Source organism: Nicotiana sylvestris, chromosome 11 (genome assembly GCF_000393655.2).
Source record: "Nicotiana sylvestris chromosome 11, ASM39365v2, whole genome shotgun sequence".
Classification (NCBI taxonomy): domain Eukaryota; kingdom Viridiplantae; phylum Streptophyta; class Magnoliopsida; order Solanales; family Solanaceae; genus Nicotiana; species Nicotiana sylvestris.
In genome coordinates, this window is record NC_091067.1 from 31,686,059 (window position 1) to 31,758,147 (window position 72,089).

General features: G+C 38.9%; 1 protein-coding gene across 2 annotated transcripts; it reads left to right on the forward strand.

Annotated features, from left to right (window-relative positions):
• The first annotated feature begins 33,865 nt into the window (after positions 1–33,865).
• LOC104236285 (oxysterol-binding protein-related protein 4C) lies at positions 33,866–42,801 on the forward strand. 2 transcript variants are annotated; one of them, XM_009790178.2, is made up of 7 exons: positions 33,866–34,022; positions 36,480–36,638; positions 38,079–38,324; positions 40,731–40,827; positions 40,915–41,203; positions 41,925–42,027; positions 42,369–42,801. In XM_009790178.2, exons 1-7 carry the CDS (start codon positions 34,020–34,022, stop codon positions 42,621–42,623), a joined length of 1,152 nt encoding a protein of 383 aa, XP_009788480.1. In that variant the 5' UTR covers positions 33,866–34,019; the 3' UTR covers positions 42,624–42,801. The 2 variants fall into 2 exon arrangements, with proteins under 2 accessions (XP_009788480.1, XP_070018705.1); XM_070162604.1 differs by lacking the exon at positions 33,866–34,022 and having other exon boundaries at positions 36,465–36,638.
• The last annotated feature ends 29,288 nt before the right edge of the window (positions 42,802–72,089 follow it).

The following is a 72,089-nucleotide window of genomic DNA, read 5'->3' on the forward strand; positions in this document are numbered from 1 at the left end:
AGTGGAACTAATGAAATAAGGAGAAATGTGCACTGTTTCGAAAAAGTAAGAGCCACTTGAATTAAAAAAGAAAGAAAAGTAAAAAATAATTGTATTGCTGTGGAAAAAATATATTCCTTGATAGGTGGTGGCTTTTGATGTAATTATGCTTATAGAAGTATGGGGTAATAAACATTGATATGAAGGTGAAGTTTTGGTTTGACATAAGTATGGGCTTGAATGTTAAAGTATATGCATTAAAGTGCTTAGGGAGGTGTAGTCACTTTTATATCCAAATGTATCCTACCCGACCCGTAGCCTACATTACAACCAAATAAAGTCCTACATGATCCTAGACTGAATGAACTCGATTAGTAGAGGAGTACACTATGGTCAAGCCTATAATGCATCTTTTGTGGCAGATGAATGTTATTTCTGAGAGAGAGTGAATTCTTTCTATCTTGAGTTCCTAATTGTTCTTAAATTTTATTGTGTGTATGGAACTACTCTCTTTTGTATTGTGAGGGAACTTGATTCATGAAGGAAAGGTAATGTCATTGACCTCCATGTTAGAGTAAGCGAGTGAGTTATGAATAATGGATGGTACTTGCAAGTCAAATCTTGAGGTAAAGATGTTACACCCTTGTGCTTAGTCCATTTTAAATATTCTTGGTGTGATGAGTTAGGAAAATTGCTTAAAAGGTCGTATCTATAAGTATAGTTTGACTGCTCGAGGATGAGCAATGTTTAAGTGTGAGGTATTGATGTGTGGCTATAATTCCATAGTTTCATACTTTATGTGCCTCGTATTTTACATACTTTAATGATAAATTACACTTTATTTGCGTATAATAGAGTCTCTTTTATGTGTAGGTGAATTGGAGATGGAAGTAGAGCAAAAGGGATACTTAAACATTGAAAGTGTACGTGAGAACAGTGAAAAGGAGAGGCCAGGCAAAAGCTAGCTCAACCAAGCTTTAGCCTGGTGAAGCCAGCCTAAAGCCAGCCTGAACCAGGCATTAGCCTGGCGAGGCCAACCTAAGACTAGGCTGAACCAGGATTTAGCCTGGCGAGGCTAGCCTAAGGCCAGGTCCAGTCCGAGTTTTGAAGGCTTATTTCGTCTCCTGGTTTGACTAGGACTTGACCTGCACATTTAGGTCTTTTCCTACACATATAAATAGACCTAAAATGCCACTTTTGAGGACAGACCGAGAGAGAGATCGAGTTTGGACATGCTTTAGACCTAGGGAGAGCACAGAGCCGTCGTAGAGACCGGAGATTCTACCTAGGAGGCAAGAACATACTAGGAGCAAGGCGGAGAATTCTTCTATGGGTTTTTCATTTCCTTCTTCCTATTTCCATTATTGGTTATGAATTCTGGTATTGTAATTTTGCATACTATTATAAATAACTAATTTGTTACCTAGGGTTTTGATGGAACCTATTGGAGGATAATTTTCCTATTACGTTAATATATATTTGTTGTAATATTTTATCTATTTGTTCAACTATGCTATTATTGTGGTTGGTTGAAGAGCTCTCAATCGACTGTGCCTATTTAGTGTGTATTACTTGGGAGAGAGTGCATATTTAGGTAGTTGTTGAACAACATCACTCCTAACGTATATGTGGGATCAATACGAAGGGCTTAAAAGTGGGATTAGGGATAACAGAACCTTGGAGCGATCCGAGTGAGCCGTACTTAGTGCCAGCTAGCGTCGGGAGAATATGTCTAGTAAATTGTGGTAATTACTCGGGAGAGAGTTACGACAGTTAGTGTGCTCATGATCGGTAGAGAAAACTTAGGCAAATTTATAGAAAATGTAGCGGAAAGGATTTCGACAATCGAGCAAATCATAACTCTAGACCTCCTTAATCTTGTCTCCAATCCTTATCCTTATTAATTTATAGTTTTGCTGCTTTCTAGTAATTGTTAGTTAATTAGATAAAAATAAATATTATAATCTTTATAATTAGGAAATTGTTTGGACTTGTGTTTCTCAGTGATATTGAACAACTGTAGCTAAGCCTTAGTTCTATGTGGGATTCGACTCTGGACTTGTAAACCGGATTATAATTGCCACAACTGCTTAGTCCTTTTTATAAGGCAAAGTTGGGCGTGATCAGTAGCCCTAGAGAGGGAGGCCGATCATGTATCAGTTGGATCGATTTTTTGCTATTCCCTCCAGGCCAGAGGTCGTTGCTTCAGATGCAATGGTCATAAGTATTTTTTTAGTATGCCATAAAGATGCTTCTACATTATTTGACCCGGTGGGTGATACTATTATTATAGACCGTGTGTATTGGTCGTGTGTGGTCCATTAGAGGATTGGAGACTATAGCTGATCTTTTATTACTTAGTATGATTGATTTCGACGTGAATTTGGGTATGGACTAGTTGTCTTCGTGTTGTACTATTATGCATTGTCACGCTAAGACCGTGACGTTGGAGATGCCGGGTTTCCAAGGATCGAGTGGCGAGGTTCTCTAGATTATGCTCCCAGCAGGGTTATTTCATATTTGAAGGCTCAATGGATGGTTGGGAAGGGGTGTCTGTCATATTTGACATTTGTGAAGGGTGTTAGTGTTGATACTCCTTCTATTGATTCTATTTCGATAGTGCAAGACTTTCTGGTTGTGTTTCTTGCAGACCCGTCGGGCATGCCACTCGATAGGGATATTAACTTTTGTATTGACTTAGTGCCGGGCACTCAACCCGTTTCTATTCCTCCGTATCGTATGGAACCAGCAAAGTTGAAGGAGTTGAAAGAACATCTTTAAGAGCTTCTTGATAAGGGATTTATTAGGCCTAGTATGCCGCCTTGCCGGTTCTATTTGTGAAGAAGAAGGACGGTACTATGCAGATGTGCATCGACGATAGGTAGTTAAAGAAAGTTACAATCAAGAACAAGTATCCTTTGTCGCACATTGATTATCTATTCGACCAGCTTCAAGGAGCAAGGGTATTCTCTAAGATTGATTGAGGTCTAGGTATCACCAGTTGAAGATTTGGGACAAGAATATTCTGAAGACGGCATTCAGGACCCGCTATGCTCACTATGAGTTCACTGTTATATCTTTTGGGCTGACCAACGTCCCAGCATCATTCATACATCTGATGAACAATATATTTCAGCCATATCTTGATTCGTTTGTCATAGTATTCATTGATGATATACTAGTTTACTCACATATCCATGATGAGCATGCCCAATATTTGAGGATTGTACTACAGTGGTTGAGTGAGGAGAAACTTTATGCCAAGTTCTCCAAGTGGGAGTTTTAGATTAGTTTTGTGGCGTTATTGGGGCACGTGGTGTCCAATGAGGGGATTAAAGTGGATCCAAAGAAGATAGAGGCGGTTTAGAGTTGGCCTGGACCGTCTTCAGCTACTGAGATTCAGGACTTTCTCGGCTTGGCGAGATATTATCACCACTTTGTAGAGGGTTTCTCGTCCATTGCATCACCTTTGACCAAATTGACCCAAAAGGGTAATCCATTTAGGTGGTCGGATGAGTGTGAGGAGAGCTTTCAGAAGCTCAAGACTGCCTTGACCACATCTCGAGTTCTAGTTTTGCCTTTAATGTCAGGCTTTTATAAAGTGTATTGTGATGCTTCTCAGATTGTTATTGGGTGTGTCTTGACACAGGAGAGCAGAGTGATTGCTTATACTTCCTTCCAATTGAAGGCTCATGAGAAGAACCACCATGTTCATGATTTGGAGTCGGCAGCTATCATTCATGTATTGAAGATTTGGAGGCATTATCTCTATGATGTGTCTTATGAGTTATTTACGGATCATCGGAGTCTCCAACACTTGTTTGACCAAAAAGATGTAAATTTGATACAGTTGAGATGGTTGGAGCTGCTAAAGGACTATGATATCACCATTTTGTATCAACCCGGAAAGGCTAGTGTGGTGGCTAATGCCTTGGGTAGAATGGCGATGAGTATGGGTAGCACTACTGGTGGAGGAGGATGAATAAAGATATAGTGGGATTTGTAGATCAGTGCCTAAATTATCAGCAGGAGAAGCACGAGCATTAGAGACCTAGCAGATTGCTTTAGAGGCTTGAGATTCCAGAGTGGAAATGGGAGTGTATCACTATAGATTTTGTAGTTGGGTTCCCACGAACTTCGAGGAAGTTTGATGTTATTCGGGTGATTGTGGATCGGTTGACCAAGTTCGCACATTCCATTCTAGTTGGGACTACTTATTCATCAGAGCGGTTGGCTAATATTTACATCTGCGAGATTATTCACCTTCACGGTGTGTCAGTGTCCAATCATTTCAGATTGGGACACGTCGTTTACATCGTAGTTTTGGAGATCAGCACAGTGAGAGTTAGCGTACGGGTTGAGTTGAGTATAATGTTCCACCTTCAAATGGTCGAGCAGTCTGAGCGTAGTATTCAGATATTGGAGGATATGCTACGTGTTTGTGTCATAGATTTCGGGGGTTCATAGGATCAGTTTCTGCCGCTTGCAAAGCTTGCCTACAATAACAACTATCAATCGAGTATTTAGATGGCTCCATATGAGGCTTTGTATGGGATATGGTGTCGGTATCTGATGGGATAGTTTGAATCGGGTGAGGCTAGTCTATTGGGTACTGACTTGGTTCATGATGCTTTGGACAAGGTTAAATTGATTCCGGATCGGCTTCGCACGACGCAATCTATACAGAAGAGCTACGCCGATCGGAAGGTTCATGATATTGCTTATATGGTGGGAAAGAAGGTTCTGCTCAGATTTCACCCATGAAGGGTGTTATGAGGTTCGAGAAAAAGGGCAAGTTGAGCCCTCGGTATATTGGGCCTTTCGAGGTGCTTGAGAGGATTGGAGAGGTAGCTTATACGATTGCATTGCCACCTAGTATATTGAGTGTTCACCCAATGTTTCATGTTTCTATGCTCCAAAAGTATGTCGGTGATCCGTCTCATGTTTTGGATTTCATCACAGTTCAATTGGATGGTGATTTAACTTATGATATGGAGCCGGTAGCCATTTTAGACCGGCAGGGTCGAAAGTTGAGGTCAAAAAACATACCTTCAGTGAAGGTACAATGGAGAGCTCAGCCATTCAAGGAGGCTTTACTTGGGAGACCGAGCGGAATATGTAGAGCAGATATCCACGCTTATTTAAGATTCCGGGTATGATTCTAGACCCATTCCGTTTATTTAAGAGGGGGAGGATGTAACAACCCGACAGTTCATTTTCAATGTTGTAGCCCCATTCCCCCATTTATTGCTCATTCTATGCTCAATTGTTGATATGTGACTTGTCGGGGTAGTTTTTTGGTTTCGGAGATGTTTTAAAGTGAATTGAGACACTTATAGCCTGTTTGGACAAGCTTCTCAAGACAAAAAAGTGCTTTTTTCCCCCAAAAGCACTTTTTTCCTAATTTGAGGTGTTTGGCCAAGCTTATTTGGGAAACAAAAGTGCTTTTGGGAAGAAGCAGAAGCAATTTCAGAGAAGCAGAAAAAAGTAGCTTCTTTCCAAAAGCAGAAGCAGTTTTGGCTTTTCTTCTTACCTAAAATACCCTTAGCAAAATATAGTATATACCAAAATAACCCTTAAACCTAATACTTAGGATATTAATTTATAAATATTTCTTCTTATTTTTAGGAAATTTTCTAATATATAGTGTCTTTAGGGGTGAATGTTTTTATATTTGTTGAAGGAATTTTTATATATTTAACTTATATTAAAAGAATTAAGTACTTTTAAATTTTATTTTCATATTTTACTTAAATAAAATGATTTTTTTGTAATTATTGCATGTAATAACAAAATTTTGATATTATTTATTTACTTATAATATTAATTATTAAGTAAATCTACTCATGTCCTTATTCGTAATTTGACACTTAAAAGCACTTTCTAAAAAGCTTGGCCAAACACAAATTATTTCTTAAAAGTGCTTTTCAGACTGATTAACCAAACACAAACTTATTCTCTCCAAAAGTACTTTTTTCAAAAGCACTTTTTTCAAAAGCACTTCTCAAAATAAGCTGATTTCTCCAGCTTGGCCAAACAGGCTATTAGTCCTATAGTTGGAAGCTTAAGTTGGAAGAGTTAACCGGATGTTGATTTATGTGTAAACGACTTCGGAATGGAGTTTTAATGGTTCTGATAGCTCCGTATGGTAATTCTGGACTTAGGAGTGTGTCTGGATATTGATTTGGAGGTCCGTAGGAGACTTTGACTTAAAATGACGAAAGTTGGAAAATTAAAAGTTTGATCGAGAGTTGACTTTATGGTTACCGGGCTCAATTTGATTCCGGAATTTGTCATAGGTCCATTGTGACATTAATGACTTATGCTCAAAATTTAAGGTCAATTACAGTTGATTTGATAGGTTTTAGTATCAACTGCAAAAGTTGGAATTTCTTAATTTTCATTAGGCATGAATTGAGGTGTGATTCATGTTTTTAATATTGTTTTATGTGATTTACGGCATCGACTAAGTTCATATCATATTTTAAGACTTGTTAGTATATTTTGCGGGGGTCTCGGGTGGATTTCAGATGGTTAACGGATCGAATTTGGAACTTAAAGTATGTTGGGCAGACCTGGACTGGTATGATCGCACCTGCGAAGGTCATGGTCGTAGGTGCGAGGATGGCATAGCAAAAGCGGACTGGAAAGAAGTGGGCAGTGATCGCAAGTGCGATGGTTTAGTCCACACCTACAAGGTCACAAATGCCGAGAAAGGGTCGCAGGTGCGAGTTCTGGGAGTGAGCCTTAGGAGAGCAGGTTCGGAGCATGTTTCGCAGATGCGGACTCGCACCTGCGCAAGTTTGATCGCAGATGCGGAAGTGGGCTGGAATGGGTGGATCACAGAAGTGAGGGAAATCTCCGCAAAAGCGGAACCGCAGGTGCGGTTAAATGATCTGCAGAAGCGAGAACCTCTAGGCAATGTATATAAAAGTAAGGTTCGAGGTTTTTATCATTTTTGGAATTTGCGAACTCTGATTAAGGCAATTTTGAGACGGTTTTCAAGGGATTTTTTGAGGTAAGTCACTCTTGATCATTTTTACGTAATAATATTATTTACCCATTGAATTTCCCACCTAGTTTGTGTGTTTTTAGGTGGAATTTTCGAAGTTTTGGGCTAGGGATTGGAGAGTTAAATTTGGGGATTTGAGTGATGATTTGGTATCGAAATTAGGTAAATTTGGTATGTTTGGACTCGTGGTTGAATGGACTTTCAGATTTTGTAACTTTTATTGGATTTCAAGGTGTGGGGCCGGGGTTGATCTTTTTGAGTTCACTTTTTGACTTTTGATTAAGAACTTAGCATTTTCATATGGAATTGATTCCTATAGCTCGTGTTAATTGTAACAAACTGTTTGTGGCTAGACTCGAGGTGTTCGGAGGCTGATTCACGAGGCAAAGGCTTGTTGGAGTAGAGATTTGCACGGTCTCTGGTAAGTAACATTTCTAAACTTGGTTCTGAGGGCATGAATCCTTGAATTACGTGTTATGTGGTTGATGTTGAGGTGACGCACATGCTATGTGACGGCCGTGTAGGCGTGCATCGTAGGAATTGTGACTCGGTCGATTCTATGTAATTGTGTAGTTGTATAATCTTGTTGTTATTCGTATATTCTCCATGTGTTAGAGAAATTGAGTTGCGATTCATATTAGAAATCATGCTTAGGCTATATGTTAATATTGTTGGGACCCACAGAGGTCGTATTGCTATTAAATTACTTTCTTAATTTGCAATTATGTACTCAGTCACAACTATCATTTGCATATAATATCTTAGTCTCTGTTGCCATTTACTGATGCATCATATCATCATTGGTTGGGTTGATTATCATTATACTTGTGAGCCCGAGAGACTGCAAAGATTGATAACTGAGTGAGGTCGGGGGCCTGCTTGTGAGGATATCTATGGGATCGGGCTACACACCGCATCAGGCTTATTGATTCATGCCATGATTTGATTTATTATAGCGCTTGGACAGGATCTGCCCATTCGGAGTTTGACTTATTAGCAGTGAGTGCAGGTACCTATTGAGTATGAGTGCGAGTGTGTATGTTGAGTGCGATGGCGGAGAGCGAGTGCCGAGCGATTGCGGGGATTGAGTGATTGTGAGAATGAAGTGACTGTAAGGAATGAGTGATTGTGCGGATGAAGTGAATGGGGGGACTAAGTGATTGATATTCAGAGAGTCTGCATATGATTTCATCACTATTTTGTATTACAATTGGCATACATAACTGACATGTATATATCGAGATGTATCATTTCCCATTTCAATTACACTTGCCATATCTTACCTGTTTGAGATTTAACTGTTGAACTTGAAAGCATGTCTATATTTTTGTACAGTTATTTCTATATTTGGACTGTACCTATTAAGCTTGTCACTGCTTTTAGCCTAAAGGTTAATTTTGTTACTTACTGGGTACAATGGAGGGTTGTACTCATACTACACTCTACACTTCGTATGAAGATCCAGATACTTCGGGGTATGGTGGTTGCTGACTTTGGAGCTTTTTGTCAGTTCAGAGATCCTCGAGGTAGCTGCTTTGGGCGTCCATAGTCCTTGACTCTCCTCCTTTATCATTTAGTTCTATTTGTACTATTCCACTATTCTAGATAGTGTTTAAATATTTTTTTGTATAGATGCTCATGTACTCAGTGACACCCAGATTTTGGGGAGTTGTGTAATGAGTAGCAGTATTTCTTTTCATATCAGCTATTTTAAAAGTGTCACGACCCCCAAATAATCCAGTCGTAATGGCGCCTATCACAGTACTAGGCAAGCCAACCCAACAAGTAACCACAGTAAAATTCTTTTTTTTTTTATGAAAACCATTTTCTAAAACTGATAAAGTCTCGAACTTTCATAAGAAACATATAAAATACTGAAACGTGCGAAAAATAGTACAAAATATACCAACATAGCCCAACAATCTGGTGTCACAAGTTTAGAGCCACTAAATACAACTAGTCCGACTGCCTAATACATAACAAGTCTAAAATGCAGAAAACAAGGATAAGAAGGAGGAAAGCAGGGTTGCGGACACCGTGCAACTACCTTGTAGTCTCTGGTAAGCTCCTAAAATACTAGGGACCCTCACTCTGCCACTCGACACCTGGATCTGCACACAATGTGCAGAGAGTAACATGAGTACGCCAACTCAGTAAGTAAATAAAGTAAATAAGGTCTGAGTGCAGTGACGAGCAGAAAAAATCATATATAAGAGTATACAATAGAGTATCAAATCAGACTCAACAGTTTAAAAGCCAATTATTTCGTAAAAACTTTAGTTTCAATGGAAATACTTTGAAATCATTTACTTAGCAGTTTTCAACAGAGGCTCACTATTAAAAAAGAGTTAAAACTAATAAAAGTATCATAAATGGGCCTTTCGGGCAAGGTATCACTCATAAATATAGCCTCTCGAACAAGCCTCTTAGTCACTCGTGACTCAACTCTCATCACACAGTACTCACACTCAGGCTCAATAATATCTCATAATAGTAAAAATCATAATAACCGCTGCGGCGTGCAACCCGACCCATAGTTTATAGTCGACTATGCTCACTGGGGTGTACAGACTCCGGAGGGACCCCTCCAGCCCGAGTGTCATATCGCTACGACGCGCAGCCTAATCCAATATATATATCGTTGCAGCGAGCAGCCCGATCCATATAAGTGTCGCTGTAGTGCGCAACCCGATCCATAATATTTACATATAATATTGTTGTGGCATGCAGCCCAATCCATAATATATATATATATATAATCCTCACCATCAGGTCCTCAACCTCTCTCAGTCATTAACCTCACAGCCACTCGGGCATAACAGTGGAAATCAGGGAAACTCAGCCCAAACAATTTTTACATTTTAAGAAGTAGACTAAAAAAACCGGGTTTAAACAATAAACAGGTAAAACATAACTGAGGATATGCATTCAAACAAATAGAGTGAGGAAAAAACAGTAAAAATGCCCATAAAGATCTCAACAGGTCAGCACAAGACCCTAAACATGGAATACAACCCATAATATAGTATCAATCTTTAAAATATGTGATATCATAAGATTTCAAATCAAATACGCGGCTTAATAGTCGCTACGGGACAGACCAAGTCACAATACCTACCGGTGCACGCCCACACGCTCATCACCTAGCATGTGTGTCACCTCATTTATCAAAATAATACGAAATACCAGGGTTTTATACTCTCAGTTCCAGATTTACAATGGTTACTTACCTCAAACGGGGTGAAATACTACTCTGCGACGCCTTTGCCTCTCGCCTCGGCCTCAACTCACGTCGAATCTACCCAAAATCAGAATCATAACATTAGAATATGCTAAGGGAACGAAGCCCATGCGAAAATAATTAAATTATACCAAAAATCTCGAAATTGATCCAAACCCGACCCCAGGGCCCACGTCTCGAAATTCCATAAAAATAACATCAATAGAATCCTTATCCTCCCACGAGTCTATTCGTAGTTATCTTGCAATGTGGCCCATGGCCAAAATATGACATCACATGTTCAGAGTCCCTTAGTCGCAAGTTGGTACGCAAGAATAAGTGAGGCACCAGGTGTTGGTCTCGCCCTAGGTTCGGGGCGTGACATAAACCTTCAATAGAACCTTCTCACCAACCATGTAGGACACATCCCGAACCTTCCTATCAGCATAACTCTTCTGTCATGACTGCGCTGTATGAAGCCTCTCCTGAATCACCTTCAATTTGTCTAAAGCATCCTGCACAAAGTCTGTACCTAATAGCCTAGCCTCACCCGGCTCAAACCAACCAACTGGAGATCTACACCGCCTCCCATACAAAGCCTCATATGGAGCCATTTGAATACTCGACTGGTAACTGTTGTTATAAGCAAACTCTGTGAGCAGTAGGAACTGATCCCATGACCCTCCAAAATCAATGACATAAGTGCACAACATGTCATCCAATATCTGAATAGTGTGCTCGGATTGTCCGTCCGTCTGAGAATGAAAATATGTGCTCAACTCAACCTGGGTACCCAACTCTCACTACACAGACCTCCAAAACTATGAAGTAAACTGAGTTCCCCTATCTGAAATGATGGAAACTGGGACACCATGCAAACGAACAATCTCCCAGATATAGATCTCTGCCAACCGCTCTGAAGAATAGGTAATACATACAAGAATGAAGTGCGCAGACTTGGTTAGCCGATCCACAATCACCCAAATAGCATCGAACTTCTTCAAAGTCCGTGGGAGCCCAACTATAAAGTGCATGGTGATCCGCTCTCACTTCCACTCTAGAATATCCATCCGCTGAAGCAAGTCACCCGGTCTCTGATGCTCATATTTCACCTGCTGACAATTGAGATACCAAGCCACAAATCCCACAAATGTCTTTCTTCATTTTCCTCCACCAATAATGGTGTCTCAGCTCCTGATACATCTTCGTGACACCCGGATGAATGGAATACCACGAGCTATGGGCCTCCTCTAGAATCAACTCCCAAAGCCCATCCATCCTTAATACTCCGTCATCACCAATAGTCACATCTCTAGCATCACTGTGCTGAACTCTGTCCTTTAGGACTATCAAATGAGGATCATCATACTGACGCTCTCTAATGCGATCAAATAATGAAGATCGAGAAATCAAACAAGCCAATACCTGACTAGGCTTCGAAACATCTAACCTCACGAACCAATTGGCCAAGGCCTGAAAACTTCAAGAGGTCTCTCCCCAACTAGATTATATGCCAAACTCCCCATACTCAATACCTTCCTACTCAAGGCATTGACCACCATATTGACCTTCCCCCAATAGTACAAGATAGTGATATCATAGTCCTTTAGCAGCTCCAACCATCTCCACTGCCTCAAATTGAGATCCTTCTACTTGAATAAGTGTTGGAGGCTGCGATGATCGGTAAACACCACACAAGACACACCATACAAATACTGCCTCCAAATCTTCAACGCGTGAACAATGGCAGCCAACTCCAAATCATGAACAGGGTAGTTCTTCTCATGGGGATTCAAATAATGAGAAGCATAACAATAACTCTACCCTCATGCATCAATGATCGAAGCCTAACCTGCACTACTATTGAGTAGCGAGAGAGGATCGAAGCAGTTTTTACCCGATTTAGGGTTGGGATCGATTTCCATAGAGAGCTAGAAGTTGGATTCAGGTATCTATCTAATTTAGGGTTGTGTACGTGTTCCAAATTACACTTCTAAACATTTTTGGGTTTTTGTTTTACTTCTACTTTTATCAAACTACAATGGTGAATTAAACTAGAATAAGCTAAGAGTAAAATGTTGCAGGTTGCTCAAATGGTTTAAAAGGCCCTAGGGTAGTGACTTCCGCCTAGGTGGTCAATTAACAGATACTTGAGTCGAAGACATGATTGACATATTTGGGGAGTATGATATAACCGTTGTACGATTTTATCCACTCTACACCTCTCGGTGGTTCGAGTGATTTTTCCCAAATTGACTTTTTCAAGACCAATTGGGTATGCAAAATTGCACAAGCAATCAAGGTTCAAGTCGGGTATTACTCTCTTGAGGTTTAACCCTTTAATTGGAGCTATCAATCTCTTGAGTACGCCCCAATTCCTTGTTGGACCAATTTCAGAGATTCAAGCTCTCTTTCTCAAGAAGATCTCAAGTCAACTAAACACAAACTAGTGTTTGCAACCATTAATTCAACAATTAAATATGAAATTAGCCCAAATATCAAACACCCATAGTCAATCTAGCCCTAAAATACAAGACCCACCAATTACCCATACTAGGGTTGAGCCACAACCCTAGCTTATGGGTTTAGCTACTCATAATTGAAGAAGAAAAGCAAGAAATAGATGAAGAACAACTCATATTAATTAATTACTAAGATAAACAATAAGATTTAATGTTGAAATGTAGATAAAATTTCCCAAAATAGCTAAAGACATCGAACCCTCGAGTGCAGCTACAACTAAAAACTATCTGATACCCTAAAAATGGGAAAAGAAGCTATTTATACTAAGCTAAAAAATCTGGACAAAACTACCCCTGCGGGGCTAGTGCGGATCACACAAAATGGTGTGCGGCCGCACTAAGGCTCTGCACTTGAAAACCCATTCTCTATGAACTCAGGCACTGCGGACCGTAGAGAATGGACTACGGCCGTGGAGGCTTCTAGTGCGGTCCGCATGAAATGGAGTGCGAGCCGCATTGGCTTGAAACTTGGAAGTTAGCAACTCTCTGATCCTTCTTACTGCGGAGTGCACTAAATCGAGTGCGTCCGCATTGATCCTAGTCTGGACTGCACAAAACCTAGGGCGGCTGCATTGCCCTTTTTGCCTAAATGCCACCTCTCTTAACCTCCTTGTGTGGACCGCACAGAATGGTGTGTGGCCGCATTGGGCCTGTTTTGCCTAAGCTTTGTCTTGTCTTGGTATTTGTGCAAGTTTCACTCCTTTTGAGCTGATCTTTGACATTTTGTCACTTTGTTGATCAAACTTGCAATCAAGCACAACTTGTGAGCCTTTTGGGACTATTTTATACGAATTTCTAATCAAAACATAAGCAAGAAGGAGTACAAAATGCATCAAAATCCCTAGTTATCAAATCCCCCAAACTTAAGCTTTTGCTTGTCCTCAAACAAACAAAATATGACCTACCCCTTAAGAGAACATCCAAGAAAATTTCAGCTGTCCTAAAGTAACCTCATCTAGCATCAATTGGGACTAAGAATTGCCCTCAATACAAATGAATCATTAACAACTTTTGCTATTTGAAACTCCATGGATTAAGTGCGACACAAGAGCATCAAGAATTGACTCAACACATCAAAGTGCTCTTTCTATTACTTTGTTCATTGTGGAACCCAAACTCACACATCCTCAACTCTCCCTCAGCAAACCTCACTTTTAGAATAGTGGCACTCAGAACGAGGTTATTGGAAATTCACTCATCTCTCTCAAGAAAAAGTCACAAGTCCGGCTCTAAGTACCATATGCTTGCCCCTTATATGAGTCACCACTAATGTAAGCTTCATTCAACTCAAGATCATATAGGTCTTTTGTGGAGACATTGTGAAAGCTTTTGGTTCAGGGTATGAGATGTTTGGTATAAGTAGGTTCCATCTTCCCTTAAGCACTTCTTTTGTTTCATTTGACACACATTCACTTCACTCTTTGAGTCATTTCACTTCTTTCTAAGGGGGTAGAGAGACACACTATCACTCTTTCTTATACATTTCAAACCTTTTCTCCTTTTTTTCAACTTTCCACACCTTTCATTCATTGCTTTTCTTGAGTCTCTTTTTATTCTTTTTCACATTGAACATTCTTTTTGTCTTTTTACTTTTCTTTCTTTTTCAGTGCCTTTCCTTTTCTTCATTTTTGTGATTTTTACCACTTTGTTGCAATCCTTGTCTCTCCCTCCAAACTTATGCTTTTGCTATGTGCTAGAAAGATCGGGTGCTAAGAGAGGGTATCTTTTAGAACGGGTATAGGCTTGTATTATGGGTCTTGAAGGGAAAAGGTCTAAGGCACAAAAAGGTTGACTAGGGATCTTATCATTGGTAGGTTATGGAAGTGTTCAAGCTATCATTTGGACCAAGGAGAGCCTATAATCATGTTTCAAGTCAAAATTCACTTAGGATTTCGCCTCAACAAACATTCAGGGCAAGTTCTAGACCAATAGCTCGGGACTTGGACTTGCAATGCAATTACTCACCACACAAGCTATGGGGTCGCTAAAGACATAGAGTCGGGGGCCCAAAACGACCTTAGATAAGATTTGAGCACACACTGGTCCCGAAAAACCACTTGATGATTATCGGTCAATACAAGAGTCTCAAGGTCACGACTTTCACCATCCTAGACACAACAATTTATTTTTGACCATAAGATCAAAGGAAAATGTGCTAGGCCCAAGTGAAGCTTTGATTGAGGCACCCTTAACTACTAACTACTAAAAACAAAAAAGAAAAACGGACTCAAACCCTTAAGAAGGTTGTCACACCATCCATCATTGGGAAGAGCCACCCGGGTCACACAAAACTCCACCTTTAGAAAGAACCGTGGCATTAAGAAAACCAAAGGCTTATTGAAAACTTTCAAAACAAGAAGCTATGAATCATAAATAAGAAGCTAAGAACAAAAAGTTGCGGAAAGTAAAATGAATATATACAGGAGGGGATTTATCGAATATATAATAGATGGGATGAATATGTACAATATAGCACAACTTTATATACAGACCCAAAGTAGAATAAAAGTGCAATAAAATGTAACGAAATGTTAAAATTATATACAACCCAAAGATGAAAAGATAAAGAAAGCATAAAAAGTATCGAATATATATACAATCATCCGAATGAATCCATAAAAGTATGGCCTACCCCCTTAAATGAAAGTTGGCATTGTCCCCAATGCCAACTAAGCTAAATAAAGCACCAAAAAGAGAAAGAGAAAAAAAATATAGGGAATGCCTATGGCTTGTCTGTTTGCATGGGCTCCTGAGTAGTCCCTGGGTCCTCACTGTGCTCGGGAACCTCAGACTGGTTCCCTGTGGCCTGCTACTGTGCTGTTGAGACCTGGGCCTGGACAGGCTCCTGAGGTGTATCATGTGGCTGACTGAAGGAGGCCTCCGGTGGGTCTGTTAACTGGATGACTGCATCGTCCACTCTTGGGATCATCCTCTTCCTCTTGGGAGACCTATGGGGCTGCTCGGGCTGGGGATAAGCTGATGGTGCTGGGTCTTATAGCAATGAGTCCAAAGGCAGATGATTTTCTTTCATTCTGTCAACATCAACCCTCAGCGCCTTTACGGACTCCTTGGAAGCCCGCGTCTTTCTCAACTTCTTGTGCTCCTTAGCAAGCTCCTTAGGAGCCTGGCTGTGTGAAGCAACTGCATCTGTGAACACCTTCTGAGTGTCAAGGATTTTCTTTTGGTTGGCTAAAATCTCCTTGAGAGCATCCTCTATGGACTGGGGGACCTGTAGAGGTGGAGGTGCCGACTGAGGCTCTACTGTGGTAGTGAGGGTAGATAACTTGGATGACGCAGTCTGCATCAAGTTATTGATACTGAGAAGAGCCTGGCTCAGTCGGTGGGCAATCACTGGATAGGTAGGGGAAGAAGGGATTTCCGGGTCTGCTGAGGTGGATGGGCCAGGAGGGATATCAGTGGAGGTGGAGGCAGGCTGAGCAAGAGCCACTACCACAACTAGCTCTTCAGTCTTTCCAGTTGGAGCAGTAGTTGTTCCCTTGAAGTTCTTGCTCTTGGGGTTATCATCCCCCTTCATGTTGTACCAAGAAAATGGGGCCTTCGATTTGACGTTGATGTCGAATGGCCTCCTTTCAACTTTTAGGTCTCGGAAGTACATAGTCAGAAAACTAGGGAAATGGTAGTTTCTGTCATGCTCACTGCCCACTATTGTGATTATCCTAGACATAACATTTCCCACATTGATTGGGTACCCGACCATGATTAAAGCCACCAAAAGTGCCCGGTGGAGAGGGAGGGAATTGTCATGAGTCGTGGGGTCCAACCTGCTACATACAAATGTTTCCCACCCCCTTGCCTCAAAGTTTAAACTACATCTTAGAATCTTGATGCCCACAGTGAACCAGTCGGGGTGGTACCTGGGATTGCCAGATACTGTGCCAGCCAGGGACGGACTTCCTATCCCATTTCCCTCTTTGCCATAAATAGTGTCTCATACTCTTCATCAAAGCCAAGGTAGTCATTTATTATTTTCCCATCAAACAACACCTTTTGATTTCGCACCTTGGTCACTTTTGTGTCCTTTTTGATGTGGGCAATATTAATGTAGAATTCCTTGACCAAGTGCTCGTTGGCATTTACACATTCACCCAGAAAGTACTCCCAGTTAATTCTCTCCCTAAGCTGCCTCCTTATATTAGGGTTGTGAGGCAGTAGATCTGTATCAACAAAACTACGCTCCGGGATTAATTTCCTCACCGGCCACCATTCCCTGAATTTGTGGTACGCTACCTCACTAACAAACCGGTCTTTCCACACCTTTGGTTTACTAGTTCTAGCAATACCACCACCCCCACTTGAGGTTCACCCCTTTCTCCAACTACTTCTTCTCCCCCTACTTCCTCCTCATCACCTACTACACCCTCTCCAATTAATGAAGCTATGGGAGAGGTGGAGTATTCATCCCCACCGCCTTCAACTAAGCCCTCAAATGACCCAGAAGGCACATTTACTGACGTTTTGGGCAGTGTGGGAAGTGGGAGGAGTATCTCTTAGTCTGTTTCTCTCCGGCCAGTCAGGGATGTATTCTGGGATTGAGTCTAAAGATATCTCCCGGGAGGGCTCGTACTCACTCCCAAACATGTTAATGGCCCTATCAGCAACTTTAATCATCTTCCTCATGTTTTTATGTTTTGTCGGGCTTGAACCGTCAATCTTACCATTTTCTGTTTCCCTCCCCGGGAGGATTTTCCTCTGCCTAGTTGTTTAGAGCCTTTACCTCGTTGTTTCACCATAGTCTGCAAACACAATCAAATGAGTTTGTTAGTATCAGTAGACAATTGAAAGCAGTGTTTCAGAATGAGTTGCAGACTATTGTAGAAATCATACAGTGCGGACCGCATAAAATGGTGTGCGACCGCATATGGGTCAATGCAGACCACACATAATGGCCATGCCGTCCGCACAGAGGTGGGGTTCAGACTACCCACTCTCTGTATCCAGGCAGTAGGGACCGCACAAAAGGTAGTGCGGCCGCATAGGGACCACTACGATCCGCACAAAATGTAGTGCAGCCGCAGTCCCCAAAGTTTAGCTTTCAGGACTATCATCAATGCGGTCCGCATAAAATGTTACTGCGGACCGCACAAAAGCACCGCAGACCGCATAGAAGCACCACAGACCGCACTGAGTGCCCAGCTGTGGCACTAAGTTAGGGTACACGAGATTTTGATTTTTAAGCCCAATTTTCACCTAATTAGTGTCCCTACATGTTGCCAAGTGTATTTAACTATAATATATTTTAATCAATAGATTAACTACCCTAACCTAATCAATAAAGGAAAATAAAGGAAGAAAAGAATAACAGTCAAATAAAACAAAAAGGAAAAGAAAATAACAAAATTAAAATAATTAAAAAGAAATAGATTTACCAGATGTGAGATGAAAAGATGACAATTAGTTCTGAACAATTAATTACGAGCAAAGGTTTTGATGAACAGTGCTTTAAGGGTTCAAAGAATCAAAGGTTCGAAAAGTGTAAACGCTGGGCCTCAGGTACTATTTATAGAAAAGGTCTGAGGGCCTAGATTACCTACCCCAGTGCGGACCGCACAAAATGGACCGCAGTCCCCACTACATAGCCTTTTCAAGTTTTACACAGGCAACCCACTGCGGTCCGCACAAAATGTCATGCGGCCGCAGTGGTCCACCGCGGACCGCACAAAATGTACTACGACCGCGGTGGCAATCTTCAGAGAGTTGGACATTTCCTCCTTTACCAGTGCGGTCCGCACTAAATGTAGTGCGGCTGCATCACAACTTCAGAGACCTGAACAGTTTTTTCCCACTATGTCCTGCACTCTATCCACACAATCATATGTAACATCTCACAACCAGTTAGCCCAAAAATCAATCTAACACTACAATGAAAATCAAATAAAAACAAGAAGAAAAACATATGGGTTGCCTCCCAAGAAGCGCCTGATTTAACGTCGCGGTACGACGCAGGTTACCATCACATCATTTGAAATGAAGAAGGGCCACCACATGGCTGTCATAAATATTTCTCAAGTAGTGCTTGACCCTATGCCCATTCACTCTAAAAACTTCACCATTTTTGTTCTTTAAATCAAGAGCACCAAACGGAGTCACACACACCACTTCAAAAGGTCCACTCCATTTTGACTTGAGCTTTCCCGAAAACAAACGTAACCGAGAGTTGAACAAGAGATCCAAATCGCCTACTTTGAACTCCTTTCCACGAGCATATTTATCATGAAGGTACTTCATCTTGTCCTTGTATAAGGACGAATTGGAGTAGGCATGGAATCAGAATTCATCAAGCTGCTTCACACGAAGATTGGCTGCAACATCCCACTCAAGATTTAGCTTCCTCAAAGCCCACGTGGCCTTGTGCTCTAACTCGACCGGTAGATGACAAGCTTTCCCAAACACCAATCGATATGGAGACATACCAATAGGAGTCTTGTAAGCAGTCCTATAAGCCCATAGAGCGTCACCCAACTTCTTTGACCAATCGGTCCTATTTGCATTGACCGTTTTTGACAATATGCTTTTGATTTCCCTGTTGGAGACTTCAACTTGACCACTTGCTTTAGGATGATAGGGAGTAGAAACTTTGTGATTGACACCATACTTTGAACGCAAAGTGTCGAAAGCTCTATTGCAAAAATGAGACCCCCCATCACTTATGATTGCACGTAGAGTACCAAACCTTGTAAAAATACTTTTCTTTAGAAATGCAACAACACTCCAGGCCTCATTGTTGGGAAAAGCCATGGTTTCAACCCACTTTGAAACATAGTCCACCGCCACAAGAATGTAAGTGTTCCCACAAGAGCTAACAAATGGGCCCATAAAATCAATGCCCTACACATCAAAAATATCAACCTCAAGGATGGTGTTGAAAGGAATCTCATCTTTCTTTGAAATTCCACCCGCTCTTTGGCATTTATCGCATCTCTTCACAAAATCACCTGCATCTTTGAACATAATTGGCCAATAAAACCCACAACTAAGAACTTTAGAAGCCGTCCTCGCCCCGCCATGATGGCCACCATAGGGAGAGGAATGACAAGCCTCCAAGATACTCAATTGCTCTTCCTCTGAGACACACCTTCGGATCACCCCCATCCGTGCAAATCTTGAACAAGTACGGCTCATCCCAATAGAAATCCAAACTATCCTGCTTGAGCTTCTTCCTTTGGTTAGAAGAGAGCTCACATGGAATTATACCAGTCACAAGGAAATTAGCAACATCGGCAAACCATGGAAAATCATTCATCGACACCGAAAGGAGTTGTTCGTCGGGAAATGAATCATTGATCTCTAGGCCGTCACGAGGACTCCCCTCCCCCTCCAAGCGGGACAAGTGGTCCACCACTTGGTTCTCACTACCCTTCCGGTCCACAATCTCCAAATCAAACTCTTGAATTAACAAGACCCATCGCATCAGTCTAACTTTGGAATACTTCTTCGTCATCAAGTACCAGAGTACGGCATGGTCGGTATGAATAATAACCTTAGCACCCATAAGATATGGCCGGAATTTTTCCATTGCGAACACAATAGCCAAAAGTTCTTTCTCGGCCACCGTGTAGTTCATTTGAGCATCATTCATTCTCTTGCTCGCATAGTACACCGGATGAAACATTTTGTTCACTCTTTGACCCAAAACTGCCCCAACTGCAACATCATTCGCATCACACATGATCTCAAAGGGTAAGCTCCAATTAAACACGGTAATGATAGGAGTGGTGGTCAACTTATGCTTGAGAAGTTCAAAGGCTTGCATACATTTTTAATCAAACACGAACTTAGCATCTTTTTCCAACAACTTGCACAAGGGATTCACTACCTTCAAAAAGTCTTTGATAAATCTCCGGTAGAACCCTGCATGCCCAAGAAAACTTCGAACTCCCTTGACAGATATTGGGGGAGGGAGCCTTGAAATCATTTCGATCTTTGCTTTATCCATCTCAATTCCATGCTTCGAAATTTTATGCCCAAGAACAATTCCTTCTTCCACCATAAAGTGGCATTTCTCCCAATTGAGGACAAGATTGGTTTCTTCACAACGGGCCAGAACACTATAAAGATTCTTGAAGAATTCATCAAATGAGTCTCCCACAACACTAAAACCATCCATGAATACTAGAAAAGGCAAAGGTGCCATATGGACAAGTGAATATGGTCTTCTCTTGATCTTCCAGAGCAATCAAGATTTGGTTATACCCGAAAAAGTCACTCTTAATTCAAATGGCAACCACCAAAGGCTTAGACCCTCAAGCTTAACATTGATGGAGATGTTTGTGCTTCTACTAGGGAAGATGGTATATGGGGTATCTTTAGGAACAATAGAGGGGACTGGGTTATGGGCTACATGAAAAGTTTAACTAACACAACTAGTATTGCAGCTGAGCTTCAAGATCTTTGGCAGGGCTTAAGAATTGCTATCAATCGCATGCTCTCTCTAATTGTTATTGATACAGACTCCACTGAGGTAAAAAAATGAAAGTTTGATTCATAACCCTATAATTTATTATTGCAAGTCAATGATCGAGCAGCTTGGAAATAATCGCGACATAGCTGCAGGGACTCCAAGAAACAGTAAAAGACACGCCCAGCAAGTTGATCTAACATCTGATCAAGAAAAGGCAAAATAAAGTGATCCTTGTGGGTCACTTTGTTCAACTTGCGGTAATCCATGCATACCCTCCAACCGGTGAAGGTTCTGGTAGGAATCAACTCATTTTGTGAATTTGCAACTATGGTCATGCCACCCTTCTTCGGTACACATTGCACCGGCGAAGTCCAAGAGCTATCAAAATGGGATACACAACCCAGCATCCAACCACTTGATCACTTCCTTTTTCACAACATTACATTGCCTCATTCAACCTCCTTTGATGCTATAAGGAAGGCTTTGCATCACCTTCCAGAATAATCTTGTGCATACAGAATGCGGGGCTTATCCCCGAAATATCAGCTAAAGTCCATCCAATTGCTTTTTTCCGCTTTTGAAGCACCGCCAATGTGGCATCAACCTGCAGGTTAGTGAGACAAGAAGAAAGAATAACTGGTAAAGTAGAATTTGAGCCTAAGAACTCATACCTGGGGTATGGAGGCAGTGGTTTCAACTCCAACACCGGAGGCTCCTCAATTGAAGGTTTTGTTGGTGGAGTCTTTCTATTCTCGAGGTCCAAAGATAATTTCCTTGGCTTATAATAATAAGAGCCCATTCCATGTAAAGCATTCACGTACTCCACCCGGCTTGCATCCTCATTGACATCAAGATTCAATAGTGCGGCCTCCAATGGGTCCTCCACATTGATTATTGCACTTGTATCATCAATTATCATTGTTGTGACGAGGTCAACAAAAGATCATACCTCAGTACTGTTGGGCTGCTTCATCGATTTGCACACATGAAAGACCACCTTTTTCATCACCCACCCGGAAGGTAAGTTCCCCTGCTTCCACATCAACCAATGCCTTCCCCGTATCTAGGAAAGTTCTTCCCAATATGATAGGAACTTCATAGTATACCTCGCAGTCCAACATCACAAAGTCAACTGGAAAGATAAATTTGTCCACCCGGACAAACACATCATCAATAATACTCAATGGTCTCTTCATTGTTCTATCTGCCATTTGTAATCTCATAGAAGTCGGCCTCGGATGCCTGATATCCAAAGTCTTTAAAATGGAATAGGGCATCAAATGATACTAGCCCCCAAATCACATAGAGCTTTAGCAAAATCCGCACTCCCAATGGTGCAAGGAATGGTGAAAGCACCGGGATCTTCGAGCTTTGGGGCCATTGAATGCACTATAGCATTAACTTGGTGAGTCATCTTTATAGTTTCACAATCCATAGAACACTTCTTTGTGACCAAGTCTTTCATGAATTTTGCATAGCCCGACATTTGTTCAAAAGCCTCTACCAAAGGCACATTAATGGAAAAGCTCTTCATCATGTCAATGAACTTTTTAAACTGATTCTCACATTTCTGATTCGCGAGCCTTTGAGGATAAGGTGGAGGTGTCCTTGGTAAACTAGCCTTGGCTTTTGGCACAATCGGCTCCGTCATGTCTATTATGTGTTCCCTAAACGGGTTCACATCATTTTGAGTTTCCACCTCGACATCTTGAATATCAATCCTCACTTCTTTGTTCACCTTTTTATCAACGACATCTTCAACAACCAAAGGGACTTCATCTTCTTGCAACTCAACATCATCATCCAAGATTTGCTTTTGTTTGGAGGCATTCACATCACCGCCTCTCCTACTTCTTGTTGTAACCGCCATAAGATGGTTGTTCCCACCATTCGGGTTCACCACCGTATCACTTGGTAGAGCACCCTTACGGCGATTATTTAAAGACTGAGATTTGGCCTAACTGCACCTCCAAGTTTCTGATAGAGGTATCGTGGGAAGCCAACTGAGCATCTGAGTCTGAATTCTTCTTCATTATTTGTTTGAACATCATTTCAATTCTACCCATATCATTGCTAGAAGAACTAGGATCTTGGGATGGAAATTGGGGTGGATTGTTTGGTTGTTGGTACATTGGGGGCCTTTGAAAGCCTTGCCCCCGGTTTCCTTGGTTTCCGTTGTTCCATCCACCTTTATTGTTATTGCCACCCCAATTGTTGTTATTACAATTCCAATTCCCTTGTTTTCTCTGATTGTTGTTCTGATTGCCCCAGTTGTTGTTTTGGTTGTTGTTCCCCCAATTACCATAGTTTTATTGTTGATTGCCCTAATTGCCTTGAGGTCTCTATTGTTGTTGATTGGAAGATTTGCCCCGTTGGCTTTGATAATTATTCATGTATTGAACCTCTTCACTTTGTTCATCATAACCATCATTTTGATCCATCACAGTCATCATCAAATTGCTCAGAATTCCCTTGGTTTTGTTGCCTTCTTTGCCTTCTTTTGTTGACAAGCATATTGACACCCTCCATGGCATTCACTTGGCGAGGATTTTGGACTTGTTGCAACTGCGCCTTTGCCAATTGGTTCATAGTAGTTGTCAACTCAGCTATATCTTGCTCGTGATCATGTAATTCCTTGTGCAAATTAGTGACCATGGGGGTCACCTTGAGCCAATCCAATGTCTTCCCCCTAAGTGAAAATGGGAAGAGTCTTAATCGGAGAGCATCCTCGGATACATTAGTTAGTGCTTGCTCCCCTAACATGTATCCATGAACCCCTTGAGATGTTTGTAAGCATTTTGATTTGTAGCGCCCTTGAAGTACCCATGTTGCTCTAGTAAAGTCAACATCACATTGGTTATTTGAAAATTGCATGCCCGAATTCGGGGTGGGACAATAGCACTTGCATAGTCTTGGTTCGGAAGCCCTTTAAGAGCCACTCTTGGAGGTGGCGGAGGAGGGTCTGGAATATTGTTATTATCATTCGCATTGGCCTGGCAGCCTCTACGTTGTCCTTGAGGTACAAGAGGCACCTCATCATCTCCGATATCATCTACCTCCTCCCCTGCAATCACATTTCTAAGAGGTTCATTAGCATTGTTCGCTGCCATTTGGTACCTGAGTTATGACATAAACAAGTTAGTAACAAAGAAGGAAAGAAGAACAATACACAAAACTAACTAAATAGATAGCCAAAACTGTTAACTCCCTGACAACGACACCAAAAAGTTGATTGAAGCCTACCCTACACTACTATTGAGAAGTGAGAGAGGATCGAAGCAGTTTTTACCCGATTTAGGGTCGGGATCGATTTCCACAGAGAGCTAGAAGTTAGAGTCGGGTATCTATCTAATTAGGGTTGTGTACGTGTTCCAAATTACACTTCTAAACATTTTTGGGTTTTTTTACTTCTACTTTTATCAAACTACAATGGTGAATTAAACTAGAATAAGCTAAGAGTAAAATGTTGCGGGTTGCTCAAATGGTTTAAAAGGCACTAGGGTAGTGACTTCCGCCTAGGTGGTCAATTAACAGATACTTGAGTATAAGGCATGATTGAAATATTTGGGGAGTAAGATATAACCGTTGTACGATTTTACCCACTCTACACCTCTCGGTGGTTCGAGTGATTTTGCCCGAATTGACTTTCTCAAGACCAATTGGGTATGCAAATTTGCGCAAGCAATCAAGGTTCAAGTTGGGTAATACTCTCTCGAGGTTTAATCTTTTAATTGGAGTTATCAATCTCTTGAGTACGCCCCAATTCCTTGTTGGACTAATTTCACAGACTCAAGCTCTCTTTCTCAAGAAGAGCTCAAGTCAACTAAACACAAACTAGTGTTTGCAACCACTAATTTAACAATTAAACATGAAATTATCCCAAATATCAAACACCCATAGTCAATCTAGCCCTAAAACACAAGACCCATCAATTACCCACACTAGGGTTGCGCCACAACCCTAGTTTATGGGTTTAGCTACTCATAATTGAAGAAGAAAAGCAAGAAATAGATGAAGAACAACTCATATTAATTAATTACTAAGATAAACAATAAGATTCAATGTTGAAATATAGATACAATTGCCCAAAATAGCTAAATACTTTGAACCCACGAGCGTAGCTACAACTAAAAACTATCTGATACCCTAAAAATGGGAAAAGAAGCTATTTATACTAAGCTGAAAAATCTGGACAAAAGTACCTCTGCGGGGCTAGTGCAGACCGCACAAAATGGTGTGCGGCCACACTAAGGCTCTACACTTGAAAACCCATCTCTCTGAACTCAGGCACTGCGGACGGCAGAGAATGGACTGCAGCCGTAGAGGCTTCTAGTGCGGTCCACGTGAAATGGAGCATGGGCCGCATTGGCTTGAAACTCGGAAGTTGGCAACTCTATGATCCTTCTTACTGCAGACCGTACTAAATCGATTGCGGCCGCATTGATCCTAGTGCAGCCGAATTGCCTTTTTTCCTGAATGCCACCTCTCTTAACCTCCTTTTGCGGACCAAACAGAATGGTGTGCGACCGCATTGGGCCTGTTTTGCCTAAGCTTTGTCATGTCTTGGTACTTGTGCAAGTTTCACTCCTTTTTAGCTGATCTTTGATATCTTGTCACTTTGTTGATCAAACCGCAATCAAGCACAACTTGTGAGCCTTTTAGGACTATTTTGTACGAATTTCTAATCAAAACATAAGCAAGAAGAAGTATAAAATGCATCAAAATCCCTAGTTTAATTCAACACACACCCAATACCAACCCTCGAAGCATCACAATACACGGTATATTAACCTGAAGCTGATGGCAAAACTAACACTAGAGCTGTGGTCAAGGCAGTCTTGAGCTTCTGAAAGCTCTCCTCACACTCATTCGACCACCTGAATAGAGCACCCTTTTGAGTCAACTTGGTCAAGGGCGATGCGATAGATAAAAATCCCTGAACAAACCGGTGGTAATAACCCACCAAACCAAGAAAGCTACAAATCTCTGTGGCTGAGGACGGTTTGGGCCAACTCTGAACCGCCTCTGTCTTCTTTGGATCAACCTGAATACCTTCGTTGGACACCACGTGCCCCAAGAAAGCCGCTGAACTAAGCCAAAACTCACACTTGGAGAACTTTGCATAAAACTTCTCCTCCCTCAATCTCTGCAACACCACTCTTAAATGCTCCGCAATCTCCCCTGACTACGTGAACACACTAGAATATCATCAATAAAAACTATAACAAATGAGTCGAGATAAGGCCGAAACACGCTATTCATCAAATACATGAATGTTGCTGGCGCATTGGTCAGCCCAAAAGACATTACCAAGAACTCATAATGACCATATCGGGTCCTAAAAGTTGTCTTAAGAATATTCGAGTCCCTGATCTTCAACTTGTGATACCTTGAGCGGAGATCAATCTTGGAGAACACTCTCGCTCCTTGAAGCTAGTCAAACAAATCATCAATGCGAGGCAGGGGATACTTGTTCTTAATTATAACCTTGTTCAACTGCTTGTAATCAATGCACATCCTCATCGTGCCATCCTTCTTATTCACAAATAGAACAGGTGCACCCCAAGGTGACACACTAGGCTGAATAAACCCCTTATTAAGGAGTTCTTAAAGCTGCTCCTTCAACTCCACTGTTGCCATATGATACGGTGGAATAGAGATGGGCTGAGTGCCCGGCACCAGATCAATACCAAAATCAATATCCCTGTCCGGTGGCATGCCTGGCAAGTTTGCAGGAAACACATCGGGAAAATCCCTCACAACAGGAACAGAATCAATACTAGGAGTCTCTCCACTGACATCCCTCACAAAGGCTAAGTATGAAAGAAACCCTTTCCCAACCATCCGCTGGGCCTTCAGAAATGAAATCACCCTACTGGGGACAAAATCAGTAGAACCTCGCCACTCCATCTATGGCACACCCGACATAGCCAACGTCACTATCTTAGCGTGACAGTCCAATATATCAAGATACAGAGATAGCCAATCCTTGCCCAATATCACATCAAAGTCCACCATACAGAGCAACAATAGATCCACTCAGGTCTACAGACCCCCAATAGTCATCATACACGACAGATATACACGGTCCACAATAATAGTATCGCCTACCGGAGTAGATACACGAACAGATGAAACAAGAGACTCACATGGCGTATCCAAATAATGAGCAAAATATGATGACACATATGAAAAAGTGGAACCGCAATCAAATAAAATAGAGGCATCTCTGCGGCAAACTGAGACAATACCTCTAATCATAGCATCTGAAGCAACATTATCTGGTCTAGCTGGGAGTGCATAGAAACGAGCCTGACCACCACCTGATCAACCTGCCCCTCTAGGGTGACCCCTAGCCGAATGACCCCCACCCCTAGCTACTTGAGCAGGTGGTGAAGTAACTGGGGCTGAAGTCGAGGGCTACCCATCTGCTAAGACGGACCCTCAAGAAGATGAGGACACTACCTCCTCATATGCCCAAACTCTCCACACTCATAATAACTCCCCAATGCTGGATACGGGGACTGAAGGGAACCCCTAGCACCAGAATGACCAGTAGAAGGACCTAGTATGGAAGAACCCTGAACTGATGGAGCACGGGACGAACTCTGGGCTGGAAGGGCACTGAGTGATGAATGGCCCTGATGGAAACTATGAGAACCATGACCCGATGATGCCCCATGATAACCTGGGCGAGCTGACTGAGCCTTCCTGAATGGACGGCCTCTACTGTGCTGAAACTGACCCCTCGAAGTAGTGCTACCAAAGCTACCAGATCCCCGAGGCCTCTTGGCCTCCCTCTCCTCTCGACACTGGCGAAGAACTGACTCGATCTCGCGAGCGATGTCAACAACCTCCTCAAAAGTAGTAGCTAACACCCCCTTCTGAGTAATGAAAATCTGAAGCTGATATGTAAGGCCATCAACGAACCTCGTGATCCTCTCTCGATCTGTGGGAACCAACTAGATTACATGACGACCTAACTTAGAGAACCGCATCTTATACTGTGTCACAATCATATCTCCCTGACGCAACTGCTCGAACTGCCTACGTAGCTCCTTTCTACGAGACTGTGGCATATACTTATCTAGAAAGAGAACGGAGAACTGCTGCCAGGTAGGTCCGCTGCACCAACAGGCCTACACCTCTCATAATCCTCCCACCAAGTAAATGCAGCTCCAGAAAACTGAAAGGTAGTAAATGCTACACCACTGGTCTCTAGAATACCTGATGTACAAAGAATCCTCTGACACTTGTAGAATCCATAGACATCCTCGCCCTCAATACCATTGAAATTCGGAGGCTGAAGTCCACCAAACCTCTACAATCGACGCTGCTCGTCGTCAGGCATAACTAGTACCACATACTCCTGAGCTGGTGCAACCGGTTGGGCTGGAGGTGCCCCCGGTGTCTGGAGTCCCTTCATAACCTACTCAGGTGTGCGAGCAATGGGGGTCTGAGTGCCTCCCCCGGCCTGAGAAGTAGTTGCGGCCGTAGTAACTGAGACCGCCTACGCCAAACCAGTGCACACTGATAGAATCTGAGTTACAGCCTCCTGAAGGCCTGGAATCATAATAGGCACAGCCGGTGCCTGAGCTGGTGCTGCTGGAGAGTCCGCAATTGGGATCTGATCCTGAACTAGGGCGACTGGTGGATCTGTAGGTGTTGTGCGGGCTACACCTCTGCCCCTACCACGTCCTCGATCGCGTCCTCGGCCTCTAGTGGCCCCAACCGGTGGTACTAGTGGTCGTCCATCCTGACCGGTAGCATGTGTCCTCACCATTTGTGAGAGAATAGAATAACAGAAGTTTAGTACTAGAATCAACAGATTCACACAATAGGAATTGAAGAATGAGAAATTTTCCTAAAAGGTTCTGCAGCCTCCCGAGGATAAATACAGACGTCTCTGTACCGATCCGCGAGACTCTACTAAACCGGCTCATGGCTCGCGAGACCTATGTAACCTAGGCTCTGATAACAACTTGTCACGACCCCCAAATAACTCGGTTGTGATGGTGCATATCACAGTACTAGGCAAGCCAACCCAACAAGTAACCATAGTAAAATTCATTTTTTTTTTATAAAAACCATTTTATAAAACTGATTAAGTCTCGAACTTTCATAAGAAACATATAAAATACTGAAACGTGCGGAAAACAGTACAAAATATACCATCACAGCCCAACAATCCGGTGTCACAAGTCTAGAGCCTCTAAATATAACTAGTCTGATTGCCTAATACATAACAAGTATAAAAATGCAGTAAACAAGGATAGGAAGGAGGAAAGTAGGGCTGCGAACGTCGTGCAGCTACCTTGCAGTCTCTGGTAAGCTCTGAAAATGCTAGAGAAACCACTCTGCCGCTCGGGCACCTGGATCTGCACAAAAGGTGCAGGGAGTAACATGAGTATGCCAACTCAGTAAGTAACTAAAGTAAATAAGGTTTGAGTGCAGTGACGAGTAGAAAAAAATTTATATATAGAGTATAGAACAAAGTATCAAATCAAACTCAATAGTTTAAAAGCCAATTATTTCGTAAAAACTTTAGTTTCAATTGAAATACTTTGAAATCATTTACTTAGCAATTTTCAACAAAGGCTCGTTATAAAAGAAGAGTGAAAACTAACAAAAATGTCATAAATAGGCCCCTCGGGCAAGGTATTACTCATAAATATAGCCTCTCGAGCAAGCCTCTCAGTCACTCGTGACTCAAATCTCATCACAAAGTACTCACACTCAGCACGTAGGCTCAATAATATCTCATAATAGTAATAATCATAATAACCGCTGCAGCGTGCATCCCGACCCATAGTTTATAATCGACTACACTCACTAGGGGTGTATAGACTCCGGAGGGGCCCCTACAGCCCAAGCGTCATATCGCTGTGGTGCGCAGCCTGGTCCCATATATATATCATTACGGCGTGTAGCCTGATCCATATAAGTATCGCTGCGGCGTGCAGCCCGATCCATAATATTTACATATAATATTGTTGCGGCGTGCAATTATATATATATATATATATATATATATATATAATCCTCACCATTAGGTCCTCAGCCTCTCTTAGTCATTAACCTCACAGCCATTCGGGCATAACAATGGAAATCAGGGAAACTTAGTCCAAACAGTTTTCACATTTTAAGAAGGAGTGATAAAAATCGGGTTTAAACAATAAATAGGTAAAACATGATTGAGGATATGCTTTCAAACAAATAGAGTGAGGAAAAACAGTAAAAATGCCCATAAGGGTCTCAACAGGTCGGCACAAGGCCCCAAATATGGCATACAACCCATAATATAGTATCAATCAATAAAATTCGTGATATCATAAGATTTCAAATCAAATACGCGGCTTAATAATCTCTACGGGACGGACCAAGTCACAATTTCTACCGGCACGCCCACACGCTCGTCACCTAGCATGTGCGTCACCACATTTATCAAAACAATACGAAATACCGGGGTTTTATACCATCAGTTCCAAATTTACAATGGTTACTTACCTCAAACCGGGTGAAATACTACTCTGCGACGCCTTTGCCTCATGCCTCGGCCTCAACTCGCGCTGAATCTACCCAAAATCAGAATCATAACATATATGTTAAGGAAACGAAGCACATGCGAAAATAATTAAATTATACCAAAAATCCCGAAATTGATCCAAACCCGACCCCCGGGCCCACATCTCAAAATTTTATAAAAATCACATCAATAGAATCCTTATCCTCTCACGAGTCTATTTATATCAAAAGTATCAAAATCGGACCTCAAATGGCCCCTCAAATCCCCACTCAAAGCTCTCCAATATGAAGCCCTAATCCATCAATGTTCTTCCTTAATTTCCACTAATTCCATGATTAAAAAATAAAAAATGATCATAAACTCAAGTAATGAAGCTTAGGTAGCTTACCCAATTGACAATCTTCGATTTTCCCTTGAAATCCACTGCCCTAGCTCACTTCCCGTCTTCAAAAATGGAGAACTTAGCAAAAATTCGCGAAGGAAACCTTATATACTTTCTGACCCAGGTATTTTGTACCTGCGCTCCCTTTCTCCGCTTCTACGCTACCGCTTCTGCTGTCAATCTACCGCTTCTGCGGTTTTCACTTAAATCCTGGAACCGCACCTGCGACCTATCTTCTGCATCTGCGGTCACGATTCCGCACCTGCGATTTCTGGTCCTCTAGCCCCTGGCCACTTCTGCGGCTTGCTTCCGCATCTACGGGAGTCGCACCTGCGGCCTCCCAATCGCAGATACGATTATGACAACAACCATAAAACTTCAGCTGCCAAACTCAACTCCAAAATCTCCCGTCAACCATCCGAAATCACCCCGAGGCCTCGGGGACATCAACCAAAAGCACAAACTAGTCATATACCAATATCCAAACCTATACAAATCTTCAAAACACCTCAAACGACATCGAATCAACCAAATCACATCGGATTCAAGCCTAAGATTCTAAAATCTTCCAAATTTCGTTTTTGATCAAAAAGTCTATCAAACCACGTCCGAATGACCTGAAATTTTGCACACACATCCCAAATAACACAGCGGACCTACTCCAACTCCTGGAATTCAATTCCGGCCCCTATATCAAAATCTCACTTATTAACCGGAAAATGCCAAAATTCTAATTTCGCCGATTCGAGCCTAAATCTACTCCGGACCTCCAAATCTCATTCCGATCACGCTCATAAGTCCCAAATCATCTCCCGAAGGTATCTGAACCATAAAAATTTACATCCGAGCCCTTATTCACATAAGTCAACATCCGGTTGACTTTTCCAACTTAAGCTTACTCAAAAGAGACTAAGTGTGTCAAACCTTACCAAAACCATTTCGGATTCGAAACGACTAACCTGATACCACATAACACGGATAAAAAAAGCATAAAAAACAGAAATGGGGGAAACGGAGCGGTAACATATGAAACAACCGGTCGGGTCGTTACAAAAAGATTTTACTCTTAATCTTAATTTAGTATATTTTCAAATTTAAAAATGTGTGGTTTATTGTGAATGTTGGCTTGCCTAGTATTCGATAGGCGCCATCACGGCATGTGAAATTTGGGTTGTGACATTTGGAGTCACCATTAAATTTATACCCACTTTGTACAAAAATTTATAAATTTACCCACTTTAGAATCAAATTCAGACTTATAGGGTATGAAGTTGAAGGAAAAAAAAGTCTGAAGTGCAAAATTCACTTAAGATGCACTTAAAGCCAAATAGGTCTAAAATACAATCAATATTTACATGCATTTAAAGTCAAATAGGTCTGAAGTGCAACCAATATTTATATGTACTTAATGCCAAATAGGTCTGAAGTGTAAGTTGTCGAGAAATAGTAGTTCGTTCTTCAAACTTCAACAATCCAATATACGATTCAACACCTAAATCCGCTCCAAATGATCTCAAATTTGAAACATAACCTCCAAACATCATAAAAAACAAACCCCAATCATCAATTTGTCAAAATAATGATAAATCTAATAAACCCATTTTGCAATTAAGAAGAAACTCTAAGCAATAACAAAGAAAGGAGCGTCACAACAACTCACTACTATAAAATACCTTAACACCTGCTCACAAATACCATATAAGTTCACCATCACCTTTGTTTTTAAAGCGACTAAGAAGAAGGAGGAGGAGGAGGAGAAGGAAAAAGCCTGATCAAGTTGTCTGTACTTTGGGTATTATTTTTTTTTTTAAAATGAGTATAAATTAAATGGGGGCAAACCAAATAGGACGCTTTGTGAATTTTTTTACCTTTGGCATGTTTAAATGTAATTCTACGCATTTATATGTACTTACTGCCAAATAGGTCTGAAGTATAAGTTGTCCAGAAATAGTAATTTGTTCTTCAAATTTCAACAATCCAATATACGATTCAACACCTAAATTCACTCCAAATGATCTCAAATTTGAAACAAAACCTCCAAACATCATAAAAAACAATCTTCAATCATCAATTTGTCAAAATAATAATAAATCTAATAAAACCCATTTTGCAACTAAGAAGAACCTCTAAGCAATTACAAAGAAAGGAGCACCACAACAACTCACTACTATAAAATACCATAAAAATGTTATAAGTGACAATAATTAACAAATTAAAATATTTAAAACACATGAAAAAATCTAGGCAAAAAAATAACTTTAACTTTTAAAATTCAAACACCGCCTATAAATTAGGACATAAAAAGTATATATTAAATCTTTATCTTCTATAAAAGATAACGAGTACAATAAACTTCGCATTTACAAAAGACACTAAATCCGTTGCAGCAAAAAGAACAATTAAGAAAACATAACAGAAAAAAAAGAAAGAAAGGAAAAGCACGTACGTAGCCTCCTCCCCCTCCAAAGTTTTAAAAAGAGAGAAAGAAAAAAGGAACAAAGTCATTTGCTGAAAGACTAATTCAAAGTTTGTATAGAAAATCTAAATTGTTTAGGATTTTATGTTTGTTAATTTATTTAATTCATATTTATATGACATTTGTACTCAGAATTATATGAGAATAATTTTTTTAGTTTCTAGTTAAAACAGATTTAGTAATATTATAAATAGAGGTGTTATTAAATTATTTTATGTGTGGAGAATTTGAAAAGAGATTTCATAATTTATAATAAAATAATTTCTTTCCATCGCCCATGCATTAAAATTTAAAACGTTTAAAAAGCAAAAAGACAGTAGAAAAAGAACATTTTTCAGCCGCGTAGTCTGCAGTCCAAAACCCATATAAAAGCCTCCCTTTTCCTTTGTTATTCACACCATTCCTCTCATTCATATAATTTGTTATAGTCTCTCTTCAGAAGAATCTTCAGCAACATACAACTCAATTTTATCATCAGTTTTAATGGTAATTCTTCTTCTTTCTCTCTTTCTTTATATATCTTTTAAATTTCAGATTTTAATTTAAAGAACCATTTTACTGTTTAAAATTGATGTATGTAAATTCAAGAAACCCCATTAGAAAATTGATACTCCGGCGTCTTATTTGATATCCACTAGATTTTTCCGGCGAATACTCCGGCGGGACCCCATTTGACTTCGCGCGGTTAAAGATATATTCTCATTCTCTTATCCTTCTTGTTTTATTTCCTTTTCATATTTTGGGAGTTGTCATTCTAGCAAAAAGAGAAGTACAAGCAAATTAAAGTTGGTATATATAATTTTAATAATTCATAATTATTCTTTCCTTTGGAGTTAGGCTACACATAAATATATAGTAGCTGTCACGTCTGAGAGTTTTTCTCTTGTTGTGAAAATATTTATCAAATATTGTCAGAAGAATTCATAGACGTAGTAATCTATGTTGCCTTTTTGTTTGCCATTGTCTATTTGCCAAAATATTATATGCAAATAGATAATGAGAAATTATGACAGAAATGATCCCCTATGTTTGGGTGTAAGTTTAAAATAGTCCCTTAAATATATTCCCAAGTAATTTTAATTCTTTAAATTATACAAAATAAGTGTAGATTTAAAATAGTCCCTTAAACATACTCCTAAGTAATTATAGTTCTTTAAATTTTATAAAGATAAATATTATTAACCTCCATCAAAGATTTAATAGGTTTTGGCAGTTAGATTTGAAACTCGTAGTGTATGAACAGTTTTTTTCCTTATCCTGTTTTTGGGTTCTTTTTCGTGCACGTCTTAGTTTCTCTTTTTTCTTTTCTTTTCTAGTTTTGCGGTTTTGGGTCATTTTATTTTTGGAGAGAAAAGTTTGATTCACTTTTTTGATATTTCAAAAAGTTTGATATATGGCGGTGGGGAAATGCTTTAATTAGCTGAAGTATTGCACAATTTTTCAATATTGGAGAATCTAAGTAATTTTCGTGAAATTAAAGAAAGTGTTCGTTCACAATGCTTTATAGAATGAGGAGTACTGCTTTTCTATTACTACAAACGTAAACATGAAGTAATTGATAAGTAGCCAATTAGCAATTTGAATCAGAATTGGTCCAATTGCTATATATCAGCACTTGACAAGTTATAGAAAAACAGGAAAATATAATTTATTAGTTCAAGAAAGAAGACATAATTTTGTAGATGAAAATTAAAATCGTAGCGATATTTTTTGTCTTAGTTTTCTAGAAGGAATGTGATGAGTAATGATTGATAACAATAGTGGACGTAGCCAAAATCATGCAGTCATAGAGTAAGGTACAAGTACTAAAGGCCATTACATCCTATGAAAGATTTTAAATTGAAATTAATAATAATAATAATAATAATAAGTAATACAGTAGATGTTATGTTTTCAAAGTCGAAATTAGTGACATTTTAGTTGAAAGTTAAATTTGAGAAAGATGATATAAAGAAATAGTGATCGCTTCTTGTGGCTACAAGGAACTTTTCTCGTTTTTATTCCTTGGATGTATCTTTTTACTAGGAATTGTTCTTGTTTCATTGTTAATGACGTTTAGTACTTAATTTTACTTTTAATAATAGATTAGGCATTATTAGTTATTCTTTGTGGTGGAGTTAGTAGTAGTGGTAAGTTAAAATTGAGATGCAAACAAAGAAGCAAGATCCTACTTTCTCTTTATTTCTTATCTTTACTATTTGGCCTTTTGTTATATTTTGCATTTCACTTGTTTTCTGTGTTGGCTTTTTCTCTGTGGAAACTTGCACTAATGCATGTCTTTTTTCAAATGCTAGAGAACTTAGCTTGATTATTATTTGGTAAAAAACAATTGCAATATTGTTCTAGAATATGCTTTAGTAAGCATATTGTAAATGATTTTTAATCATTGAACTGTATGTTTAAGTTAAGTCCATATCTAGAATCACTAGGACTTTAATCGATTAAATATATTGTAGCAGGTAATTTATCTCATTTCTCATGTTTAAATTAATTTTATACAAATGCTCATTTGTGGTTATTGTTTAAGTGACCTGATCGTGTCCAAAAAAAATTTAATTGTCAGTCTACAAAAGTTGATCTCCAGCCACAAACAACAATGAGCGCCACTGTAGAGGAGTTATATATATATACACTATCAGTAGCTCAAAAGATAAAAAAATGGCAGTCCGGTGCACTAAGCTCCCGCTATGCACGAGATTTCGGAAAGAATCGAACCACAAAGGTCTATTGTACTAATTACTTGAAAGATATGACAACCTGCTCGTATAAGGCATGCAAATTACATTAATAGTTCAAAAAAAATCTTTAAATTATCAATGCATATACTTTATGTTCTTATTACATAGACCATGTACACACTAATTTGAACTTCTTTTAAGACAATATTTTTAAAAGTAATATTTTAATATATAAAAGAATAAAATTTGTATGGGTTTGGTACAGGTCTTAGAAGGAGAGGTGGGGCCAAGGGTAGTTCTAACAGCACCCTTATCATTGGAGGGGGAATCAGATGCTTCTGATTACAAAGCTCCTAATCTGCTACAGCGCATTCTAAGCCTCTTGAGTAATGTACGGCCAGGATCTGATCTCACCCGTATTCAGGCAAGTATTATTTTTACCTTTTATCTCGTGTATAATAAACAATTTTTTTTTAAAAAAAAGAACAATTGTTTTGATTCTACTGCTAATAAGTAGGAAGATGGAGTTGGAGTTGGAGTTTGATACCGCAAAAAAGTCAAAATTGCAATAATTTAATTGTCCAAATTAAATTAGTTTTATGTTTTTGTTATTTTTAAATATGTTGGGGAGGTAATTCCCACTTTGTCTATTTCAATGATGACTAGGACAGAATCTTTTTAGTTGTTTCAATTCACTAAATTGAACAAAGATATAGGGTGTGTTTGGTACGAAGGATAATATTTTTCGGAAAATGTTTTCTCAGGTTGGCTTAACTGTTTTGAAAAATATTTTCCTTATCAATTCATTTTCCTCCAATTAGAGGAAAATGTTTTCCACCAACCCAACCCAACCCCTTTTAAAAAAAAAGGATTTTTTTTTCTTTTTCAAATTTCAGTTTTTCCGTTACCACCCACCCAACTACCCCTCCATACACCCCCCCCAACAAAAAAAATATTTTTTTTACTTTTTGCAATTTCAAATTTCTGTTTTTTCATTTTTCTGCACCACCCACCACACACCCCAACCCCCCACCTGCCCGCACAAAAAAAAATTTACTTTTTTTTTTGTAATTTAAATTTCTGTTTTTTTTTTTTCGTTTTACTGCCCCCTGCGGTTTTGAAAATTTAGCGGTTCGAAAGTTTATGAAATTTGTGGGTCCGGAAGGTTGTTGGTTTGAAAGTCTATGACTTCATGTTTATTATATCTAAATTATTTATGAATACTCTTGAGAAGTCATTTTCCTTAATTTGTGTACCAAACACCGAAAAATGAATAAGATTACTACTTGTTTTCCAAGAACACATTTCCTTGGAAAACATTTTCCGTTATACCAAACACACTCATAGAATTATCAATTTTTTAGTTGGTCCCTCAATTTTCTCTTCTTTCTTTCTTTTTCTTCAAGTATCTGTTCAGTTGTATATGTTGAGAATCATTTGTTGGTAGGGAAAGAGGAACATAATATGAAAAAGAAAGAAAAAAAGGGGGGGGGGGGGGGAAGTATTTGCTAGCATAGTGAATATAATCTTGTTAGCTTGACAAAGTAGCTAGAAAATCCATTTTTCTGTTATTCATATACGTTTTTGGGCGAACCAATCTAGTTAAAAAGATTTTAAAATATATATTTATATCACATCCTTTGAGATGCAGCCCTTCCCTGTATCATATGTGAACGCGAGACGCTTTGTACACCGGACTGCCCCTTTTTATATACTTATTACTTACTCTGCTACGAATATCAATCATAAATGAGTTTGCACCCGTTACTTAAAATTCTAATGAATTCATCTCTGATGAGCACACTAATATTTTTGTTGATAATTAACCTACCCTTTGTTTTCCTTTTTTGAAATGTAATTTCAGCTACCTCCACTATTCAACCTCCCAAAGTCACAGCTACAATGCTATGGGGAATCAGTATATTGCATCAACAGTGACATGTTAAGCAAGTGTGGGAAAGGGGAAACTTCAGTTGAAAGAATGATAGCAGTGGTGGGTTGGAGCATATCCACATTGCGCCCTTTGATGTTTGGTGTGGCTCCTTTTAATCCCATTCTTGGTGAAACTCACCATGTTTCTAGAGCCTCTCTCAATGTCCTCTTGGAACAGGTAAAATATCTCTTCAAAATATTTATATTAAATGTGAACATATTAACTCAAATAGCCTCTTATTCAATTGCTTAAACTAAAAGTAGTTGACAGATCAATAATATATGTATAATCCAAGTATAATACGTCTAAATCATGTATAACCAATGAATATTATATGTATATTGGAGAAAAAAAATAGTGAATCTGATCAATAGAGGTATCACTACTCTTCAAAATATTGATATAGAATGTGAACGCAACAACAACAATAACGATCCAGTGAAATCCCACTACTGAGATTTGGGGATGATAATGTGTACGCAAACCTTACCCCTACTCCGAGGGGTAGAGAGGTTGTTTCCGAAAGACCCTTGCTGAAGAAGACGAAAAGAGGCAATATATCAGTACCATCAATAAAAACCATAGAAAAGAAATATAACAGCATCACAAGAACTAGGAAATAGCTGAAAAGCAAAACAATAATCAGTAGATGAAGCTCGACACTAAGAGGAACGAAAGAGTAGTGAGAACTCAACACTAACCACTAGCAGTTTAAGACTAAATTCTGACAGACTAGCCTCACTCTGTTGCGCCATTAAAATATGCCTAATTACCTCCTAACCTACAATTTTAATTCTCGACCTCCACAACTTCCTGTTTAGGGCCATGTACTCGGTAATATAAAGTCACGCTATATCCTACCTGATCACCTGCAATTTACTTATTTTATTTTGTTGGTTATAGTCCCACTAGTCCCTTAATGTTTTTTTAGAGGAGCCGGTAAACATGAGTAAGATTAGAGTCACATGGATTTGACTGATTGAGCTGATACTATTCAATAGTTGTTCGTACATGATTACCTTTAGTGGTCGTTTGGTAGGTGGGATAAGAGGTGAGATTAAATTTATACCTCCAACCAAATAAGATATAAATTTAATGTCATTTATCCCATCTTATGCCATCAAATATGGTATTATTTTATCCGCGTACCAAAAGACCCGTTAGAGATAGAGACAACTTTATGGGGATAGTAATTGCGTAGGAAAAGATTTTATGCTATCAACTCCACTTGCAAAATTGTTTCAAATGTGTGAAACTAATTACAACAAGTGATTTCATTAACTTTATTATATGGAGGCTAGTAAGATGGAGAAATTTTAATTAGGAAAGTTTGGATTAATTGTACATTTTAAGGGAATGTCTTTAGAATATTTAAAAATGGAAAGTTTGGATTAATTATACATTTTAAGGGAATGTCTTCAAAACGTTGTATTTCGGGTAAATTTTTCTTTAAAAATGTAGGGGTACTGGAAAATTTTCATTATCCTGGAGGTGGTGGGCCTTGTCGCGGATGGGCTTAGCCTTTTGTACTTCGTGTTGTCTTCAATCTTCATATGAGATGGCTAATGGGCCGATTGCTAACCCAAATTAATCGTACAAATAGTATGAGCTAGCCAGTTTTCGGACTTGTAACTAAAAAATAATCAATAATTGCAATGTTATTGAAAATAACCGCTATTTTATACGAAGATAAAATTTGAACAAAAATGCCCTAGCTGAAATATGGAAAGTTTCGGTAGAATATGCTGGATTATGAAGCTCCTGCATGTAAACTTTCCGCATATTATATTGAAACTCCACCACATTATGAAATTCCAGCACATTGTGTTGGAATCTCATATATAAAAAAAATTCTAACTCCAACAAATTAGGCTGGTATATTATAATATGCATAGATTATACACAATTATATTTTTCATATACTATACGTTTAAGCGGTTAGATGAGCTACTATTTAGATTAATTCCTCTAAATTTTCATTGGCATCGGCCTATAAGCAGACTAAAATCGTATAGTTATGGATTGACACGGATTTTATAAAAAATATGTAGCACTGAATTTACACTCTTTTCATCGAAGCAAATGACAATTGGAAATAACAAAATTAAGAACTCAATTGGGGCGAAGTAATAAGATTGAAAAGTGTACTACTGAAAAGTTTAGATATCAAGTAAGCATTTTGTAAAGATAGATTTATGCTTTAGCGCTATATATTACTAATTTTACGTGCTCATAATTTCACAAAAGAATCTCACAGTTGGTTCTTATATAGGAGAAATGTATATTTTTATCCGTTTTAAAAAATAATAGCCGTATATATATGTGTATTATATACATATAATTAACAATTTTACACACCTTTTTGGGCTAGCGAATGCAAATAGTTTTTGTCGACTGACTAATTTTATATTTTGCCCTAAAATAAATTGTCTCATAAAAAATGACAGCACGGTGCACAAAGCATCTGACGTTCACGCCTAAGGGGTTATGATGTAGGTAGCCTCATCAATGGCTAATTTTATGGGTCGAACCCGTAACTTATAGGTTACACGGAGATTTAACTTTGATGTTTTATGATGTTAGGTTTCCCATCATCCACCAGTGACTGCTCTTCATGCAACTGATGAGAAAGAGAACATTGAAATGATATGGTGCCATAATCCTGTCCCAAAATTCTATGGTACTATTTTTAATTTATGTGACCCTTTAGTAAACAATTATTTTTTATTTAGCGATTTTCCATTGATTTCGATTTCAATTGTGTCAGGTACAAAAATAGAAACTGAGGTGCATGGAAAAAGGGAATTGAAGCTTTTAAATAGGCAAGAAACTTATGTGATGAACTCACCAAAGCTAGTAATCAGACTTCTCCCATTTCCTGGTGTTGATTGGGTGGGAAATGTCACAATTAAGTGTGAAGAAACTGGTCTTCAAGCTGATTTATATTACAAAGGAAGTTCTTTCCTAAGCAATAGTGGAATTAGATCTGTTAAAGGCAGGATTTTTATGCCTTCATCTTCAGACACTATCTCTGAGATCAATGGCCATTGGGATAGGTAAACTTTCCCTTATAACTAGACAAATATTTCCTTCCTTTTTCTCCATTTACTGTTTAAACATTTAGATAAATAAATTACAACAAAAAAGATAAAGGATTAGTGTGGTAAATATATTTTTTACAAAAGCAAGGTGTTCCAGAAAGACTTTTTTTTTTGGTGAAAAATCTAGTAACATGTTTGGTGCTTCAAAATCTCATTTGGTTAAAAAAATCTATACTCTATTCACTTTTACTTGTTCACTATGGACTTTGCTCACTTCTTAAAAAATAATAAATGAAGTGCATAATTTAACATGATACCCATATTAATTGATGCATATTTTTAATGGATTTGATAAAATGATTTGCAATGAGCAATTACTACTGTGGGCAGTGGCGGAGCCACCTTATAGGAAGGGGTGTCAAATGACACCCCTTTGCACGAAAAATACACTGTGTAGGTAGGTAAAATACTATGCATTGACTCCCCTTAATTTCCTGATATATTTACTTTTATATATTTTGACACCCTTAACGAAAATTCTGGCTCCGCCACTGACTGTGGGTATAACAGGAAAAAAAATTGTATTCCCGTGATATGCTAAAATTAAAGTGACAAGTAAAAGTGAAAAATCTATTTTTAGTTTTAATTTCATATTAATCTTGCATATTTACAAAATGTTTTCTTTTTCTAATATTTTTCAATGTTTCAATTTTAATTGTTTTTTTATTGTCCACAGAACTGTTACAGTTAAGGATATAACTACTGGAAAAGTCAATGAGATTTACAATGCAAAGGAAGTACTATCTGGAATGAAGACTCCTATTGTGAAAGATCCAAAGGTATATTTCTTCAATTCTATTAGAAAAATGGACTTTTATTTAATAAAGAAAGCGACGAAAAGTATGAGACTAATATGCATGCACCTCAACTATTTTATTGATATCGACTACCATCAACATAAGTATCGGGTAATACTGCCAGTGAAGGCTCAATGAGAACAAATCATCTACTAGAATTCGAAGCCAGATCTTATTTTTACCTATTTCATTGACTATAAGGTCAAACTCTCGAATGCACTCACATAGGCAGATTTGGGGGATTTAAACAATTCAGCTAGATAAAATTTTATATTCTTCTTCTACTTATAGTATAGCTTATACTATTTGCCTGAATTTATTAGGTTGTTATGCCAAGTGAATCAACAGTGGTATGGGGAGAGCTAAGTCAAGCAATTCTAAGTAGAAATTGGGATAAAGCAAAGCAAGCAAAGACAGTAGTAGAAGAAAGGGAAAGAGAACTTGCTAGAGAAAGGAAATCCAAATCTGAAATTTGGGTTCCAAAACATTTTACAATATCCTATAGTAAAGAGTCAGGGTGGGACCCCACACCAAATGAGAAGTGGGTCCCGCCAGCTCCAATTATTGTTCCTACTTGATCAATATGTAAATTGTAACGTGGGAAAATCAAATTTAGGTCATTTTCCTACATTAAATCATATGTTTATTTGTATGTAGGTGTAGTTAGGTAAATTATAAATTGTCAATCAGTTGGCTCTACTTGTCTCCCTCTTAATTGTAATCTGAACTGATAATTAAAGGAGTTAAATTTTGGAATAGAAAGCGCTGACTTTAAAGGGCTTATCCATTGTAAAATAAAATAGCTGGGTGTGGATGAACGAAACAGAAAATCTACTGAAAGCTATTTTTTTTTCTCTATTGACTTTTTCTAAATTTGCTTGCAATAGTTAATGAAATAGTTGACATTTTAAAGTATATATTAAATATATATATATATATATATATATATATATATATATATATATATAATTTTTGTAGTGTAGTTTATAAATATTTTTTATTTTTTTTATAATTTTATCATTTAACGTATTATTTCAAATTTGGACTTATAAGTTTTGAATGCTCCAATAAATTTGATAGTCTATAATATTGGTAACTCGAATAAATGCTAAACCAAAATCAAATCAAAATTAATGCTAACAAAAGACATTCAATTCAATTGTACTAGAAATATCAATAGTGTTGGATAGGGGTGTATATAGGTCGGGTTGGTTCGGATTCTATAATTACCAAACCAAACCAATTGTATAGGATTATTAAATCTAAAGACCAAACCAAACCAAACCAATAAAACTCGAATTTTTCACTCTCGGTTTTTCTCGGATTTTCGGGTTATTCGGATTTTTCGGGTTCTTTTTCCCGGTAAAATCTTCGTAGAACAAAACATATAAGTTATGCTCAAAATATTTCTTTAATCCTAGTATAATACAGCTATATAAAGTATTTTCCAAGAAAATAATACGAATTATGAAATGTGTCATGACATTATCCTAAAATATTCTATAATAAAGACAATAAAATTATGTAATATGAAAAAAAAGCCATAATAAAAATAAGCATAATCTAAAAGTACTAAGTCATACTAAAATGAGTAGACTAATAAGAGAGTATTAATTACATGACTAAACGCTAAAGAAAAAATAAAAATAGGTTATGCATTTTTATCTAAATTATTGCAAAACAAAAAAATAGATATTCAATACATTCCCGTTCGTAGTATTGAATTGAATGTCTTTTGTTAGCATTAGTATTGATTTGATTTTGGTTTGGGCTTTTGTTAGCATTATTTAATTTACTAATATTAATGACTATAAAACTTATTGGAACATTCAAAAGTTCTAAGTCCAACCTTGAAATAATACCTTAAAAGATAAAATTATGAAATTTTTTAATAAATATTTATAAATTACATCACAATAAATATATTTATATGTTAAATATATCTAAAATTTCTATATATGTAATGTCGGGTTGATTTGGTTTCGGTTTGACTTTCTTTAGTTAAAACCAAACCAATTATTGTCGGATTCTTTTTCCAACACGAAACCAAATCAAACCAAACCATAGTCGGATTTTTTTTCTCGGTTTGACTCAGATTATCGGGTTGGTACGGTTTGTCGGTTTTCTTTGTATACCCCTAGTGTTAGATTAAATACACAACTTATTTTTTCCAGTGTTTAGTCATATAAATAATAGTAGTACTTATTAGTCATACTTATTTTTGCAACTTAGTAATTTTAGATTATATTTATTTTTATTATGGCTTATTAAAAATATTTATTTTGTGCAATTTTATTTTTTATATTGTTGAATATTTAGTATAATGCTGACATATCTCATATTTTATGTTATTTTCTTGAAAATACCTTATGTAGTTATGTCTTACTAGAATTAAAGAAATATTTGGAGCGCAAATTTTATATTTTGTGCTTGAAAACTTTATGGAAAAAACCCCCGAAAAAAATCGAGATTAAAAAATTTGACTTTTATTGATTTGGTTTGGTCTTTAAATTTAATAACCTGACATAATTAATTTGGTTTGGTAATTAAAAAATCTGAACCAACCCAACCTATGCTCACTCCTAGTTAATCTCTTCCTACTTCATAGAAGGCAGCATATTTGTTTACTGCTTAGTAGTCTTTGACTAAACACACTAGGAAAGCATCAACCTGACTTGTCTTTGATATTTGTTTACTGCTTAGTAGTTCTTGAACTCTGTTTTAGAAGTTAGAACTGAAACGCCACTTCCAGTAGAGGTGCTCCATTTCGTTCATCTACTCTGTTTAGACATTTTTCTGAAAAATTTAGCTCATAATTATTGCCATTTAAAACTTTTACTTGGAAAAGGAAAAGAGGGAAAACTAAATAAAAAAATAAAAAAATTAAAGATTTGGTGACGAGGGCTCCCTCATTCCCCTTAATCACACTAATTATCGAATCCCAATAATATATAAAACACTAAATGTTTAAAAGTTTAAACAGTATAAAATGGTATTACCTTATTTCAGTTTGAATATCTGGAGGGGAAGTATTTATATCATTTAGGAAAAAGTAAATGGACACCATGCATAATAAAATATTAATGTATATATAATGTTTTTATTGTTTTCATTCAACGCCGTTGACCTTCAACAATATGCATCAAACACTTAATTTTCATCATAAACTCAGGCAGCTCAAAAAACACCAAATTTCCATCCTTCAACTGATGTGTTCCTTGACATTCATTTACACAAGGGGAAGCAACGAAAGAGAAGCTTCAACATATTTGCAAGACTGGAGCTAGCCTTTCGGTCGCAAGTTCAGTAACTTTAGTTCAAATACTATATTTATCTTAAAAAACCCATAAATTATAAAATTATTAGTTTAGAACCCTGTAGCTTAGAAGGATTATAAACCGTCAAATTCTTCTAAGCTACTATACTCTTGAAACAATTCTAAAGCAATGAAAGAGCTAAATCACACCTAAATTTTTCTCTTGCACTTCATCTTCATTTCTCTCGTCAAACAATATTTGCAGCTCAGACTCCGTTCTCCGATTAAACGATCTTTCTTGTATGGTATCCAAAAGTGGCTTCCATGTTGGTGACTTTGTCCATATTCTTTGTCCCATACCATACACTATTTTTCCCTTCTCCGGCTCAACCCGGCTTGAAAACCGGTTAGGGCTACTAGCCGGTGAGTTCCAAACCGGGCTAGTACAATTCCACGATTTATTCTTCCTGGACTTGTTCTTAGCCATGGGTTTTTTGGCTATGTTACTAAGTTTTCTAGCTATTTGAGCAAAATCTATAGGAGAAACACTAGATTGAAAGGTTGAGTGAGGCAAAAGGAAATAAAAATTGCCTTGTTCCAACATGTAATCAAGATTTAGAGGCATTAAGCAAGTGGATAAGAGTTGGGATTGAGTGAATATAAAGTGGCTATAGGGTTTGCCTATGACTTCACTAACACTAATAGGATGATCAAAATCCTCTACATAGCCATTCAAATGCACCACTCTGATAGTCTTTAATTTATCAGAGGGTTTGAAAGAAAAACAACAATACATTTTTCTTGTTTTTTATTGCTCACTCTTCTCTTTCTATTGTGAAAAGGGGTTGTACGGAAAGTGATTTTGAAGCTAATCCTTTTGTTTTTTGGTCTGAGATTGATATGAAAACTGGCCAACTATATATTTAGACTTGAAAATCTTGGGATATAAATGTTGAGTCTCAATCAGTCTTGTCGTCTAGTAGGCTAGCTAGTTGCCCCATTTGGAAACTAAAATAAACCCACTTGGGACCAGGGCGGACGTAGATTGTTGGTGACGGATTCAATTGAACTCATCACTTTTGATGCGCAGAAAAAATTTATATATTCGTTAAAATTACAAAAATTGTAGATATAAACCTATAAATTTAAAAATTTAATGGGTTCAGTGCTAAAACCTTAAAAGTTTTGAACCCATAAAGATTAAATTCTGTCTACTTGGGACCGACTTTAGAACTTGTCATAGCCGTGGGATCAGTTGGGGAAGTCAAGAAATCATAAACAATAATGCCCAAAAAAAGGTGTTACTAATTTTCCTTTCAGCGTTTTAATGACATGTTAATATCTCTGAATTTTCCAGCCATGCTTGTTGATTTAATCATGATTTGTGTGTAAGACAGTTTCATACTCGATCATTATTAATGGGAAGCTAACCAAACCCTTTAAAGTCAGGAAAGGATTAAAGAAGGGGGACCCTTTATCCTTGTATTTGTTTGTATTGGTAATGGAATTTCTCAGCAGGCGGCTAAAGACATTAGCACAACAGCCTAATTTCAACTTTCATCCGAAATGTGCTAAGTTAAAACTGATTAAGCAGGGATTTGCATATGACTTGCTTTTGTTTTGTAGGGGAGATATAACTTATGTGAAAATGCTCTTTGACTGTTTTCAAAGCTTTTCTACAGCTTATGGACTAATAGCAAACTTAAGCAAAAGCTCAGTATTTTTTGGAGGAGTCACACGGGCAGAACAACAAATTTTTTTGGCTATTCTTGGATTCTCTAAAGAGTAACTTCCCATAAGATATTTGGGTGTCCCATTGAGTACAAAAAAGGTCCCAGTGAGGCAATGTCAACCCCTGCTGGATAAAATGTTAGAAAGAATCAAGTCATGGACCAATGGATTCCTCTTCAATGCAGGCAGAACCCAATTGATAAAGTATGTCCTATTTTTCATTTAAGTATACTGGTCCCAGATTTTTGTGCTGCCAAAGAAGGTGATAAAACTTATGGAAGCTAACCGTAGAAGATTCATGAGGACCGGAAGTGTTGAACTATCCAAAAAAGCTTTATTGGCCTGGGATAAAATCTGTTTGCCTAGGACTACTAGCCTAAATATACTTGACATCATTGTATGGAATAAAGCTACAATGTGCAAACTGTTATGGAATCTCGGTAGAAGAAAGACAAGCTATGGGTAAAGTGGATTCATGTGTACTATGGGACAATCAGGAATTTCATTGAAGATGTTCCCAACAAGCTTCATGAGTGGACAGAAAATATTAAGAGCCAAAAGATACTATACTTTAAGTAGGTTATGGGGTGCGTGATATATACAACATGGAGAGGGCCTATATAAATGAACTTTACAGTACGTTAAGAGGGGAGATATTATGCCCCATTTTCTTTTCGTACGCTAAAGTACGTCATACGTCAATTAATGTAAGCTAAAAAATGAGATCATCTTTGAAAGTACATAAAGTACGTTAATTATGTTACCTTGAAAGTTACAAATATTTAAGATCATGAAATGCAAGTACCAAAAGGGTTGAAAGGTTTAGAAGCTAAATGAATCGAAGAAAATAAGTTTCGTCGAAAGTCGACAAGTTGGGAATGCTATCATATACTTTTGGGGTCAGCCGCCTAAGGTACTTAACATGATAAGGAGCTTATGTTATGAGTTATTTTAGTCGTATGATAGTCATGTATTATGTTTTGTAGTCAAGCAATTTGTGTGTGATAACCCGCCATGTCACCATGCTACATAGGCACCATTTGGCATGTATTAATGCTATGTAGAAGATTACATAGGAGGAAGGTTAGCATTTATGAGAAGATTCTAAAGAAGTATGGACATTACCTTAGGAAGATCCTAGATCCCTATAGATTTGCTAGGAAAGTCTTTGGAATTTTCTAGGTTTGGAGAGAGTTCTAGAGAAAGCCCTTATCTTGTAAATACTAAGGACTTGTGTAACAATTAATATTTACACACTAGCCCTAGGAGAATAGTATATAAAAGGGGGTCACTCATTTGTGATTCTCCAAGCAAACAATTCAAATTCTCTCTAATACAAAGCTTCCTTTAACAATTCTCTTGTGTTCTTTCTTCCATTCTCTTAGCGATCTTGAGTGTAGTTAGGCTGACTTGGCATAGTAAGAACGTGAGCAAGTTGTTAAAGATCGTGAGCGAGTTGTCAAGTGTCGCACATGTACTTAGTTATCAACTAAAGACGTGACAATGTAGTATCAGAGCGAAGGTTTCAATTAAGGGAATGGGGAACGACGGAGATATTAATGCTGCCAACACCCAAGCCAACGTTATCCAGGATGCTGCTGGCAAGAGCGGCCGTAGCAAAAAGAGGAATGCCACCAACAAGAACTAGGATGTGCCACCTGAGGTTGTGTCAAACGAAGGGCTTACATCCCAAGAACCATCTGCTACTGAGGCGAGCGAGGATGAAGTAGAGGTCCTTCTAGAGAACGTCTTGCTCGGTAAAGAGTGGGTGATGAAGATGAACGCGAGGATGGACACCGTGGAGATCTTTGGCCAACGCTTGGGGAAGGTGGAAGGCACCCTTAGCATTCTTGAGGGGCACACTCTTGAAGAGATTGAGAGTATCTGAAATGACTTGGAGGGACATACACAGACTGGGATAGAACTAATGCAAACTATCACTCCCTTAGAGTGCAGACTCATGGAGGCTTTGAGTACTATCGATGCTATGAAGGCAAAGATGGAGTCACTCGAAGAGCATGTCGATGCTAGTGTGACCGAGGCAGCTAACAATGTTGTGGTGACGAGGGAGACCAAGATCGAGGCTCCCAAACCCCCACTGTTCGAAGGTGTTCGTGATGTACAAGAAGCGAAAAACTTCTTTTGGAACTTGGAGAACTACTTTAGACATGGGAAAGTAAGGGACGACGAGGCCAAGATTAATACTGCCGTATTATATCTCTCAAAGACTGACATGCTATGGTAGAGAAGGAAGATGGATGACATGGATAAAGGTCTATGTACTATTATTATGTGCGGCCAGTTCAAAGCCGAGTTCAAGCGACAGTTCTTTCCAAACAATGTCTTGTACGAGGCAAGGCGCAAACTTAGGGAGTTGAAGCAAATAGGGAGCATACGTAACTATGTCAAGGAGTTCACTACCCTTATGCTTCAAATCCCCGACCTGACCAATGATGAATTGTTGTTCCACTTCATGGATGGGTTGCAAAATTGGGCTAAGCAGGAGTTGCAATGTCGACAAGTCACTGATATAGACCAAGCCATAGTGGAGTCGAATCATTGATGAATTTCAGGCATGACAAGCATGACAAAGGCAATGGCAAGGAGTCAAAGGTTAACAATGTCAAAGGTGGGGGAGACCGCGGCAAAGACAAGGAGATACAACAACAATACTCCAAGACTCAAGATCCCAAAAAGTTGAGTGGTCATCAGGGCTACGCCGAGAAGAAGGCACAAGCTGAGAAGAAGGGATGCTACATATACGGAAGGCAGCATGGCTTCAGGAATTGTCCTGACCTCAAGAGCCTCAGTGCCATGGTCCGTGAACGGAAGGAGCAACCGCAAAAAGAGAGTTCGGGAACCGCATAATTGGGTATGATTGGATTATGTGGTGCTGTCACAAAGCAAGCTATCCAACCTCCCAAGAATGGCAATTAGTACGTGGATCTCATCATCAACAACAAGCCCACTTGTGCAATGATGGATACTAGAGCAACTCATAATTTCGTGATTGAGGCTGCCGGAAAGAGACTAAAATTGAAGCTTGCTCCAACCAAATCTCGCGTCAAGACCGTGAATGCTGAGGTACAAAATGCTCGTTGGGTAGCTAATGGAGTTGGTGTCAAATTGGGAACTTGGAAAGGTATGACAAAATTTACCGTAACCGCTATGGATATCTTTGACATCATACAAGGGCAAGAGTTCTTTAGACATTGTCATACTTTGATCGACCCCTACCTCCAACGTCTCTTGGTTATGGAGAGATAAAGAGCTTGCATGGTACCTACAGTGACTATGCCACACGGACAGATCCAAGCACAACTCTCAACTATGCAGGTTTTCAAGGGGATCAAGAAGGGGGACCAACGTTCGTGGCAACCATTGCAAGTCTAGAGGAAGACAAGAATTTTCAAGAGATAGTGTCGCCTTGCATAGAGAAGTTGCTTGAGGAAAACAAAGATGTCATGCCCGAGGAGTTGCCTAAGCACTTGCCGCCTAGGCGAGAGGTGGATCACAAGATTGAGTTGGAGCTAGGGGCTAAGCCACCCACATTTGCCCCATATCATATGGCATCGCTCGAGCCAGAGGAGCTCAGGAAACAATTGAAAGAGCTGCTAGATGCTAGTCACATTCGCCCATTAAAGGCACCTTTTGGCGCACCAGTATTGTTCTAGAAGAAGAAGGATGGATCGTTGCGTTTGTGCATAAACTACCGAGCACTTAATAAGGTCACAGTGAAGAATAAGTACCCAATCCCGCTCATTGCTGACTTGTTTGATAGACTTGGACAAGACAAGTACTTTACCAAGGTGGATCTTCGAAAAGGCTACTACCAAGTTAGCATTGTGGAAGGGGATGAGCCAAAGATAGCATGTGTGATGAGATATGGAGCCTTTGAGTAGTTGGTGATGCCCTTCGTCTTAACCAATGCACCTGCCACATTTTGCACCCTTATGAACAAGATTTTCCATCCCTACCTTGATCAGTTCGTGGTAGTCTACCTTGACGATATAATCATCTATAGCAACACCTTGAAGGAGCATATGGAGCACTTAAGGAAGGTTTTCCAAGTCTTGCGGGAGAATGAGCTATACATCAAGAGGGAGAAATGTGAGTTCACACAATCAAAGGTGCACTTCTTGGGCCATGTCATTAGCAATGGCGAGCTACGCATGGACGAGGCTAAGGTACTTGCTATCTAGGAGTGGGAGGCACCTACAAAAGTATCTGAGTTTAGATCCTTCCTTGGCCTTGTTAACTAATATCGTCAGTTCATTATTGGCTACTCAGCAAAGGCCACACCATTAACTGAGTTGCTAAAGAAGAAAAAGCCATGGGTTTGGACGGAGCATTGTTAAAAGGCGTTTGAAGGCCTTAAGGCAGCTGTAACAGAGGAGCCAGTCTTGGCGTTACCTAACTTTTCCAAGACATTTGAGGTGCAAACAGATGCCTCAGACTTCGCCATTGGGGGTGTCTTGATGCAGGATAAGCATCTCATAATATTTGAGAGTTGCAAGTTAAATGAGACGGAGCAGCGTTACACGGTGCAAGAGAAGGAAATGACTGCCATTGTGCATTGCCTTCGTACATGGAAACATTATCTGCTTGGGCCGAGGTTCATGGTCAAGACTGATAATGCGGCTACTAGATACTTTCAGACACAGAAGAAGCTCACACCAAAGCAGGCTAGGTGGCAGGATTTCTTGGCCGAGTTTGATTATGCGCTGGAGTATAAGCCAGGCAAAGGTAACATTATAGCTGATGCCTTGAGCCAAAAAGTCGAGCTTGCTGTAATCACTTCAGCGAGATGGGACATTTGAGAGGCTATCAAAGAAGGCATGCAACATAATCCAGCAGCCAAACAACTTATCGAGTTAGCCAACAAAGGCAAGATGAGACAGTTTTAGATAGAAGACGTCCTACTACTTACCACAGGTCGGTGGGTCTACGTGCCTAAGTTTGAAGACATTAGATGATGGACCACAAGGGAGAGTCATGACACAATGTGGGCTGGTCATCCAGGTCAACGTTGCACTAGGGCCTTGGTTGAGTCAGTCCACTATTGGCCACGCATGCGAGATGACATAGAGTGCTATGTGGAGACTTGTCTTGTCTGTCAACAAGACAAGGTTGAACAACAACAACCCGGAGGACTTTTAGAGCCACTACCAGTTGCAGAGCGTCCATGGGAGAGCGTGACTATGGACTTTATCACTTGCCTACCTAAGTCTGATGGTTATGGTACTATTATGGTGGTCGTGGATAGATTTTCCAAATATGCCACCTTCATGCCCGTCTCACCGGGTTGTACAGCTAAGGAAGCCGCCAAGCTATTCTTTAAGAACGTGGTAAAGTATTGGGGCTTACCAAAGCATATCATCAGTAATCAAGACCCTCGCTTTACTGGGAACTTGTGGAGAGAGTTTTTCGACATACTTGGCATGGAACTGCATTTTTCTACTAGTTTCCACCCACATACGGATGCACAAATAGAACGGGTCAATGCCTTACGAGAATGCTACTTGAGGAATTATGTAAGCGTGCATCAGAAAGATTGGGCAAGGCTCCTAGACATCTCCCAATTCTCTTATAACTTGCAGCCGAGTGAGTCCACGGGGCGGACACCATTTGAGCTAGCCACAGTCCAACAACCACAAACTCCACATTTATTACCAGACGTATTGGAGGGAAAGAGTTTGGGGGCTTATCATATGGATAAAGGATGAGAGGAGTAGCTCGACACTGCAAAGTCCTACTTGGATAAGGCAGCTAAGAAGATGAAGAAGTTTGCGGACTGTAAGCGACATCCCACAGACTATAGTGTTGGGGACATGGTCATGGTAAAGTTTAACCCAAGACAGTTCAAGGCACTATGAGCATGCATCAAAATCTGATTCACAAGTACGAGGTGCCATTTAAGATGGTCGCCATGGTAGGAAAGATCTCATACAAGCTTGACATGCCATTGTATCTTAAGATCTACCATGTCTTCCATGCCATCATGCTTAATCCATATCATAAAGATAAGGATGATCCGAGTAGGGGCCAATCAAGTCGAGTGCCAATTACTGTGACCGCCTTACATGATCGGGAGATTGAGGCTATCATAGATTACCAGGATAGGCAAAAACAAGGGCAAAAAGCCACCGCTATATTCCTCGTCCATTGGAAAGGGCAATTACCGAAGGAGGCCACGTGGGAACGATATGAAGACTTGTAGAAATTCAAAGATAAGATCTGAGAGATTATGCAGTAGCACTGAGCCGCGGTCGTTGCAATATTGGGTGGGGGAAATTGTGATGACCTGCCATGTCATCATGACATATAGGCGCCATTTGGCATATATTAATGTTATGTGGAAGATTACATAGGAGGAAGGTTAGCATTTATGAGAAGATTCTAGAGAAGTATGGACATTACCTTAGGAAGATCCTAGATCCATATAGATTTGCTAGGAAAGTCCTTGGAATCTTCTAAGTTTGGAGAGAGTTCTAGAGAAAGCCATTATCTTGTAAATACTAAGGACTTGTGTAACAATTAATATTTACACACTAGCCCCTAGGAGACTAGTATATAAAAAGGGGCCACTTATTTGTAATTCACCAAGCAAACAATTCAAGTTTTCTCTAATACAAAGCTTCCTTTAACAATTCTCTTGTGTTTTTTCTTCCATTCTCTTAGCGATCTTGAGTGTAGTAATGCTGCCTTGGCATAGTAAGAACGTGAGTTGTTTTGCAAGATCGTGAGCGAGTTGTCAAGTGTCGCACGTGTACTTAGTTATCAACTAAGGACGTGACAGGTAGAACAAAAGTTGGCAAAGGTCATCACAAGTTACCTTCGTAAATGTGTTGAAAATTAGGTCAAATATAGCTGAACTTTTCTTCCAATATACTTAAAATTATGGGATGATATACCTACCAAATTGAATATCCCTTCTAGTTTCTAACGCATTAAACCTTTTGTGACATTAGAGTAGAGAGATATTCACATTTTCGTGAGATCGTGCACGCAACCCTGTGATGACCCGGCTAGTCGTCTCATGAGTAACCGCTCTGTTTTCCCCATTTCTACTTCTTTATGCTTCGTTATTCGTGTTTTGTGGTATCGGATTGGTAGGATCGAGTCCGGAATGAGTTTGGCAAAGTTTGAGACACTTAGTCTCTTTTAAGGGAGTTTAAGTTAGAAAAGTCAACCGGATATTGACTTATGTGTTAGAGGGCTCGGATATGAGTTTCGATGGTTCAGTTAGCTTCGGGAGGTGATTTATGACTTAGGAGTGTGATCGGAATGGGTTTTGGAGGTTTGGAGTAGATTTAGGCTTGAATTGGCGAAATTGATATTTTGGTGATTTCCGATTGTTAGGCGAGATTTTGATATAGGAGTCGGAATGGAATTCCGAGAGTTGCAATAGTTTCGTTGGGTCATTTGGGATGTGTGTGCAAAATTTTAGGTTATTCAGATGTGGTTTGGTTGTGTTTTGATCAAAAGCGGAATTTAGAAGATTTTAGAAACTTAGGCTTGAATCCGAGGTGTTTTGGTTGTTTTGGTGTTGTTTGAAGTGTTTTGATGATTGGAACAAGTTTGAATAAGGTATATAGTTATGCTTATACTTTTGGTTGAGGTCCCGGGGGCCTCGAGGTAATTTCGGATGGTTGATGGAGGAGTTGAGTTGTTATTGCAGCTGCTAAAGTTTTGCTGCTTCTAGTGTTTTCGCACCTGCAGTTTGGGGACCGCAGGTGCGACGCCGTATATGCGATGAGAGAGGTCGCAGAAGCGGATTCGAAAGGAAAGCCTGGAACTGCATATGCGGTAGTTGGACCGCACCTGCGTAGTCGCAGATGCGGAGAGTAAACCGCAGATGCAGAATTGACTTTTAAGTGATTTCCGCAGAAGCGGTGGATAGACTGCATATGCGGTATCGCAGAATCGGCAAAAGGTGCCGCAGATGCGAAGCAATTGGGCAGATGAATTAAAAGAGTCCTTCGCGAATTTTTGGGTTATTTCACCATTTTTGACTTCGGCTTGAGAGCTTTTAGACGATTTGGAAGAGGGATTTCAAGGGAACTTCGTTAAGGTAAGGATTTTGGACCTAAAACACATTTCTATGGTAGTATTTCATAGATTAAGGCTGAAATTAAAGGAATTAGAGGGCTAAAAATAGAGGATTAGGGCTTGAGTTTAAAAGGCCTTAAATTGAGGATTTGAGGGGTCATTTGGACTCCGATTTTGGTATTATTGATATGCATAGACTCGTGGGAAGATAAGGAATCTATTAGTGTAAAAATTTCTGAATTTCGAGACGTGGGCCTGGGGGTCAGATTTTGGTAATTTCAGGATTTGTGCCCTTTATTGATTGTTTCGCTTGGGCTTCGTTTCCTTAGCATATTTTGACGTCCTCGTTCTAATTTTAGATAGATTCGACGCGTGTGGAGGCCGATTCGAGGGGCAAAGGCATCGCGAGATAGAGATTTAGCTGGTTCGAGGTGAGTAATGATTGTAAATGATGTTCTGAGGGTTTGAAACCTCAGAATTGCACATTGTAGTGCTATATTGAGGTGAGACACACGCTTGATAACGAGCGTGGTGTCGTGCACTATTGGGGATTATGACTTGGTTCGTCCTGATTGATGATTTTATCGCGTATTTGATTGAAAACTATTTGTTATCATCATTATTTGGGCTGAATGTCATATTTGGGTCTAGTGCCAACTATTTGAACCATTCGGGGATTTTTCTTGATATTTCCTCACTGTTTTGACTTTACACTTGAACTCAGTTCTGTTATTTTTCACTATTTTCATGCTCAGCCATGTTTACTCAATTTTAAGACTTAAATGATATTTTAAATGATGTTTGGGCTGAGAAACACTGTTTACTATTGCCCGAGGGGCTTGCGAGTATTTTTGACTGAGTAAGGCCGATGGCCTAGTTGTGAGGAAATACTGATACTGATTTGAGGCCGAGGGCCTAAGATATATGCGCCACGAGGTGGCTTGATTGATATGAGGACGAGGTCCTAGTTTTGATGCCACGAGATGACTTGTTATTGCGCTTGGGCCGTAAGGGGCCCCTCCAGGAGTCTGCATACCCCCAGTGAATACGGGTACCCATTGTGATGTGAGATTGAGCCCGAGGGGCTGATATTATTCTGAGATGTTGCCCGAGGGGCGGAATTTCGGATACTGTGCCCGAGGGAAGAACTTCTATTTGTTTACTTTACATTAATTACCTGTCAATTAATTGTTTACTTGTTGAAAGGAGGATTTTACTTGATTTTTCACTAGTTTACTGTTTTAAATAATCTTACTGCTTCATTATAGAATGCCTTGTGCCCTACGTGTTTCTTACTTTCAGTCGTTATTTATATTTGTTACTCACTGAGTTGAAGTACTCACTTTACTCTCTGCACCCCATGTGCAGATTCAGGCGTAGCGGGTCCCACTCCCGAGTGCTGATTCATTCCAGCTTCAGGCGGATCTTCGAGGAGTCTTTAGGTAGCTGTTGGCGATCGTAGCCTGGAGCTCCTCCCTATCTCTTTTCCTTTATGTCCTTAGTTCAGTATTTACACTCTGTAGTTATATTTGAGGATTCCGTGTTGTTAGATACTCGTGACTTGTGACACCCCGGTTAGGGCTATGTCGGATTGTATTTCCGTACTATTTTCCGCTACTTATTATCATTAAATCATGTTTTAGACTGATTTTATATTGTTTATCTGCTTTAACAAGTGAATTTGGTCTAGTTGACTGGCCTTGACTTCACGAGAGGCGCCATCACGATCCGGTTCGGGTTTAGGGTCGTGACAAACCCATATAGGTGTCACGACCCAAAATCACATATGCCGTAATGGTGCCTATCGTGATACTAAGCATGCCGACAACTTACAAATAACCACGCATCTTTAAATTTCAAACATATTGAAATAAGCTTAAATAGTAAAAATGTCATAATTTACCGATAAGAAAATACCGTGACTCAATACAAATTTCTCAAAATCCGGATGTCACTGAGTACATGAGCATTTAAATGATAACATAGTATGACTACTAAACATTGTCTAGGAAGATAGAACAATACAAACAAACTAAAAAGAATGAGACTCATGGCTTGAAGACGCCAAGGCAGCTACCTCGATAGTCTCCAACAGAATAAAGTTCCAGGCTAGCAACCGTCATAACGGAAGTACCTAGATCTGCACACGAAGTGCAGAGTATAGCATGAGTATAACCGATTCAATGTACTCAATAAATAACAAGAATAACCTTGGGCCGAAAGCAGTGATGAGCTCACACAGGTATAGTCCAAAACAGATTTAAACAGTACCAAAATGTAGACATGCTTTCAAGTTCAACAGTTCAAATTCAACAAGGATAAAATATGCCAAATGTGACTGATATGAGGAATGATACACAACTATATTTACATGTCAATTATGCATGCCAACTGTAATGCAACACAGTGATAAAATTATATGCATACTCTCAGAGTATCAATTTACTCAGCAAGCTTAATCACTCAGTCTTCCCAATCACTCCGTCCTCCCAGTCAGTCAGTCCTCCCAATCACCCGACACTCGCGCTCAACATTCGCACTCAATAGGTACTTGCATTCGCTTCTGGTATATCAGACTCCTGAGGGGCGGATCCTACCCAAGCGCTAATATAAGCCAATGATCATGACATGAATCAATAAAGGTTGTTGTGGCGTGTATCCTGATCTCATAAATATCATTCTCAATCAGGCCCTTGACCTTACTCAATCATCAATCTCTCCAGTCTCTCAGGCTCATAAATCTCATGAAAATCAGTTCAAACAATGATAATATGATGTATCAGTAAATGAAAATAGTGACTGAGATATGATATGCAAATGATAGATGTGATTGAGTACATAATTGCAAATTAAGCAAGTAATTCAACAGCAACACGAACTCTATGGGTCCCAATAGTACCGACATATAGCCTAAATATGATTTTTAACATGATTCACCGCTCAATTCCTCTAACACATGGAGAGTACATGAATATCAGGATTTAATGACTACATATTTCCACAAAATCGACTGAGTCATAATTTCTACGATGCACGTCCACACGCCCGTCACCTAGCATGTGCGTCACCTTAACGCCAGCTACATAACATGTAATTCAGGGATTCATACTCTCAGAACCAAGTTTAGAAGTGTTACTTACCTCAACCGTGCAAATCTCTACTCCAGCAAGCCATTACCTCGCGAATTGACCTCCGAACTACTTGAATCTGGCCACAAACAACTCAATACAATCAACACGAGCTATAGGAATCAATTCCAAATGAATAAGTTAAGTTCTTTAACAAAAGTCAAAAAGTTAACTCAAAAAGTTAACCCCGAGCCCACGTCTCGAAATCCAACATTATTAACAAAATTCGAACACCCATTCAATCACGAGTCTAACCATACCAAAATTACCAAATACCGATATCAAATCATCACTCAAATCTCCAAATCTCACTCTCCAATTCCTAGTTCAAAATTCCTAAAATTCCATCTTAAAGACACATAAACTAGGTGGTAAATTAAGTGGGTATTTAATATTAATGAATAAAAATGATCAAAAGTGACTTACCTCTTGAAACGTAGTGAAATCCCCTTCAAACATCGCCTTAATCCGAGATCCCAAAGTCCAAAAATGAATAAATCACGAAACCCTTCGAATTTAAGTCACTGCTATGATTTTCGCTTCTGCAGATCATTTAGCCGCTTCTGTGGTAGCGCTTTTGCAGTTAAAAATCTGCACCTGGGGAATTACATTAGACATCCTACCTCGCGCACCTGCGATCCCCTCTTCGCACCCGCAGGACTATATCTGCGGACTAAACTTTCGCTTCTGCGATTACCAGCCACACTGCCCAACACCACTTCTATGGACCCTCGTGTACAGAAGTGCATGCACTCCTGCGGCTTTCCTTCCGCACCTACGCCCCCAGGTCTCCTCTCCAGGCCTCGCACATGCATGCGCCTCCACTCTCCGCATCTGCGAACTCACATGTGCGGATAAAACCCACGCACCTGCGACCACTGCCCAACTCCTTCCAAACCGCACCTGCGATCACTGGCTTGTGATCTGCGATCACGCACCTGCTACAAATCCTCCATATGTGCAATAACACCAGACATCAGCAGCCTAGAAATTCTACTAAGTCAAATTCCAATCCTATATCCATCCAAATCATCCCCGAGGCCCCCAGGACTCCATCAAAACATACCAACTCGTCCTAAAATATCATACAAACTTAGTAGAGGCCTCAAATCACATCATACAACATCAAAAACACGAATAATGTTATTATTGCTCACATCATTATCATTTGGTCAAATATGCATATTATCCGTCATAAAACCGATAACCTTATCTTTTGGATATTATTATTAGTTAAGATTGACTTTTTTTTATTTAAATTTAATTGATTGAACCAAAATCTATATTTTTGGTTAAACATCCTTTAATGTCAAATGATGTAAAATCCCCACTCCGTTGCGATTACGCCTTGATCAGTCAAACCAAGAAACTACTGATTAGTATATATATATATATATAATAGTATTTGAAATAAGAATAATAATTGATTATATATCTCCTCAGAAAATTTAAAAAATAAAATAAAAGATGACTTGTAATATGATGATGAAAATAATTAAATATGTCTTATTATAATTTGGAATTATGAAGTCTGAAGGCAAAGTATTAATCTATATATTAGAGAAAACGTTAATTAAGGATTAAATTAGGTAAATCTATTAGGTTTGATCTCTATTTAAGCGAAAGAATTTTAACGATGAGTAGAGGTATAGTTTGGGCAAATCCGAATTTTTTGGATTTTTGGATTACGAATTGAATTTGGATTTAACATAACTTCTTATCACAAGAATAGTGAACTAGAAATAAGATTTTGATTGGTTTGAGGCCCTATTGTTCCGATGGAGAGAAGAACCTATGATTAGCTTTAATTTTTTAAAAAATTAGATTTTGGATTGGATATTAGATTTGGTACTTCGGATTTTTGGATATCTAAAAATCCAAAATTTTTATACTTTATATTTAGTCCATTATTCATATGCCAATAGTAATAATTTCAATACCCTACCCATTAGACATTATCTCATACATTCAATATTATTTACTAAATTATTGTCAGAGTACTTTCTATTTATACATGATTTTACTTTTGCTACTTCTTATCCGCCGTATTAATATCTCTGTTGTATTTTTTAATAATAACTTTATTTTTTGAATACTTTATTTGGATGATTGCGGCAAGAATAAAGAACTTTTATAGCAATTTAACCTGAATACTTCATTTGGATATTTACTTTTGTAAAAAGTAGAAACATCTCAACTTATACGCTCAAAACCGAAAATCCATAATACAAAAACTGATTAATCCGAAATCGAACTTAAAAAATCCGATCCAATCTAAACTTATTTGAATTGAATTCGGATTGTCATTTCTTCAATCCGAAAACCAAAATTTCGAATTGCTCGAACGCCCAACTCTAACGATGAGTGAAAGTTTGACAAAACGTACTACTAAGTCCTAACTGCCAAAAATTAATAATTTAATAATAGTGAGATAAGTTTTATTTTAGGTATATATATATAGAGAGAGAATATTAGCATATAATTAAAACGTTCAAAGAAACAATTAAACATTTTGTTTGCATTATTGTTTATGATATGTTGACTTCTCCAACTCCCACAGATGACAAGTTCTAAAGTTCTAATCTCCAAATGGGTAACTAGCCTACTAGATGACAAGGCTGATTGAGACTACATATTATATAATCCAATATTTCCAAGTCTAAATATAAAGTTGGTCTCAGAACCCAAGAAAAAAAGGATTAGTTTCCAAGTTTCTTTCCTTACAACCCCTTTTTCAAAATAGAGAGTTGGAAAAAGAAAAGAAAATGTATTGGTGTTTCTGTTTCAAATCCTCAGAAAAATTAAAGATTATAAGAGTGGTGCATTTGAATGGTTACGTAGAGGATTTTGATCATTCTATTAGTGTTAGTGAAGTCATAGGCAAACACCAAAACCACTTTATGTTCACTCAATCCCAACTTTTATCCACTTGTTTAAAGCCTCTCAATCTTGATTACATGTTGGAGCAAGGCTATATTTACTTCTTGCTACCTCATTCAACTTTTCAATCTAGTGTTTCTCCTATAGATTTTGCTCAAATAGTTAGAAATCTCAGTAGCATAGCGAGAAATCCCATGGCGTACAAGAACAAGTCCAAGAAGAAAAAATCGTCGAATGGTACTAGCCCGGTTTGTAATTCACCGGCTAGTAGCCCTAACCGGTTTTCAGGCCAAGGTATTAGGGTTGAGCCGGAGAATGGAGTTATAGCCTATGGTATCAGACAGAGATCGGAAAAATCACCAACGTGGAAGCCACTTTTGGCCACCATTCAAGAAAGATCGTTTAATCGAGGAAGTGAGTCTGATCTACAAGAGAAAAATTTAGAAGGTGCGAAGTATATATAGCTCATGAAGAAAAGGGTTTTCTTTTTATGTTCAAATATACAATATTCTTGGGAACTATTTCTGTATTCTTGTTAACCACATAATAAGGGTTGGGTGGTTATTGTTCAGCAAACTTGTAGCTCTTTCATTGCTTTAGAATTATTCAAAGAATATATATGAATTTTTGATGTATATAGTTTTCTTTAGTGTTCTGGCTAGTTAACCAAATATATAGGTTACTGGGGGTTGTTATTCTGTAAATTCGTAGATCTTTCGCTGCTTCCCTTTTTGTAAATATATGAACTATGAAGAAATGTGGTGTTTCTTGAGTTACATGTGTTTCTGATGAAAATTAGCTATTCGATGCATACTGTTGAAAGTCAATGGTGATGCATGAAGACAACATTGACATTAATTTACTTTACTTGATGACCTACTTGAGTTTTTAGAGGCCATGTTCCGAAATTATCTAGTAAAGTTTTACTTAGCTATGCTAAGTCCACTCACCCAAATTTCTCTAACTTCTGATGACCAAATGCCTATTTTACCTTTTAATTTATCATCGTTTGTCTTTTTTTTTTTTTTTTTCCTAACCTCTACAAATTGCGAAGTAGTAGTCAAGCCTTTCTTCTTCAACTTTTCCTGCTGCGCTATTTTGAAACTCTCGCACTTCAACTTTTCTTAACCACGGAAATAACCTCCTCAAGCATGCATCATCTTGCTCTCTACACCTGTAGGTTCTTCTACTTTTGATACGATTGTAGATACGCAATAATTTCTTAGTAGACTCTAAGACACAAGCCATACCATATTAGTTTTAAGAATTCAACTTGATGTATGCCTGTTTGTGAACGAATCTCTTACTATTAGCTCCCTCTCTTACCGCTTGCCAAAAAATGCAACATTGTAACACCATATAGAAAAAATACAAGCAAAAATGAACTTTACCTTTATAAAAAGCGAGGAATGATTTGAGCAAATGACATACCAAGCCCAACTTGAACTGTTGAGCAAGCTTAAATTTGTTCTACTGATACACAGGGACGTTGTAGATGATAAAAGAACATAATGAAAGAACCAGGTCCCTGAAAATGCTGATCAGAAATTGGAAGCTTATTCCTACTGCAAGTCGGTTGAGCTGGAATTAATCTTTGCAATTTGGACTCCTTGAAAGACTTATTGCGTGGGCTGAAACTATGGTAATAATTGGAGGAATTCGTGATCAACAAGAATTCATTAATTACGAGAATAATTGCATAGAAAGGAAAAGCATGTGAAGGAGTCTTTTAAAGCACGTCAAATCCTAATGCAAGTCAGATTCCTTGAAGAGTTAAATTCCTAGACTAAAAGAAAAATATTGGATGGAAGGTTCGTGTTCGAAAAGGATTCAACAATTATGGAAATACTTGCATTAAAGGAAAAAGTTTGCGAAGTTTGAAACAAATAAGGAAATTAAATCCTAAAAGGATTGTTTTCTTTAACCGATTTCTTTTAGGTTTTGGAGTAAAAATTGGAGAAGGATTTCGTCCAACCTCATGCCTATGTAAAATATCACGTTGATGCTATCGAAGCCAATGTTATTTCGCACAAATACAAAGAATCATCCCACGTAAATAACATTCATAGCAAGAAGGTGCTTTTAAGATTTTCAAACTGCACAATTAATGAACCTGGTTTAGAAGATGAAGTTATTTTAGTTCTTTAGTTGTTGAGTCTTAATTCATTATTCGTAGGTCATCAATTTGTAAGCTTTGAGTTGATTGAAGAGTAAAGGTACTAAAATTCGTCTCCTTGGTTATCGAGTTGTAACCTAAAGGTTACCTAAAATTGGGTTGATCGTAGAGGAAGAGTGCAATTGGGTTGATTCCCCAATTTGTAGCTAAATGTAGTTTCTTCATTTTGTATTTTGTCCAATTTTTTTGCATCAAATTCACAAATAGCCACTTGTCGGTGCAAATTGAAAATAAGCCACAATTTCAAAACTAATTAAAATCTAGCTACTTATTCATTCGAAAATAAAGTATGAACAAAAATATCCCAATTTAAAAAGCAACAATGACTTTTCTATTTTTCCAACTCTAGGATACTATCCTGGAGTTCAATTTTTGCAACTTAAAATTCTAGAATAGTGTCCTGAAGTTGGAACATAGAATAAAAAGGCCAGGACATTATCCTGAATTTCTGAGTTGCTAACACTTGAGTTCCAGGATCCTGGAATTCGTGCAGAAGTTGACTTAAGAATACAACAAATACTATCATAAATTTGTCTAGAAATTGACTACTTCAAAAGCATAGTGTAATTTGGGATTCTCTCATATAAATTTCTAGCAAAGAAATTGTAGACCCAAATCAATGAATTAAACTGAAGCTTCATCTAGCTAAATTACTTTGCTAAATTTGACTTTTTTTTTTCAATTACCAATCTAAAAACTGACAAGCTCGCACTATTTTTACCAAATTTTTCTCCATTTAATTCACATTCAACCCAACGCCCATTTAATTTGCACTAGTATAGGCCCAAAGCCTCTTTTCTTCCTTTCTTTAATTCTGATCATACTCCCCTACGGCTGATCTATATATTGGACAGCCTATGTCCCAATTTTGAAATCAACATTTTAACATGCTAATTCAGGATATCAATGATATAAACACAGAAATGACGAAAAACACTAAGTTCAAGCAATTAACAAGCACATCAAAAACAGAATACAATTAATCATATAACTATACACATACATTAATAGACAAAATGATGTAAGAACTGGACCTTCCAATTAAGTTCCGCAATTCTCAAAGAATAGAGGACCTGAATGCAAACCAGAAAACTTGAACGGCCATCTCCAACCCCTGTGTGATGTGCATTATGAGAGAATGAGAGTGGAAATTTGTGCGGGGATGTGTATTTGACGTGCAGCTATTATTCTAAGGGTGTTTATCGGGCGGGTTGGGACGGGCTGAACGGGAAAAACCCCAGCCCGTTCGGTTAGCGGGCGGGTTGTTAGCGGGCTGGGGTTAACGGGCTGTTATAGGGCTAGGATTTTTCGGGTTTTCGTGGGCCCATACGGGTTAGGGCTCACACGGGCTCGGGCGGGCCGGGCTCATTTTTTTTTTAATTTAAATTTTATTTTTCTTATTCAATGTTATTGATAGTTAAGTATTTGCAAACTTTTAAGGGTTAGAATTAAACTTTGAAGTTTAAAGTTTAAAGTTTTAAATTTGAAATTTGTATTTTATAATTATAAAATTGAAATTGGAAAGTAAGTGGCTACAAAAAATTATTTAATAAGAGTATAAGACCAATAGGCAAATGTAAGGAACAAACTCCGAAGGCTTTCATTTATATTTTTAATATTTCAAATTAATTTGCAAGTTCTTTTTTGATTTTTTTTATTTTTGAACTTGCAAATTAAAACTTAAAAGTTTACAATAATTATAAAAAATAAGAAATAGTACATCACATGCTTTGCATCATTTTTGTAAGTTCTTCCATGTCAACATGAGGTTCTTGGTTTCCGGGATTGGTTGAATCGGAACCATAAACCATTATATCTCCAATTTCTTGGTCCTCCTCTTCGTCTAATTTAATTAAAAAAAAAAAAATTCAAACGGAAACCGGGTTGCTAACGGGCTGCAGCCCGTGTTCAGCCCGTTAAGGAAAGTCGGGCTTAACGGGTTCGGGGCACCGTTAGTCTAAACGTGAACGTACACAACCCGGCCCCCGTCCCAACCCGCCCCAACGTGAATAGTAGCGGGCTGACCCGGGCTGAAGCGGGCTGAAAATGGGTCAGTCCGGCCCGATAAACAGGTATATATTATTCTTTTTGTCTGTGAAGGAGAAGGTGAGAAATGGTAACTGTGTGAATGTATGTGTGCTGGTGTATATGTGCAGTGGTGCGTACGTGAGAGTAGAATTGTGTGAGTAATAAAACTAAAAAGTGATCCAAAATAATATAACACTAGATAATAAAGTTAGTACTCTACTTAATATGGAGTAATAAAAATTCAATATTGTAGAAACAAGTGACTTTTTTATGATTTTTCAATTTTCCAAAACAAAAAATAAACTCAAAAATCAAAAGTGAGGAAGTAGGAAAAAAGAAATGGTTAAAAACCAAAAAATGGTGTAAAAATAACAAAAAGCCCAAAAACAACCGAAATGTCAAAAAATTACATGTCTACGCTTTTTCCAAGGAGATACATGTTAGAGAAGGTAAGTTTAAATTTTAATTAAACTAACTTCTGAGACACGTTGTTTACCCGTAAAACAGTACAATTGAATTTATACGCGGTTTCTAGACAAGTAAACTAACTCGATCCTGAAAATAATAAAATAAGTAAAGAATTAAGCAATACTTAGCCTTAGAATGTGGACAAAACAGCAGAGATGGCAGTTTCGGGAACAATGTTTCCGGGCATAGCAAAGATGAAATCGAAAAGTAAGAAAGTAAAATTGTATTAAGCTTTGTATAGAATGTAGTGTAAGTTTGCTAGAAAATTTATGTCCTTTACAATAATAACTAAGCTCACTATTTATAGGCGTGTCTAGGGAAGGAGGTCCTAGGATCGTGACCTCTTTTAATGTCAATTATGAGGGTCATTGATGAAGATGTAACTGTGGACATAAATGCCAAATTTCCTGTAACGGGTCGTTACTCTTAATGCTGCAGAATATTCCTTATTAAATTGTGACGACCCGACCCGTCGTCTCGTGAGTTACCGCCCCGTTTTTTCCATTTCCTATTTCTTTATGCTTCATTATCAGTGTTGGGTGTGAACGAGTTGATTTGGATTGGTTTTAGTAGGAAATGAGACACTTAGTCTCTTTAAGGAAGGTTTGTTTTGGAAAAGTCAACTGGACGTTGACTTATGTGTTATAGGGCTCGGATTTGAATCCCGATGATTCGGTTAGCTTCGGACGATGATTTGTGACTTAGGAGTGTGATCGGAAGTAATTTTGGAGGTCCGGTGTAGAATTAGGCTTGAATTGGCGAAGTTAGTATTTTGGCGAATTCCGGTTGATAGGTGAGATTTTGATCCGAGAGTCGGAATGGAATTTCGAGAGTTGCTGTAGCTTCATTAGGTGATTTGGGATATGTGTGCAAAATTTCAGGTCATTCGGCCGTGGTTTGGTCGGGTTTTTGATCGAAAGTGTATTTCAGAAGTTTTTAGAAAATTAGGCTTGAATTCGATGAGTTTTGGGTAATTTGATGTTGTTTGAGGTGTTTTGATGATTGGAAGAGGTTTGAATAATGTTATGAATTATGTTGGCATAATTGATCGGGGTCCCATGAGGCTCGGATAAGTTTTGGAAGAGTTTTTGGAAGATTTTTGTCGTTTGAGCATAAGCATGTAATGATCCAAAGGTTCATTTTTAGTTCTAGAGATCGAAATTTTATTTCGAGATTTCCAGAATTTAAATAATGAATTATAGGAGTGATCTGAAAAGTTTGGTCTAATTTCATCAAGTCGCGATTGGGTTTTTGACACGAAACATGAGTTAATTGTTTAACGAGCGAAATGGATATCGCACTGAGCAAACAAGCTCCGAATTGAGTTTTGATTGAAGGACTATATTCGTATCATTATTTGTGACTCATAGGAACAAGAATCATCGAATTCCGAGTTCGTATGATGGAGTTAGAGCCATTTTAGTAAAAAGAAAAGTGTTGCAATTTCTTTGGTTGCTGCTGTACTTTTTTTAGCAGCGTGAACAGTAACCGCGCGTGAACAGTAACAGCGCATGTGAACAGTGACCGCGCGCGTGAACAGTAACAACGCGGGTGAACAGTACTTCCGAAAAGTTTGAGTTTACAAAATAAATCATCCGCGATTTTGGGTCATTTTTCCTCCATGGTTGATCATTTTGAGAGCTTCTTGGTGGAGATTAAAAAGGGATTCAAGGGGGAACGACTTGAGATAAGTTTCTTGGACTTAGAACTCGTTTTTATTGTGAATTCCACCTAGAGATTCATGAAATATAAGCATACAAATCAAGAACTAGGGCTTGAATTTTAAAACCAAACAATTAGGATTTGATGGGTCATTTGAACTCGGATTTGGGGTTCTTGGTATGTATAGACTCGTGGCAAGACAAGGAATCCGGTGATGTTAATTTTATGATTTTTCGAGACGTGGGCCCGGGGCTCGGGTTTTGTCAAATTCGTGAATTTTGATATTTTTCGATTGCTTTCGATTGGGTATTGTCTCTTTAGCATAATGCGACATATTCGTTGTGATTTTGGGCAGATTCGTCGCACGAGGAGGGTAATTTGAGAGGCAAGGGCATAGCGAGCTAGACTTTGACCGTCTTGAGGTGAGTAATTGATGTAAATGATGTCCTGAGGGTTTGAAACCCCGGAATTTCACATCGTAACGCTATATTGAGGTGACTTGCACGCCGGATAACGGGCGTGGGGTAGAGCACCATTGGGGATTGTGACTTGGTCCGTCCCGAAAGTTGTTTTTACCGTATTTTCTACTTGAACTAAATTGAGAATCATCCTTACTTGGATTTAATTGTTACATTTGGGCTTCTTGCCAATTATTTGAATCCTTCAGGGATTGATATCACTGCTTTCGCATATTTTGCATATCATTTGACCTCAGTCCAAGGTTTTAAATACTGTTTTGCAAACTCAGCCATCTTTCTAAGATTTGAAAACTTAAATGATATTTCTAAATGATATTTCGGGCTGAGAACTACTGTTTTACAAATGCCCAAGGGGCTTATGATGATTTCTGGACTGAGCATGGATCGGGTTGCGCGCCGCAGCAGTGTTATATTGATATTGAGGCCGAGGGCCTGGTTGATTACATTGATATTGAGGCCGAGAGCCTGGTTGATTACATTGATATTGAGGCCAAGAGCCTGGGTGATTATACTAAGATTGATATGAGGCCGAGGGCCTAAATTTGATGCCACGAGATGGCTTGATATTGCGCTTGGGTTGTAGGAGCCCATCCGGAGTCTGCACACCCCCCCAGTGAGCGTCGTCGATGATAAATAAATAGATGGCTCGGGCTGCATGCCGCAGTGAGTACTAGAGTGTACCATCATATGCATTGCATTGCACTCATGCATTTGTTTTTATCTGTTATACCTGTCTCAGTATTTGGTACTCTGACTTAATTGACTTGTTGCTTCACTATTTGTTGTTCTAAACTGCCAGTTATAGTTTACTTTGTATTTTTCCATGATTTCTTATTCTCAGCCTTTATTTATGTTTATTACTCACTGGGTCGGAGTACTCACATTACTCCCTGCACCTTGCGTGCAGATCCAGGTACACCACAGGCTGAGTGAGGATTTGTTTAGCTGAACAGCAGTATCCGGGAGTATTGAGGTAGCTGCATGGCATTCGCAGCCTTGATCTCTCCCCTGTATCTCTATCTTTTATTCCGTATTTTTCTTAGACAGACTTGTAATAGGTGGATATTCTGTATTAGAGGCTCATATTCGTGACACCGGATTTTGTTGGGCTATGGTGTGGTATTTTAATTGAACTTCCGCAGATTTTATTATTAATTATACACTTGAATGAAATGACTTAGTAAATTCTCTGTGATATTTATCTATAATCTGATAAGAATTTGGGATAATGTTGTTGAATGGTCGGGCTTGCCTAGCAGTGTGTTGGGCGCCATCATAACCGGGGTTGGGGTCGTGACAAGTTGGTATCAGAGCCTAGGTTAATTGGTCTCGCGAGTCATGAGCCGGTTTAGTAGAGTCTCGCGAATCGGTACGGAGACGTCTGTATTTATCCTTAAAAGGCTGCAAAACCTTTAGGAAAACTTCACATTCTTGAATTCTTATCGTGCGTCCTTGATTCATCTTGAAAAGAAACTTTTGAAATTCCTTCCACGCGTTCGTATGCACGGATGGCGCTCAGTATCAGATGTGCCTCGATGACTTGTGATTCCCCGATCGAGGGGCGAGGTGTTATCTCTGTGAGTTTATGGTGGGTCAGTTTGGAGGACTTGAGGTTGGATCTTTGCCTATGGCGGGAGCGCCGAGGTGTTGATTGTGTGAACAAGTATTTTTGAACTTATATGTTCGGTAGTGTCCTTGTTAGTGGAAATGATGGTTGTGGCTATGTGATGAGTATGTTAGTACTGCGAGGCGTATCTATATGATTTGGAAGCGACAAGAAAGGTCTGCTGAATGATGAAAGAACTAATAGATGCTTGAAGTCCATCGTGATTCAAGTTATAGCCCGAGTTATGGGCGTGTGAAGAATCTTTTCATGTCTCCTAGTTCGGAGTGAAGTAAATTTCATGTTGCGGTATGAGTACAGACTCAGGAAGATCAAGTGACTACGTAATGCTTATGGCGGTGGAAGGTATGCAGAAGTGTTAGTTGGGGGCAAAGCAGGTGGGTCATCTCCTGCGGGGTGTTCTAAAGTTGTGTTATCCTTATGTTATCTATTAGAAGACCTCAATTGCAAGTGAATAAAATGTGTTGAAATCTAAATTGGATCGCCTAGAGAGTGGGCTTAACTGTTGTGTGAGTGAATGCGAAATTTGCAGAAGAGTTAAAAATTCTAAATGATTTGTGTTTCCACAAGCTTATGAAGGATCGAGTTTAATCTCACTATTGTATTGAGGCAACAATGGAGTATATGCGTTATGAGTATAGTATGTTGTGATCTATGGCTTCGAGCCAAGTTGGGGAGCTTGCTATTGGTTAGCGGATTGTGCGGTTATGTACTATGTTAGTTCCAATTTGATGCATGCTGGTGAATCAGTTCTGGTTGTGGAAATTGGGCCGAGAATGGCACGAGTGAAGGAAATTTTTTGACAAGATGTCATGAGGTCGGATGAGCAGGAGATAAGTTTCGATGTTTACGGTAAGTTGGTATTGTCTTCAGCGTCACCTAAGATCGGTGTTTTGTAAAAAGGGTTTTGCGTCATTGTTAATAATTCTTGATCGCTCTTTAGCGTTAGTGCGACCGGTGGTTTGGATGTACGCTCCAGATATTGTTGTGGTAGGTTGTGGGAGTGTGTCCCACGGGAAGATTATATAAGTGTGGCATGTGATCACTTGATTGATTAAAGATGTAAACCAAGTATGAAGTTTGCAACAGTGTGATGTTGAGTATAGTTTTCTATATGCTATTTTGTATGCCTTCCTTCCTATTTTCTAAGGAAAGTCCATATTAGTGTGTGGGATTGGTAATTCCTTCCACAGTTCGTTTTTTTTGTATCGAGTTCGAATTGGTAGCCTGTTGGCATATTGGGGCATCATATGCGGCTTTTGATTATGTTTGGGGTGGCTTATTGCCTGAGCAGTTCGTAATGGGCGAGACGAGATCATTGAATTCGAGATCAGTGCAATCTAAGTATATGAAGTAAATTAAGGGGTTAAGACCATTGTTTGGTTCAGAATGAGGTGATAGTTCTTGCCAGAAGTATAGACCCAATGAATTGTTGATTCGGCGGTGTTATGAATTTATACAGATCTCATCCGTCGTGTCGGTATTGTAAGAATTTGAACAAGACCTATGTATGTCATGCAGAGCATGGGATGTGTAATGATTTTTCTTCTAGATGGGATCAATGGAAGTTCTTGACTAGTTGAGTACGTAAACGTTCATGGTTCGGAAATGAGGTGAAGTCCTCATGTTACCTTAGGATGGTATGGTATATGCGATATGTTGTGAAGGGTTGAGATTTGCATGTGTAAGGTTACAATTCAGTTCTGAATGGAAATTCATAACATTCTTAGGCGATACGGGCAGCTTTAGGTGATTAGAGAAATGAGCTTCAGATGATTAGGGTGAATGATCTTCAGATGATTAAGGAAATGATATTGCTAATTGGAAGTGATTTGATGAGAGTATATGTCTCAGAAAAAGGTAATGTGATTAAACTGATGATATTTCGGTAGTATTGCGGCATGTTCTTGGTGGGTCCACTGGTGGTATTCGAGTTTGCTTGGTAGCACAGGGAAATTTTGAGTATCTGTCGTGGAATGATTGGGTATGAAAGGTGTGCATGTATTCGCACGGTGGAAACTAGAATTAGGTATGATGATTTGTGTGCCATATGGAGTTGGAGACTGAGAGTTCTCATGTACAGGCTAGGTTGTGGTGGTGGATCGTGTGTATTCGGCACCGTTTAGCAGCAATCGGGATTTGGAGGCTCGAGTGGATCTTTGTTTGTTGGTATGTTAGATTTTGGATGTGATGTCAGAATTCAGACTGGTTGTCTTAGTGTTGAGTGATTTTGAACTATTGCGCTACGGGCAATACCGAAAATGCCACGGGTTGAGTGATGAAGTGCATTGGATTATGTTCTAGTAGAGTGATTTATATTTCAAAGGACCATCAGACGGTTGGGAAGGATTGCTTTATTAATTGGGCATTCATGATGGATGTCAGTGCAAATGTTGCTATCATTAATTCAGTTCCGGTATTGGGGGACTTTTCAGATGAGTTTCATATGGCTAGGCATATCGACGGGCGAGGTTGTTGATTTCGGTATTAATTTGGTGCCGGGCACCGGATTGTCTGGCTCCGATAGGAGTTGTAGTAGTGGAAGTCGAGCGGGATGAGT

Excerpts from the sequence above, each read along its gene's own strand:
- LOC104236285 (XM_070162604.1), top strand. The coding sequence starts at position 36,465 with ATGGGTTTGGTACAGGTCTTAGAAGGAGAGGTGGGGCCAAGGGTAGTT. Across the intron at positions 38,325-40,730 it reads TCAATGTCCTCTTGGAACAG|GTTTCCCATCATCCACCAGT; the intron begins GTAAAATATCTC and ends TTATGATGTTAG. Across the intron at positions 41,204-41,924 it reads ATCAATGGCCATTGGGATAG|AACTGTTACAGTTAAGGATA; the intron begins GTAAACTTTCCC and ends TATTGTCCACAG.